We start from the raw sequence: 72,089 nt of genomic DNA on the forward strand, positions 1-72,089 counted from the left end.
AAGAGGTTGTGATTGAAAGCTAGTAAAGTGTAGCAAGCTAATACAAGGCAAGTGTTCTGAACTTTCTCGAGATATACTGTGACTAGTTGATAGTTCTGTTGTATATTGCAAGTGCTTTGAAACACTGAACCCTAAACCTTAATTCCAGTTATTGATCTCTGAGCCGTAAACCTTATTCTTTCTGAACCATTGATTATTGAATACCCGAATACGAACCACAAATATACGATACTACTCCACAAATACATACAAACTAAATACTGAACACTGAACCAGGATTACTTACATACTAAAACCATTGTACCTTATACATTGAAAGACCAAATCCTTGTAACTCTGAAACTTTGATTCTTATGTTTTCCAATTCTTTCACCACCTGATAGCCATTCTTTGTAATTGCCATATTGTTTCCTAATGAAGATTCAAACCATCTCATGATTTGAAATCCAATGTTGTTTATGAATCTGGTTGTTGCTTTACATTGTTTATTCTATTATTGTGATAGAATTGGATTGTTTTATAAAATTGTGGACCAGATTCGTGGTCAGACCAGATTGACGGTCAAGTTAGGCCAGTGTGTGCCTTGGATCCAGTAATTAGAGCAGAGATGTGTGCTTTGCTCGGGGTTAGTGCGTGACTGATCAGCAGCCTAACCTTGGTTTTTAAAATGAAAATCTAATATCCAATTCTAAATCATTATTCATTGTTCACTTGATACCTTAACTCATTTCACTTGATCATTATTTATTCTCAGTATTGTCAATATGACTTGCTGAGCTAGTTAGCTCATTTGTGCGATTTTGTTTATACTCTTTTCCAGTTAAGAAGGAACCGGTTGGTAGCGAGGATCCCCAATCCAGTGTGAGAGCTAGGATTCCAGGTTGATCGGAATAAGCCAGCTAACGGCTTTTGGAATAATTTAAGTTTGTGTAGTTTATAATAATGTGTAATATTCAGTTGTAAGTTTAAATAGTTGGGATTGGGCGTTTGTAATATAAGTGTGTGTGTGTGGCTTGTGTGTATACTTTAACCTGTTGCGATCCGTGGTAGTTGGTAAGTAGGGTCCTGCATATTATTATTATCTTTATTATTGTTATAAGCAGGTTATAAATAATGTGTGTGTGTGTGTGGACCTCAAACTTCTGATCCGGGTTTGGAGGGCGCCACAAATAATATTCAGATTCTAAAAAAAATTTTGTTTCAATTATTGAATGTGATCCAGTTAAAATGGCACATTTTGAGACATGGATCCATTTTCTAAAAGTACACTCCATTTCACGCTTCGCATTATCTGCTAATTTGAAATTGAATGTTGAGCTTCTCAGGCATGTGCATAGGACATCAATAAACTCCTCTGATGATGAACAATTGGCTTTTTCTTTTGTTATTGGTAATGGTACCATCAGAATCACAGAAGACGATTTAAATGAACATCTTCAGCTACCTCATGATAATTTTGATGCCATTCCACAAGACTGGGAATTACTCAGTTTCTTCAAAGGAATAAGAAGCACATTGACAGGGAATGACGATTTTCCTAAACACTTCAACAAGAGTCATCTTCCAAAGAAATGTAATCTGTTTTTCAATCTATTATCTCACTGCTTGGCTCCCAAGAATGGTGGATTCCATGGACTGACTCATTTTAATCAAGTTGTTGGTGTTGTTGTTGCAAATAATATTTGCATCAACTTTGGGCATTTATTCATGAAGCATATTTTGGAGAACCAATCTCAGCATCAAAACTTTATCTTATACACAAGGTTTTTTCAGACTATGCTCAATGGAAAACTGTCAGAAGCACAAAAGGCATCAACTCACAGTGACATCTTGGAAGATTCTCCTATCTTGTCCCCGTTGATGGTGACTAAATTGCACAAGAAAGGAAACTATTCAAATGCAAATGCTGCTTTCCTAACATATCACATGATAGATATATTTGCTACTATCAATGCTCAATATGAAGATGAAGACGATGAAGGTGAACCTCAAGCTAATAATGCTCCACCAGAAAACATTGTTCATGCACCTGAAGAGAATGTGAATGAAGAAGCAGATCAACCTGAGCCTGAACATGGTGATCAAGGAGAGGATGAAGTTGAACCACAACAAGAAGGTGAAACTGACAATTCTCAACAACCTCAACCTGAAGCTGCTAGACAACCTCCTCAAGCTGCTGAGTCTACTCACTCTAATACATCTGTCTACAGACCAGTTTCTCAGGTATGGGTACATCTGCTATGAGTAATACTTATAAAGCATGCTGTGATTTCATTACTATAGATCAATTACATCTTGACCCTCATCACACACAGCTACTTATTGAACAAGTAGATAGGAGAGGGAGTGAATTTGGCATACCACAAATTCATAACCACCCTCTAGAGCCTAATCAAACACCCTCAACTCTCTTAGCCAAAACCCTGGAGTATAAGGACCCTATGCATATAGAGGGAGAAACTGTACTAGATGCAGCAAATAAGGAAGGTACTTTGAGAGAATCCACAGCTCTGTCTCTATTGAAGTAAAGAAGTAAATCCCCTGAGACAACTGTAAAACTCCAGGTATCTTCTCAAAAGGATTCTCTGGCTAAAAAGGCAACTAAATAGTTACTAGATCTATCTTCTCAACAAGATAGATCTATTGAAATTCGCACGTCGGCCACGACCTCTTGTAATGAGTCAAACACACTATCCAATATCCAAGCTTTTGAAGCATTAAATAAGTCAATTAGAAGAGTTCTATTTGGTGAGGAAGTATTGACGGAAACAGGGCATTCAACCATTTTACGATTAGAATATCATGTTCAAGGTCCTTCAATGGATCAACTGCCTTCACAGGTGTTAGGAGAGAGTGCTGTAATTGCTGCCAAATCTAGCACAACACTTACCTCCCAAGGACTGATAACCCTGGATGCATCTGCGGAAAGTGGATCCGACATAGGCGCGGATCGGCAACCCATTGGCGATGAACTAGATTTTACTGGTGAGCCTAAGGGGGATGTCTCTTCACAGATACAAGGGGAAGCTGGGGATCAGATGCCAAATATGACGGCCCCAGTGCTCCTCCCAGAGATTCTAACTCTGGATGAGTCATCTCATGATGACAGGAAACTTGTCTCAGACAAGGATCAGGAATTGTGAACTCCCATTGCACCACTGCTGACCTCCTTAAGGATGACTCTAGTGTCTTCTGCAGGTACACTTGGAACTCGGAGCTTTGAGCGGAGTGAACATGTGAGAACGAGTGACACACATCACCCCAAACCGAGTGCTAGAGTGTTGAGCGATACACTGTGAGAAGCCTGTGAGACACCTACCATCCAAATTACACCTATAGATCTATCAAACTATGTCACAAAATCCTATCTTAATGAGCAGCTAGCTTTCGAAGACAGCTATCTCAAAGAACAGATGACTATTAAAGATCAATACTTTCATACATAATTATCTCTCAGGGAACATCAAATTACCAGTCTTTCCGATCAACTTGAACATCGGCAAGCTGCATTCCCTAGTTTACGGGAATTCGTTGAATGATCTCTCTCTCATACAGGAAAAGGAAAAGCAATTGCCAACACTGAGCCAAAGCTCTCAGTTAGCAAGCAAGCGCTGATCCCGGTCTCATCTGAAGCAGATCTTGCCAGTACTGGGCCAATGACCTCAGTCAGCAAGCAACTGCATGTTTCTTTTGAGATCCCTGTCTCGACCTTACATGCTCAATCAACATCAGCTCTGAAGGATAACCCAACTGAGGGGAAGAAAAGGGTAGTAGAACAAGAAAAAGTAGACATTGCTTTTAATCTACTTCAAGATGCCTTTCAGACTACTGGAGTTTATGATGAATTTGAAGATGAGATGAAGGAAGAGCTAGAAGAGAGGATTGATGAAAGGGTGCTCCTCAAGGAAAGATTCTCTAAGAAAAGTGCAACATCTCAGGGGGAGCAATTAGGACATCTGAGCCAAATCATTACAACTCATAGAAATCTGCTGTCTCAGATATATGCTCCAAGACCCTTATTCTCTGAAGAGGAACCGGAAGAAGGTGAAATAGATGAAAGTGATGTTCTGATGGGGTGTGAGCCAAGATTTAAAGGAGTGGCTACGGAAGAGAGAAAGATCATCTTAGAGGATGAAGAGTTTGAAGATGAAGATGTTTTCTCAGACGACTGTTTATTATATGGACTTTCAGAGAAAATCAATCGCTCTTATATAGGGATATAAGAAAAAATGGAAAGATCAAGAATTCAAAGAGCTATTCAAATAAGGGAGAACAGAGAAGAGAGAGAAGCATATCTTCGAGCTAACAGGAAAGGAAGCAAATGGGAAGAAATAAAGAAGAAAATGGACAAACCAGAAACATATCACTACTCAGACCCTGGTAACTCTAATCTGCTGAGAACTGTGGAGCATTAGAGAAAGGAACATGATAACTTCCATGAGTTCTATGATCAGTTCAGTAAAATAATTACTGGAACTACTGTGAACATTCTGAAGAATGGATGGAAGATCACCATCAATCACATAGATGGTCTACAGATGAAGGTGTCTACTAGTGTGCTGAAAAAGTTGAACATTGTTGAACTGTTTGTCTTAGCCTCAAAAATCCCATGGTTGAAATCAAATGAGAATGAATACTTCAGAGACAAACTTTGGAGAACGATGATGGATGTATCCCCTCAAGCATTTATATATCCATTCATGATCAAAGTATTTGCAGGTGGTAGGATGCAAAACATCACCATGTCTGACCAACACATAAGAACCATTCGTTATCTACCACTTACTTTCCTGGAAAGTCAACTCAGGAGCAAAAGAGCTAAACTGGAAGCTCCAGGTGTTAAAAGATCAGAAGCAGATTATAAAGCTGCTGAAGTTCTATATGCTTATAGGCTCAATGATAAAATGATCAGAGATACGGAGAAGGATATGAAGAAGGTTACAAGAGCATATCATGAGATGGCGTTTATTAATGGAGAACCAGAAATTAATCTTCTGAAAGACAATAAACCCATAATCAGCACTGATAGTGAAGGGGAGCTAGTCTTTAGAATAAACAAAAGTAAGATCAGGATCAAAGACTTCAAGACAAGTGAATCAGACTCAATACATCAAGCCTTGATGGATGTCAAACTATCCACATGTAAAGAGGACAAGGTTGCTTTGATTCCTATCATTAAAATACTTGATGAAGTGATGGAAGAAGAATCAATCAATGACACTAAAAGAGTAAGAGGACATCCAAAAAGGATAACCGTCTTCGTAATGTCCAGAAAATCATCACTATTGTTTGATCTTGTTCCTAAATGCACCAAAGTCAAATATCTTGAGATAATGCTTTATGAGCTGAATAATCCACCTCCAGTTAATGCACTTGAGATAGAAGCTCGTGATTGTGTGCAAGCTAGATTGAATGAGCTCAAAGAGTCTCCTCCAAAACCTTCAGATCCTAAGAAGAAAGTCAATAAGAGAAAATCTGATCAGACTCAAGAATGAGAAGGAAGCAGGAAGCAGAATAGAACAAACACAAAGAAGACATAGAATATATGTCCAGGCTAGAGGAACACTTCTTTATATTTTGTAACTTAGGAAATCTGGAATTGAATATGTAATTCAGAATCTATTTAATATCTTTAGCTATTTTGAGATTGTACTTTTTCTTATTATCAGTTGAGTTATCCTTAGGGATTTGCTTGTCGAACTCTAACAATCAAATAGGGGGAGATTATAAAGCATAATGTAATGTAACATGTAATCGAGGATTTATAACTCAACATGAAAACAGAAACAGATCAACAATATTAAATTGTGAAGCATAAGAACCCTACAGATGAAGACAGGATAAACACAAAAAACCAAAAGATGCAATTGACTCTTTAAGTCCTCTAATAGATTATGGAAAGAAGTTCATTGTCATGTTCAAGCGGCCATGAAGAATAATAAAATAAGGGACTTTAACCATCAGTTACATGAATTGATTTCAAGTGTTACAGATCAAGGGTTCAGTGAAAGAAGCAATGGATAATCAATAATCTGTATCAGCTCAGAAACACAAGACAAATTGAATTAGGTTCTCTCAATGCTAGTTGTTTGTGAACCAGACCAGTGCACCAAATATCAGTATTCAAGAAAGAATTATGATTCAGTTACAGAAGAAAATATTGATGCAACGAAGAATGGTTAAACAAAAGCAGGAACATTCTAAGGCATGATAGTCTTCTCACAGGTCGCCATAGAAGTGTATACAAGGACAATATATGGTCGCCACAGAACTGAACGCTATAGAGAATTTCTCTAAGGCACCACAGTGGTCCCCATAGAGATTCTCTAAGGCACTAGTGGTCGTCATAGAGCCTAGTCGCCATAGAACTTCAAGTGTTCACCTGGTCGCCTTAAAGTTCACGTGGTCGCCATAGAGTTCACCTAGTCGCCATAGAGCTTACCTGGTCACCATAGAACATCAACAGTCGCCTTAGAGCATTACAGAGGCACTGGTCACCATAGAAGGTTGCTCAAGTCGCCATAGAAGAGTTATGAAATTCATTGATTTACTTGCAGGAAATTAAAAGGATTGTGTGGACACAAGACTGTCACCTGTCCAATGAATTTGAAAGTCTACAACAGCAGCTGAATGAATTGAATTCATTATCAGCCATCTTCTTCAGCAACATAATTTAGTTTACGAGAGCTCCATTAAAGCCCCTCATTTATTAAGCTTGTAAACATATTGTTATGCTATTGAATTTATTGTAGCTAATCAAATTATTGATTAGATTATAGCAACCTCAAGAATTATATTAATAAAACAATATATTCCTCGAATTATTGTGTGTCTTATTTGATTTCGTACTATTAACGAAGAACTTGTAAACGAATCGAAAAAGATTGTAGGTATCGTATTCAACCCCCCTTCTACGATACTTTAGGACTAACAGTTCTAGACACATGAAAGGTGAAAAATCCCTGCTCACAGGTATGGTTGAGAAAGTTGGCCCAATAGTTATCTTTGGAGATGACATCAAAGGATTTATTATGGGATATGGCAATTTGGAAATTGGAAATGTCATCATTCAAACCATCTCTCTTTTGGAAGGATTAAGGCATAATCTTCTGAGCATCAGTCAATTTTGTGATAAAGGATACAATGTTGATTTCAGGCCAAAATGATGTTTGATCACTCACAAGAAAGATGAGAAGCTTGCTTTTCAGGGAGTAAGAAAAGGTAATCTGTTTGTAGTGATGAGGTGTTTCTACAGCAAAGCTTCATCGGAACAAATTTGGATATGGCACAAGAAGTACATGCACTTGAATTTCAAGATAATATACTCACTGGTAAAGAGGGAATTGGTGAGAGGTTTACCATAGATGGAACTCTGTCATGAAGGACTCTATGAAGCATGTGAAAAAGGGAAGTCAATGAAAGCATCACACATAAGAAAGGAAATGACAGGCATAACTGAACTTCTTTAGTTAATTCACATGGAGTTATTTGATCCAATGAATGTGTTATCACAATCAAGGAAAATATATACTTTAGTGATAGTCGATGACTACTCTAAGTATACATGGGTGTTGTATTACAATCAAAGGATGAAGCACCATAGATGATTGCTGATCATATAAAGAATATTGAGATGGAAGCGAAACTACCTGTCAGAATCATTAGATCAGACAATGGAACAGAATTCAAGAATGCATTTATCAATGTATTTTGCTCAGAAAAATATATTTCGAGATGGTATTCATCACCAAGAACTCCACAACAAAATGGAGTAGTAGAAACAAAGAATTGTACCTTGGTTGAAGCAATAAGGACTACACTAAGTGAATCAAGACTTCCTACCTACTTCTGGGGTGAAGCCGTCAACACAGCGTATTACGCTCAAAATTGTACCATGATTAGTAAAGATCAAGACAAGACACTTTATGAGATCATGGATGAAAAAAGACCAATACTGAAATACTTTCATTTGTTTGGAGCTAAATGCTTTGTGCTTAAAGAAGAAAATGAGCATCTGGGCAAGTTTGATGCTAAAGCAGAACATATTTCCTGGCTACTCTTTGGAATCTAAAGCATATATGGTTAATGTTATTGCTGATCAGAAGGTGATTGAAAGCCTTTATGTAACATTTGACAAGACCAAATTGGCAAGCCTGTAAAGAGAAAATGATTATAAATCTCTGAAATTTGAGAATCTTTCATATGATCCTTTATATGAAGAAGAATATGAGATTGCTCGTGTTATACCTACAGTACGTGGCAATAATGATCCTGAATCAAGTGGTGGTGGTAGTGGTAATACAAATCATACAAAATGCCCTACAAGAACCATTACTCACATATCAGAATCATCAAGTCATAGTGGTAGAAACTCAGGAGGAGCAGGAAGAGGATCTGTAGTTCACACTCAACATAAAATTGAACAAGGGGAAATATCAAAATCTTATCTTCCTAGACAAAGAGTATGGAATAGAGACCACCACTTTCAATTGATCATTGGTGATCCTGAAATAGGAGTGAGAACTAGACGTACCACATAGAATGAATGTCACTTTTCAGGGTTTCTCTCGGAAATGGAACCTAAGAAAGTGGATGAGGCACTTTAATATATAGATTGGGTTATTTATATGCAAGAATAACTCAATCAGTTTGCATGGCAGAGGGTATGGAAGCTGGTACCCCGACCAAAAGACAAGTCAGTAATTGGCACCAAGTGGGCATTCATAAATAAGTTGGATGAAGATGGCATTATAACGAGAAACAAGGCCAAACTGATAGCGAAAGTGTGACGCCCTCAATCTCGGGGTTAGGAAATGAGGACTCACACACCTCTAATCTAATAATTAAATATGCATAACTACTAACAGGATCAACAGGATAAAGTATGAGACAAGGTCACAACTACCAATCATAAAATATAACTTACAAACCCAAAATATTATTGAATAATCAATATCGATTCCGGCTGGGAACCGACAGATAACCCATTGTATCTTTAAACACTTCTTTCTAGGCGTGAGCTCACTCATAATTACCACTACCTACTCTGGCAACCGAAAGCCCTCAACACGGTAGGGACCACCAGCTATGCTCTTACGAGCAGTGCGCCTAAGCCTGGCCATCTTCTTGCTTAACTGCCATGGTTAGATTAAAACAAAACAAATGAGTATAAAACTCAGCAAGTAACTATATATCAGTTCTACAATATCAATTCACAATATGCTTTACCAAACTCAGGGCATTCTACTTTATTTGATCTAGGTGGCAGATTTCCATCTTTTGGGTTAAGGAAAGGTTTCTGAAGAATAGTATGGGGCTTTCAAGGAACAAGGCTCAAAGCAGGACGGAAGTCGACATTCATCACAAATCATTAAAGGATCATAATAGATTCTTTCAATAGAGGAAAGTAACAGTATTTCAGTATATAGAATCAATCATATGATCAACAATTTCAAGAATCGGAGTTCTCGAGCTTTAAGCTTCACGATAACATAATCAACTCTTTTCAAAGCAATAAAAACCATTTTCATTTTCAAACATCAATTTACTAAACAAAAAGTTTCAGTTCCCCTTTTTAAATAATCAATTAGAACCCTTGATTGGATCACTTATCTTTCCATTTCATTATGTACGGGTGATCAGCCCGTACCGACCTCCATCCGGTCTTTAAGGTACCAATCGGCATAATTTTAGCCTTAAGTTGGACTAGCCCCGCTAGCCTCTTACCATGACTGGACTAGTCCCACTAGCCTCTTACGTCCCAATCCAATCCATCAGGAATTCATTTGGAAAACCTTGAGTTGGAAAAACAAATAGGTTTTCTAAAATCCATTTTTATCATTACCAAGCATTTGAAATCACTCGGACTCTTTCAAGTCGAAACTCATTTTTAATTCAGATTTTAAGGAAAAAAAGTTCAGGGAGTGATTCAAAGGTACGCAAGGAACAATTCATAAGAATTCTGTATCAGGGATAACAAAGCACTTAAGTTAGAAGGATCAATATTTATTTAGGGATCAATAGGGTGATCAAGAGAAATAGGGTATCATTAAACAGGGTTAACAAGGATAATCAAAGGGTTCAATATGATTCATGGCTTAATAGATAACTTGAACATAAAGGACAGATTATCAAAGGGTGGAATCAATAAGCTTATCAATAACAAATTATCAAGAACAAGGGTACTTCAAATCAATATCAGGGTTTCATAATTAAACAAGGGTTTCATAATTAAACAGTTCAATACTCTACATAGTATGAACAACATTCTCTTTTTAACCATTTACACAAGTAATCAGAGTTACTTGCCTGGATTTGCTTTCCTGAAGGTTGAACTACTACCACCTAGTAAATCCTTTCCTTTCCTAGACTGAATGCCCTCACGCTCCGAATCTACAATAAAACCAAAACCTTAATTAGATTCTCAACTCTCGTTCCCGGAACGATCACTCTATACGATAACTCGATTATATCCTTGACTCAAGCATACGAATATAGCTTATATATATAAGCACATAGCACATAGCATATCTCTTTTCGTAACTTTTATATCCTTATATATACTTAATAATCGAAGTGCACGGGCTTATTCTTAGCTATTTCTCAAATCACACTATTATAACTCTTACGAGTACATGATTTATTCACAACCAAACATTTACGTCCATAACTATCACTTATATCTTTTAAAATCAATCAACTTAGTTCCCCTTTTTCTTTTATTCCTTAATTCGAACCACATACTAAAATCAAGCAAAAAAATTCATAGATATTCACTTATACACCTTCAATCATCCTTTTGATCATCAAAACCAAGTTTTTGACTTTTAATCCCTATGGCCTATTCGGCCTTATCACACAAAATCAACCAAATACTCACTTTAGTTCACATAAACACATAACTCATTCAAACACCAAAAGAATCATTCTCCTTTCTTTTAATCATAAATATTCGAACCATAATCATATATATACAATCAAATTTCTCAAAATTACACCATACATCTTTAATCTTAGCATAATCCAACATTTAAACTAACACCCTTTTCTTTATCAACAATAATTCGAATCAAAACATACATACATGCTCACATGCAATTCAAATTCATCTCTTCATTATATCAAACACTCATTTTCATCAATTAAACCAACTAAATTTCTTAACACAAATCCAAGAATTCGAATTTCACCTAAATCACAATATGCATGCATCATCTCAAGTTTATAAATCATAAATCAATTGTAATTATTCTATACTTTCTATCAACAACTATCCACCATCAATTTCATTATCAAAAATCAACTTGATCTCTTTTAAAAACAAAAACCCATTCGGCTTTATAGGAAACACCATATGCAAACACTAAAATTCGAGTGTATATAGTCTAGAGTTCAGTTTACACATCATAACTCACCACCGGTTCACCGGAGTTCATCACCGGTGGCGGTGGCTTCATGGTGGTGCCCTCATTCGGGGGTGTCCAACCACGAAACCCCCGTTTTCCATCAATTACTCAAAATAACCAACATGCACGTCTTCTCTATCATTCATTTATAAGGAATCATGCTTAAACAAGATGATATCAACAACAACAACAAGAACCAAGTGGTTCTCGGGTGAATACACACACATCAAGCACACACAACACACACACATCTACATGCAAGTGGGTATACACACATGCACACTCTTCTACCTACATATAGGTGTTTATCAAGAATATTTAGGGATGATTGGTGAGATTAATCAAGGAAAAGAGAGGTATAACGAGAGAGATTGAAGAAAGCCGAGAGAGAAAGAGAAAGTGAGAGGGTTCGGGAGAGAAAGAGAGAAAAGAGAGAAGATAAAGTGAGTGCACAAAAGAAAGAAAAAAAAGGAAAGTGGGTTTATATACCACTTAGAAACAAGGACAAATGTATAATCTACTAATTCCCTTTTCATTCTTATTTGTCCCTTCTTTTTACTAAAATGAAACAAGGATTAAATATAAAATATATCTCTCTCGAGAAGTCGAGAATTATTGAAAATGACATTTTTAATACGTAGGCCTCGAAATTAGCTTTTTAACCATTACTCATAATAAAATTTTGAGCGGACGGTTGATTTTATATGAATTTCGCAATCTTGCCTTAATAATAACATTTTTCACATAAATTCAATTTAAAAATATAAAGACCAACAATAAAATTCACTTATCATTTTTAAAAAGTCTCTAGGACCACTACGAAGATAACAGAACAAATTCCATGTTTTTATCTTACTCGAATGATTTTATAAAAATGCACGAAGGTTAATTAAACCTTTATTTAAATCATATAATTCTTTTAAAATTCACAAAAACTATCACAGATCACATAACCATGCTCACAGACAACAATCTCACATATATAATCACACAACGACTCAAGTCTGATCATAGAATCTATCCCTCTTTAATCTTTATCCTCTTTTACGCGTACCGGGTCACGTTCAGCCTGACGGCCCGACGCTCAGCATTTCGATTACGCTTCTCATTATCTTTTCCAGTCAACACGTCACTTCGGACGAAATACTTTATTTACACATTCTTTTCATTCAATCACACATAATTCACATTTCATATTCTTTAATTTCTTATTAGGACGGGTTCCGTTCTACCTGACGGCCCGACACCACAGCTTAACTTTTAAGCTGACTCTTTAAATTGGAACGTTTTTATCCACGCTCCTAAACTCTAATATACAGATAAGACAATTAATAATCACTTGGTCACATAATTATAATCACATCACATATCACATACTTTATTGACTTAATTACGTCGCAAAATTCTCAGTCCTCTCAGAAATGTTACTCTCAAGAAGAGGGAATATATTATGATGAAATCTAAGTTCCAATAGTAAGGCTTGAGGCAATCAGGATGTTTCTGGCATTCCCAGTATATTCAGACTTTAAAGTTTATCAAATGGATATGAAAAGTGCATTCCTGAATGAAGAGTTATAAGAAGAAGTGTATGTGGAACAACCACCAGGTTTTGAAGATCCAAATCTGGTAGATTTTGTATACTTTATATTCAAACCTTTCTATTGACTCAAGCAAGCACGAAGCATATGGTATGAGATTCTCTCATAATTTCTACTTGAAAATGGTTTTACTAGAGGTGTTGTAGATAAAAATCTATTTCATAAAATGCATAAAACGGATATGATATTAGTTCAAGTATATGTAGATGACATTATATTTGGTTCCACTAATGATGATCTTTGCAAGAGATTTTCTAAGCTAATGCAGAGTAAATAAGAAATGAGCATGATGGGAGAGTTGAACTACTTTCTTGGACTACAAGCGAAGCAAAAGAAATATGGTATATTCATTTATCAATACAAGTATATCAGAGAACTTCTCAAGAAGTACAATATGGAAGATTGAATTCTGAAAAAGACTACAATGCCAACAATCATTAAGCTTGATCAGGACAAAAATGGTAAGAAGGTTGACATCGCAAGCTATAGAGGTATGATAGGCTCATTATTATATCTTACAGCAAGTAGGCCATATATGATGTTTGCAACATGTTTATATGCTAATTTCAAGTTGATCCTAAAGAGTCTCATCTTATAGCTGTTAAACGGATTTTTAGGTATCTTAAGGGAACTCCAAATCTTGGTATTTGGTACCCTAAAGGTACAGGTTTTGACCTTGTTGGCTATACAGATTCAGATTTTGTAGGTCTTAAGATTGATCAGAAAAGTACTTAGGAAGCTGTCAGTTTCTTGGAAGAAGGTTGGTATCTAGAATAGCAAGAAGCAGCAATCAATATTCACATCAACTGCTGAAGCAGAATACATAGCTGCTGGAAGCTATTGTGCTCAAATTTTGTGGATGAGGAACCAACTCCGGGATTATGATCTGCTAATGTCCAAGATTCCAATATTCTGCGACAATACTAATGCCATAGAAATCTCCAACAACCCGATTCAACAATCAAGAATAAAGCATATTAATATCATGTACCACTTTCTTAGAGAGCATGTCACAAATGGAACTGTGGAATTATATTTCGTACCCACAGAGGATTAAATTGCAGACATCTTCACAAAACCACTAGATGAAGGCAAGAAGTAGAAGAAACAAAGATAAAGAAGATATAATTTATTTGTTAAGGCTAGAGGAACACTTCTTTTCTTTATAATTTGTAATTTAAGAAATCTGGAATTGTATATGTAATCCAGAATACATTTAATATTATTCTCTATTTTCAATACGTACTTTTTCTTATTCTCAGTTGAGTTATCCTATAGGGATGAGACTGTAAAGCATAATATAACATAATATGTAACCGAGGAAAAATAATTCAACATAAAACAGAAACAGATAAATAATATTAACTATGAAGCGCATATGAACCCTAAAGACGAAGACTAGATAAATACAAAGAATTAAAAGATGAAATTAATGCTCTAAGTCTATAACCAGGTCATGGAAAGAAGTTCATTAATATGTTCAAGCCTCCGTGAAGAATACAATGTCAAAGGACTTTTAGTATCAATGAAATGTATTGATTTGAAGTATTGAATATCAGGAGTTCAGTGATTGATGCAATGAATGACCAACAAGTTGTATCAGCTCAGAATTGTAAAGAGATTGAGTTAAATCAATTTAGTGCTAGTTGTTTGTTAACAATACCGGTGCACCAAACATCAGTACATCAGAAAAGAATTAATTTGATCATGTAGAAGATTTGGAGTTGATATATTATAGAAAGGAACAAGGGAATAAAAAAATGCATGTTTAAGTCAAATTTCTTCTAAGGAAAGCAACTTGCCTAGTGGTTGCAAGTTAGGAAAATATTTCTAAGGAAATTATTCCTTCTTATGGTCGCAACTCATAGAAATTATTTCTAGGGGAAAGACAATCCATGTGGTTGCAAGACATGAAATACCACTAAGGAAAGTTGTTCTCCTTGTGAACGCAACTAAGGGAAATTAATCTAAGGCAAGCATTTTCCTTGTTTGCGCATCTCAGGTGGATATGATTAAGGCAAAGCTTTTCCTCTATACTCGCAACTTAGAAGAAATTCACCAAGGCAAAGATACCATGTGTGCGTAAGTGAAAAGAAAGCTAAGGCAAATTATTCCCCTCTTATCACTAGTTACAATTTGGTAAATTCATTGGATACAAAAAAGCAAATGTTTTGTTACTCGGATGAAATTAAGTCACATGTCCAAACAAATTGAAGTCTACACAAATAGAAGCAGAATGAATTCAATTTATTCAGTTATCTTCTTTAGCTCCCCCAATTTTATTTTTATGAAGCTCTATCGAAGGCCAAATTTATTAGCTTGTAAATATTCTGCATTTATTCTATGAATTAATTGTTAAGTGGTATATGTGTTTGGATGTTTAAATATGATATAATTTGAGTTTTTGAATTTTTATATGTCCAAAATAAAGTGTAGATAATTGTCATATTTTTCTATTAATTTTTATGTTGTTTTATGATTTTATAAAAGATTTATGGATTTAATAAATTATTTTTCCGAGTATTTATAAACTATTTTGTATAATCAGGAACCAACCGACTTCAACCGTTCTTACATTTTTACAACCCGAAACTCTTCCGAAAACTCCTTCCTAACCTAATTGCAATATTCTCAGCATTTTCCATGTTTTGACTTTTTCAATCCGGCGTACGGTTTTCCCCGTGCGGGTCTCGGCGCAATATTTTTGATACAACATTTGTTTCGGTAAATCGATAAAACCCGTATTCTCAAGAAACGAGATCTTTTAATTAAACTATTATATTATCATCTCGTAGTACGTGTAACTAAAGCGCTGAGACCAAGACAGCAGTACAAAATGTATAGATTTGGATAATTATCCTAAAACCGGTACCGTTTTAGATCTGTTTTCTCAAATAAACGTAATATTTTATATCCAGTATGATCCAACGGGGTACCAATATTCCGTAAATATAAATAGCCCTTACCGTATTTTATTTTGTATAGAAAATCATTTGCATACGGTTAATTATATAATTTATCAGAATAAACCCTAATTTCATAGTAGTTTCTGAAAATCAAACAAACTTTTTGAGGTGTTATCGAACTCTGTTTGGAAAGCTCGAGTACTCAAAACGAAGGACTTGAGGTGTACTATTAGATTCCATAATTGGTTTTTGTGCAGAATCAAAGGTTTATTTTCTATATATTTTTATTTAATTTCGAATTATTTTGATTTAAATTATGAATTTTTGTTCGAGAGGTTGTTTGTATGATTTGATGATTGCATGTTGTAGGGATTTTCTTCCTGATGATTTTGATATATTATATAACTGATTTGGAGTTCAATAACATGCTCAAATTTGTGTTTTAATTTCGACTTTCAAAATTAGGGTTTATAACCCGTATGAATGTTTTGAATTGAAATTGGGGGTTTCTGTTTTAAGGGTTGTTAGATTGAAAAAATGAGTCGATTGGTGGTGGTCTCGTCAACAGACGATACCGGAATCGAGCTGGCCGGAGAAAGAAAGAACTCGCCGTCCGACGAGTTTTCTTCAAGCTTTTCCGGCCAACTCAGGGGTTATCTGTGTGATTTGATTGCATATTGTGTTCCTGGTGTTGTATAGATGTGATCTGGAGGAGATGGTGGTGTGAGGATACCAGAATCGTGATCTCCGGCGAGGCAGGGGTGTTTTCCGGCGAACCCTTGTACAAATTACAGTTTTGTACCTGTGGTTTTAAAAATGATGAACTTTAGTCCCTATAGTTTCCAGAAGTTGCAAAAATAGGATTGTTATTTTAAAAATATTTAAAACTCATATTTTCTATTTATTTTTATTATAGAAATTCGATTTTAATTATTTAAAATTCTAAAACTTATTATTTTAATTCCAAAAATTATTTTTAATTTAAAAATAAATCTGAATTAATTAATTAATTAATTTTAGTTGATAGTTAATTAGTTAATTGGTCAATTAATTCAAAAATTAATTGAATAATTGATTTAATTAATTATTAATTTTATTAAATTATTTAATTAGATTTAATTATTTATTTTGATTTTAAATTTTTGAAAAATAGTTTCAAGCTTTAAGATATTATTTTAAATTGTTTTTAAGGCTCGATAATTATTATAAAATGATTTTAAAGCCATAATCGGGCAATCGAGCCCTGTTTATTAGTCTAAAATGATTCAACGGCCCGTTTTAATTCCGAAAAATATTTAAAAATTCGTATTCGAAAAAATCGTTTTAACATCAACCCATCTTTGAAAAAGTATTTTCATCAAATATCTTATGTGTTATGTGTTGTATGTGAACTGATTGATGTGTTATATATGTATATGTGTATTGTTGACTATTTTAATCGTAACTTTTAATCCGTAAATCGGATTTGAGTAAAATAAAGGGTAGATATATAACGACTCCTGTATATTCTTTTATTTTTATGTAATAAAGGTTTAATAATTATATAAAATGTGTGTAATGGTTTTTTCAGCAGTTATTGGTTGTTATTTCATTATTTGTGATCTATTGATATGTGAGATTGAATTATGTGAATTATTAGTGAGTTATACGATTTTATTTCGCTTGTAAAAGTGATTTTATTGCATTTTTAATTCCATAAATATTTGGATGATCTCTAAAATTGGTTTTATAATTTTATAATTCCAATAATTAATTTTAGGACTTTGTAAAATTGAGAAATCAATATTTCACTAATTATTTATTTTTAAATGATTTTCTGATTGTGTTTATTTGTAAAATCCATATTTAATTCAGGAAATCTTCAAAAATCATGAAACTCATATTTTATTAAGTTTGTATTATTCTGAGAATTTTAAAATTATTTTGGAAATTTTTGGGATTGGTTTCACCCGCGCGCCGTTTCGTTATTTGTTAAAAAACGGGTATAAAGTGCACTTTAAGAATTGTTTATAAAATTTCAAAAATTATGTTTTTAATTTTTTCGGAATATTTTTGATCTTTTTAGATTAGTGGGGATTTATTTTGATATGTTTACAATATTACTTGGTTCATTAAAAATATAATGTCGGAATATAAAAATGGGTTTACGGGAATTCAGGAGTGCGAATTAATAATAAGCCAACACGTATCCTATTTTAACAGGACACGTGTGGCTGTCCTATTATTTCTTTGATACCCATTTCCCTTTGGTTCTCGGCTGTGTCTCGAACTCTCTCGACTCTCTCTCTTTGTCTTGCTTTGTTCCGGTTTTCTTTTCCCGGCTCTTATCTTCTTCTTTTCGTTTTGCTTCCCCGGGCTTCGTTCCTCCTTTTTCCTACCTTTTCCGGTGATTTCTCCGGTGAGCCGCCCCTATTTTCTGGTTGTCTTGGCTTTGTATTATTCAGTTGGTATGCATGTATATATATATGTATGTGTGTCTGTGTTTGTGTATGTATGTGTTTGTGTGTGTTCGATTGTGTATGTGTGGCGCGGTGGCGCGTGTGTTAGCTGTGCAGTTGTGCGACTGTGTGTTTGGTTGGGCTGGTTATTGGGCTTTTCAGTTGGGCTCTACTATTGGCCTATTATGTTGAACCTGTTTATGCAGATTGCTTTGTTGTTTGGCCTGTTTGGGCCGTTTGTGTGCTGATGGACTCGACTGTGCAGATTTTTAATGATAATTTCTATATTGCAGGAAATTTTGAGTAATATTCGTGATATTAAAATATTCGTTGCGAGAAAATTATTTTTAATTAGCGTAATTTATTTGGGAACCCGTATTATATCGGGCGCAAATAAATTATACCGCCGTTGACAATGAACTTCGGTGAGTCAATGGTGGACGGTGATGACTTTGTTCTGAGTCCTAAACTTTATAAATAAATAAAATGATTACGTAAAATATATTCGGACTTAAATAATTAATTTCGAATGGTGTCGTGATGTACGTTGTATAAAATGGTGTAGCGATAATGTGGATTGTTATGATTGTTGACGTCGTTTGTAATCGACGGGTAGTCTTATAAACAAAGGAGTTGCTGCCAAAATTTTCTTAAAAATATATTCTTAAATGTACGTATTTATATTATACGTGTTACCCCTATTTATGTTCGGGTTATGTGATTACGTGATTATGTGTATAATAACTATACGAGTCGGGTTATCAGATTGGGTAATTAGGATTTGAGGATATCAAGCATGTTATTATAATTGAATAGGTTATTCTGTATTTGTAGATCCCAGTCGAGTTTCCCCGGGACCGAAGTCAGCGTGAAAGGTACTTAGGGTTTTGTAAAGCGTTACAAGGCAAGTACCCCTGACCATTCTTTTATGGTTCAATACGTATGAATAGCTAAATGTTTTATTCTCGTAATAGAACAGAAATGTTTTAAGTTACGTATCCCCTGTAGTTATAAATCACTGTTTCAAATTATTTTGGGGAAAAGTAACTTCGCAAGGTACCTATCTCGAATGAAATGATTTTTGAACTGGATTTTATATGTGTGCTGGCTAAATAAATGATTTTGAAATGAGATAGGTACAAGGGTTTTGAAAACTGGATAAAACGGTCAGATATGGGATACATTGGGGAAATATTAGGCCTATTGAGGTGGTGTAAGAGGCTAATTCGGTTGCGCGCAATATAAAACCGATTAGTCCAGCAGGTCAAAGACCTAGTTAGTCTCTGAGTTCCGGAACAGGTAAATGGGATGGCAGTTAGAGCCGTCTGGTGTTGATAGCCTGATCAGCTGTCTTCACATATCCGCTACGTATCTGATTTGGATTTCTGATTCCTGTAAGCGTATAAGTAGTTGATACAGCGGTTTTATAAAAGTGATTAGCATGCTAAAATTGGACTCTGGTATTTACACAGCACACTACTATGTTATTTTGATAAAACATGCTAGTTAGTGATATCTAGTTATCTCCGATTTTCAATATATAGCGTTGGTATCATGATTACAGCTTTGTTCCTATTATTGTTACATTATTGTTTTATTCCCTTATTCATATGTTGGTACTGCTGAGCGATTATGCTCACCCTTCCAAACTGTTATGCATATCTCGTAGATGCATAGAAGACCAGTCAGACAGACCCATATTCCCGCCCCTTCAGGACCCGGCTCCTCTGAGGTAGTTTGTATCAGGCCATGAGGTCTGATGAGTTGCTGAATAAACTTAGAGTGTCTTAGATGTTGAATAAATGGGTTGTAATAATAAGAACCTGAATCATACTTGAACCTAGATCGGATCTTGGTTTGGGGTCAAGTTAATATATTTTAATAATAATCTTGTTGTTTATATTTTGGTAATTGTGTTTGGTGACGTCAACTCCTGACCCCGGGGTTGAGGCCGTCACAGTTGATATCAGAGCCACAGGTTCAAGTCCTTGATTCAGGTTAAGGATTGTGTCGAGTAGGTGATATCGTGAGTCTTTAAGTGTGAGTCAGCAACTCATATAGAGGAGCAAACCTTTAGAGTCAGTCGAGGGTTTCGACGGCGTTACCCTGGCATCTATTAAATGTTTTGATAGAATTGCCTTGACCTGGTTGTGTCTTTCCTGTATATTTTATTATGTTGACAGTGGCCTATTGCGATTTCGAGTTCTCCATCTCGGGAGAATCCCTCCGACTCGGATAGCTCAGATTCTGAGAGACCCCCAGATGTTGTTACTGAGGAGACCCTGATGCCTCCTCCACCAGTCCCTTCTTTTGTGCCGAGAGACATCCCTGGACCTGGTACTCGTCCCCGTTGGGTATGTAGGTCTTTGTCTGCTATTAGGGATTTCCCTCCCGGCTGTGGTCCCAGTTCTTCCATGATGAGACCTCTAGTACCTCCTGTGGCCCCTAGTGGTACTTCTTCACCGATCCCTTACCATGTTCACCGAGCGGTGAATACTTCCTTTATCAGAGATCAGAGTCCGGAGTTGGCTGCTCAGTTTGATCAGATACCTATTGCACCTTTTCAGGGCATTTCTGCCCCTTCCCCTGAGGTGTGGGCCCGTGTGCGAGCATTGACCCAGATGGCGGTTGAGAGGGCTAGATCTGTTGACCGTTTCATTAGCTCAGAGTTTAGAGCTGTGTGGTATCAGGACCTACTGAACTGGCTAGTGTTTGAGCTAGGTTCCATTGGTGGCAGTGGTAGTGGCTAGATAGGTTTGCAGCAGAGAGATATAGAGCTCAGAGTTGACTTCTAGGAGTTCTGTATTTGTTTACTTTGTATATGTATATTATGTTGTGATAGTTTGTAGTAGGCGAGGCTGCTATGACAGCCAATTTTGGTGTGTATTTGGATGGTTCCTTTTCGGTTGGATTTTCAGTTGTACTAGTTGGATTATGTTGGATATTGTATTACAGCTGCTTTATTCTATTGCTCAGTTTTTATATATATTGTGTGTTGCTATTATTGTTGTTATTACTATTGTTGTTTCTGTTGCTGGCATTTTTTTTAGATTATAATCATTCACTCAGGACGGATCCAATTAAACTAGGGATGAGGATATTGTCTTAGTGGCAACGCTCTCCTGATGCATAAATATAAACTGCCTGGAGCAATCCATTTTCTTATATATGACTGTTATGTTCCAGGAGATGCCACCAAAGAGAAACTCTCCACCCAATAATGGATCTGCTGGGGATCCTTCCATGAGTGAATTGATGAACTTGTTGCATCAGCAGTCTACACACCTGGCCCAACAGCAACAACAATTCCAGCAGTAGCAGCAACAATTGCAACAACAACAGCAACAACATCAATAACATCAACAACAGCTTATACAGCAACAACAACAGCAAATCCAACAGCAACAACTACAAATCCAGCAGCAGCATGAGATGAGGGGGCAAATCAGGGTGTTAGTTTTAAGTCTTTTCAGGCAGTGAAGCCCCCAGAGTTTAAAGGAGAAGTAGATCCTGTTGCTGCCAGGATATGGTTAAAGGAGATGGAAAAGGCGTTTGCGCTCACCAAGGTGAGTGAGAATGTAAAGACGGATTATGCTAGTTATTTTCTAAGGAATGATTCAAATTATTGGTGGGAATCTACGCGAGCTCTAGAAGGAGAAGGTCCAGTTCCATGGGCCAGATTTACAGAGTTGTTTTTGGAGAAATACTTTCCGGACTGTCTCTAGAGTCAAATGGAGATGGAATTTTTGGAATTGAAACAAGGGGATAGGAGTGTTACAGAGTATGAAGTGAAGTTTACGGAGTTGGCCCGTATAGCACCAGAATATGTGAGTTCAGAAGCTCAACGAGCGAAGCGGTTTCAACAAGGATTGAAGCCAGAAATAAGGAGTGGAGTTGTAACGGTACAACTCAAGACCTATACTTCGGTAGTTCAGGCTGCCCTAGTGATAGGGAGTGATCAGAGGTTAGCTGCAAAGGAGCAAGGTGAGAAGAAGAGGAAATTTGAAAGTGGACCTGCTAGGTCAGAATCAGGAATAGCAAATCAAAAGTTCCAGCGTTGGTTTGGAAAGAATAAGAATAAGATGTTCAAGAGGCAGAATATTCCCCAGGCTAAACTCGGAACCACTTCAGTTAACTCTGCTCCGACGAGGGTTAGTAAGCCAATGGTTGATTGTAAGACGTGTGCGAAAAAGCACAGTGGACAGTGTCGAGAATATCAATTGTTTTAAGTGTGGACAGAAAGGTCATTATTCCACGGAGTGTAAGTATGAGATTCAAGGAGTCACTTGTTTTAGTTGTGGCAAAGTGGGACACATAGCTAGGAATTGCAAGTCAGTGACCCAAGGTAATGCTGGAAGGAGTGTATCCCAAGGACCAGCAACCACTACTGCTAGAGCTAGGACTTTTAAGATGACCAAGAAGTCTTCAGTTCATGATTCTGATGTGGTTGCAGCTACGCTTTCTCTTAATTCCCCTGTTAACGTATTGTTTGATTCGTGAGCGTCTAAATCTTTTATATCTGTGAATTGTGTGAATAAAATGCAATTGATGTTGGAAGATCTAGAGGAACCTTTGACCATAGAAGTGGCTAATAAAGATATAGTACCTGTAAATCAATTTTATCCTAGATGTTCCCTAGAGATTTTGGGTTATATGTTCCCTGCCTGTTGACTTAATACCCTTTGAGTTGGGAGACTTTGATGTTATTTTAGGTATGGATTGGTTGTCTTTATATAAGGCAAATATCGACTGTAAGAAAAAGAGAGTGGCTATGTACACCCCAGATAATAAAAGGATCAGTTACCAGGGACAGAGATAAGATAAAAAGTTCCTTTCAGTAATACAAGCAAAGAGATTGTTGCGGCAAGGGTATGAGGCGTATTTGGCTCATGTGGTGGATACGAAGAAAGAGACCCCTATTTTCGATGAGATTCCCATAGTGAGAGAATTCCCTGATGTTTTCCCATAAGAGTTACCAGGATTGCCACCTGATCGAGAGATAGAGTTTTCCATTGATTTGATAGCGGGAGCTGAACCAGTTTCTAAGGCTCCATATAGGATGGCCCCAATGGAAATGAAAGAATTGGCTAAGCAACTTCAGGAATTATTAGATAAGGGAGTCATTCAACCCAGTGTTTCTCCGTGGGGTGCTCCAGTGCTAGTTGTGAAGAAAAAGGATGGAAGTATGAGATTGTGTATTGACTACAGAGAGCTGAACAAGTTGACGATAAAGAATAAGTATCCTTTGCCACACATCGACGATTTGTTTGATCAGCTTAAGGGAGCATGTTACTTCTCAAAGATTGACTTAAGATCTGGCTACCACCAATTGAAGATAAATCCAGAAGATATCCTCAAGACTGCATTCAGAACAAGGTATGACCATTATGAGTTTCTAGTGATGTCGTTTGGATTGACGAATACGCCAGCGGCTTTCATGGATTTGATGAATAGGGTATATAAGGAGTATCTGGATAAGTTTGTTATTGTATTTATTGATGACATCCTCATATTTTCGAAGAATCCAGAAGATCAAGCAATGCATCTACGGATTGCTCTTCAGAAATTAAGAGAAAATCAATTATATGCGAAGTTTTCTAAGTGTGAGTTTTGGTTGACAGAAGTACAGTTTCTTGGACATATAGTGAGTAAGGAAGGTATCAAAGTAGACCCAGTAAAGATTGAAGCCGTATCAAAGTGGGAGCAATCGAAGACACCGACGAAAATAAGAAGTTTTCTTAGGTTAGCAGGATATTATCGACGGTTTGTGAAAGATTTCTTGAAGATTGCATCCCCATTGACAAAGTTGACCAGGAAGAATAAGAAGTTCGTTTGGACGGAAAAGTGTGAAAAAGTTTCCAGGAATTGAAATGAAGATTAGTGACGGCTCCAGTGTTAGCATTGTCAGATGAGACGGGAAACTTTGTAATCTATAGTGATGCTTCCTTGAAAGGATTGGGTTGTGTTTTAATGCAACATGACAAAGTGATTGCTTATGCCTCCAGACAGTTAAAGCCTCACGAACAAAAATATCCAGTTCATGACCTTGAATTGGCGGCTATAGTATTTGCTCTGAAATTATGGTGTCACTACTTGTATGGAGAGAAATGCGATATTTATACAGATCATAAGAGCCTGAAGTACATATTTACCCAGAAAGATTTGAACATGAGACAGAGAAGGTGGTTGGAACTGATCAAGGACTATGATTGTTTGATTAATTATCACCCAGGTAAAGCCAATGTGGTGGCTGATGCCTTGAGTAGAAAAGAAAGGCTGATTGTGGAGGAACTAGCACAAGACTTGGAAAGAATGGAGATTGAGGTTCGAGTACCTAGTGAAAATCAGGAGCAACTATATGAAGTTACTTTCCAGCCGACATTAATGGAAAAGATCAGAAGGTGTCAAGAAGGAGTTACGGAAAAAGAGTCGGATACTTTGATGGGAGAAGAGTTGTGTACTCAAAAAGATAATCAAGGTTTGTATAGATTTTCATCCAGAGTTTGGATTCCTAATGTAACGAAATTGAAGAATGAGGTATTACACGAAGCGCATAACTTTAGGTTTTCTATCCACCCTGGTAGTACTAAGATGTACCAAGACTTGAAGAGAAACTTTAGGTGGCCAGGAATGAAGAAAGATATTGCCAATTGGGTAAGTAAGTGTCATATGTGTCAAACGGTGAAAGCAGAGCATCAACGACGAGTGGATTGTTACAACCTTTGGAGATTCCCCAATGGAAATGGGAAGAGATTGCTATGGATTTTGTAGTGGGATTGCCAAGGACGAGAACAAATCACGACGCTATTTGGGTAATCATTGACAGATTGACTAAGTCAGCGCATTTTCTTCCGATCAATGAAAGGGATTCATTAGAAAAGCTAGTTAAGTTATATTTGAATGAGATAGTTACCAAACATGGAGTGCCTGTGTCTATAGTGTCAGATCGAGACCCGAGATTTAATTCCAGGTTCTGGACTAAATTCCAAGAGTGCCTAGGAACGAAGTTGAATATGAGCACCGCTTATCATCCGCAGATAGACGGTCAGAGTGAAAGAACGATTCAGACCATAGAGGATATGCTGAGAGTCTGTGTTTTGGATTTTAAGGGTAATTGGGATGAACACCTACCCTTGATTGAGTTCTTGTATAATAATAGTTACCATGCCAGTATCGGGACGCCGCCTTATGAAGTTTTGTATGGACGTAAATGTAGATCACCTTTGTATTGGGATGAGGTAGGAAAAAAGAAAGTGTTAGGTCTCGAGTTGGTCCAGCAAACCAGAGATGCCATAGTGTTGATTCGAAAAAGATTAGAAGCAGCCCAAGATAGACAGAGAAAATATGCATATTTACATAGGAAAGATATGGCTTCGAGATAGGAGCTCTGGTGTTACTAAAAGTATCACCTTGGAAAGGGTTAGTACGATTTGGTCAGAAGGGTAAACTTAGCCCTAGATTTATAGGACCCTTTGAGGTTTTGAAGAAAGTAGGAAAGGTTGCCTATGAGATAGCGTTACCACCGCAGTGGCAGCACATTCATAATATGTTCCACGTATCTATGTTGAAGCCCTATATTCCTAGTTTGAATCAAGTCATAGAATATGAACCGATTGAGCTTCAACCAGATTTGTCCTATGTGGTACAACCGATCCAAATAAGTCGATTCCTATAGTAAAAGTTTTGTGGAGAAATCCTCGAGTAGAAGAGTCTACTTGGGAATTAGAGTCAGACATGCTTGATAAATATCCTCAATTATTTAGCTAAGTCAGATTCTGGGGACAGAATCTTTTTAAGGGGGAAGGATATAACGACTCGTGTATATTCTTTTATTTTTATGTAATAAAGTTTTAATAATTAAATAAAATGTGTGTAATGGTTTTATCAGCAGTTATTGGTTGTTATTTCATTATTTGTGATATGTTGATATGTGAGATTGAATTGTGTGAATTATTAGTGAGTTATACGATTTTATTTCGCTTGTAAAAGTGATTTTATTGCATTTTTAGTTCCATAAATATTTGGATGATCTCTAAAATTGGTTTTATAATTTTATAATTCCAATAATTAATTTTAGGACTTTGTAAAATTGAGAAATCAATATTTCACTAATTATTTATTTTTAAATGATTTTATGATTGTGTTTATTTGTAAAATCCATATTTAATTCAGGAAATCTTCAAAAATCATGAAACACATATTTTATTAAGTTCGTATTATTCTGAGAATTTTAAAATTATTTTGGAAATTTTCGGGATTCGTTTCACCCGCGCGCCGTTTCGTTATTTGTTAAAAAGCAGGTATAAAGTGCGCTTTAAGAATTGTTTATAAAATTTCAAAAATTATGTTTCTAATTTTTTCGGAATATTTCTGATCTTTTTAGATTAGTGGGGATTTATTTTGATATGTTTACAATATTACTTGGTTCGTTAAAAATGTAATGTCGGAATATAAAATTGGGTTTCCGAGAATTCATGAGTGCGAATTAATAATAAGCCAAGACGTATCCTATTTTAACAGGACACATGTGGTTGTCCTGTTATTTCTTTGACACCCATTTCCCTTTGGTTCTCGGCTGTGTCTCGAACTCTCTCGACCCTCTCTCTGTTTCTTGCTTTGTTCCGGTTTTCTTTCCTCGGCTTTTATCTTCTTCCTTTCATTTTGCTTCCCTGGGCTTCGTTCCTCCTTTTTCCTGCCTTTTCCGGCGATTTCTCCGGTGAGCCACCCCTGTTTTCTGGTTGGCTTGGCTTTGTATTATTCAGTTGGTATGCATGTATATATATATGTGTGTGTGCCCTGTGTGTGTGTGTGTGTGTTCGATTGTGCGTGTATGTGTGTATGTGTGTGTTCGATTGTGTGTGTGTGGCGCGGTGGCGCGTGTGTTAGTTGTGCAGTTGTGCGACTGTGTGTTTGGTTGGGCTGGTTATTGGGCTTTTCAGTTGGGCTATACTATTGGACCTATTCTGTTGAGCCTATTTATGCAGATTGCTTTGTTGTTTGGCCGTTTGTGTGCCGATGGACTGGATTGTGCATATTTTTAATGATAATTTCTATATTGCAGGAAATTTTGAGTAATATTCGTGATATAAAAATATTCGTTGTGAGTAAATTATTTTTAATCGGCGTAATTTATTTGGGAACCCGTATTATATCGGGCGCCAATAAATTATACCGCCGTTGAAAATGAACTTCGGTGAGTCAACGGTGGACAGTGATGACTTTGTTCTGAGTCCTAAACTTTGTAAATAAATAAAATGATTATGTAAAATATATTCGGACTTAAATAATTAATTTCGAATAGTGTTGTGATGTACGTTGTATAAAATGGTGGAGTGATAATGTGGATTGTTGTGATTGTTGACGTCGATTGTAATCGACGGGTAGTCTTATAAACAAAGGAGTTGCTGCCAAAATTTTCTTAAAAATATATTCATAAATGTACGTATTTATATTATACGTGTTACCCCTATTTGTGTTCGGGTTATGTGATTACGTGATTATGTGTATAATAACTATATGAGTCGGGTTATCGTATTAGGTAATTAGGATTAGAGGATATCAAGCATGTCAGTATAACTGAATAGGTTATTCTATATTTGTATATCCCAGTCGAGTTTCCCCAGGACCGAAGTCAGTGTGAAAGTTACTTAGGGTTTTGTAAAGCGTTGCAAGGCAAGTTCCCCTGACCATTCTTTTATGGTTCAGTACGTATGAATAGCTAAATGTTTTATTCTCGTAATGGAACAGAAACGTTTTAAGTTACGTATCCCCTGTAGTTATAAATCACTATTTTCAAATTATTTTGGGGAAAAGTAACTTCGCAAGGTACCTATCTCGAATGAAATGATTTGCGAACTGGATTTTATATGTGTGCTGGCTAAATAAATGATTTTGAAATGAGATAGGTACAAGTGTTTTGAAAACTGGATAAAACGGTCATATATGGGATACATTGGGGCCAGAGTAGGCCTATTGAGGTGGCGTAAGAGGCTAATTCGGTTGCGCGTAATATAAAACCGATTAGTCCAACAAGTTAGAGACCTAGCTAGTCTCTGAGTTCTGGAATAGGTAAATGGGATGGTAGTTAGAGCCGTCTGGTGTTGATAGCCTGATCAGCTGTCTTCACATATCCGCTACATCTGATTTGGATTTGTGATTCCTGTAAGGGTATAAGTAGTTGATACATCGGTCTTATAAAAGTGATTAGCATGCTAAAATTTGACTCTGTTATTTACACAGCACACTACTATGTTGTTTTGATAAAGCATGCTAGTTAATGATATCCAGTTATCTCTAATTTTCATTATATAGCGTTGATATCATGATTACAGCTCTGTTAATATTATTGTTACATTATTGTTTTATTCCGTTATTCATATGTTGGTACTGCTGAGCGATTATGCTCACCCTTGCAAACTGTTATGTATATCTCGCAGATGCCTAGAAGACCAGTCAGACAGACCCATGTTCCCGCCCCTTCAGGACCCGACTCCTCTGAGGTAGTTTGTATCAGGCCACGAGGTCTGATAAGTTGCTGAATAAACTTAGAGTGTGTTAGATGTTGAATAAATGGTTTGTAATAATGAGAACCTGAATCATACTTGAACCTGGATCGGATCTTGGTTTGGGGTCATGTTAATATATTTTAATAATAATCTTGTTGTTTATATTTCGGTAATTGTGTTTGGTGACGTCAACTCCTGACCACGGGGTTGAGGCCGTCACAAGATAGAAGCTTATATCGAATGGAATCAAGTGAGATGAGTATTAATAGATACTTGTGATATCTGAGTAGAAGAAGGAAGGCGTAGGAAAGGGAAGCAAGTAGTCGAGGAATAACGAATAGTGATAGAAATCTAGAGAAGTGTTAACGAGTTAAGACAAGGCAAGTATTCCAAACCTTCTCAAGATATAGTGCGGATAATTGATAATTCTGTTTAAATTGCAAGTGCTCTAAAGCACTTAACCCTAAACCTTGATTCTAATTATTGATCTTTGAGCCATAAGCCTTATTCTTTCTGAACCATTGATTGTCGGATACCTAGATACAAACTACGGATATACGATACTACTCCACAAATACATACAAACTAAATACCAATCACTGAACCGAAATTATTTAACACTCAAGCCTTTATACCTTGTACCTTGGAAAACTAATTCATATAACCACAAGACTTTGATTCTTTTGTTGTCCAATTCTTATACCGGCTGATTGCCAATATTTTCATTTGCCATGTTGTTCCCTTGTGAAGATTGTGAACCATCTTACGCTTGAAACTCAATGCTGTTTATGATTCTGTTTATTGCTTTACATTAATTATTCTGTTATTATGATAGAATTGGATTATTTTATATAATGTAGACCAGATTCGTGGTCAGACCAAATTGATGGTCAAGTCAGGCCAATGTGTGCCTTGGATCCAGTAATAGAGTAGAGCTGTGTGCCTTGCTCGGGGTTAGTGTGTGACTGATCAGCAGCCTAACCTTGGTTTTTAAAATGAAAATTAAATGTCCAATTCTAAATCATTGTTTGGCTATAAACTTGATACCTTAAATCATTTCACTTGATCATTATTTAATCTCAGTATTGTCAAAGTGACTTGCTGAGCTAGTTAGCTCATTTGTGCGATTCTATTTATGTTATTTTCCAGTTAAGAAGGAACCTGTTGGTAACGCGGATCCCCAATCCAGTGTGCGAGCTAGGATTCCATTAAGCGGAATAAGCTAGCCTAAGACTTTTGTGATAGTTTAAGTTTGAGAAGTTGTAAGAATGTTTAATATTCAGTGGTAAGTTTTAATAGTTGGGATTTGGACGTTTGTAATATAAGTGTGTGTGTGTGGCTTGTGTGCATACTTTAACCTGTTACGATCCGTAGATATTGGTAAGTAGGGTCACTGCATATTATTATTATTATCTTTATGATTATTATAAGCAGGTTTATATATATGGTGTGTGTGTTGTGGACCGCAAACTTATGACCCGGGTTTGGAGGGCGCCACAGGTTTGGTATCGAAGGTACAGGTTATAAGTCACTGACACAAGCCTAGATTGACAGAAATGGGTAGAGGGTTAGGATTAGAAGTATGGAATAGAAAGATAGAACGTCAAGAGGTTGAGTGCGACTATATAATAGGTGTTAGTATGATTTCGGTTGTGGCTCGAGATTCTTATTTTACGATATGATTTTAGATAGCAGTGATGGCAGATTCCTTTATTCCAGTACCAGCTGATCATTCTGAGCTTTTAGTCGGAGGACCATCTTCTGATCCACGTCCTGTTCTTCCACCGGTGTTGGCTATACTATTTCCTGTTATGACAGAGGTTGTACCACTGCGGGCTATTCCACCCCTAGTATGAGGCCACCTATCCGAAGACCCCCACCTGCTGGTTCAGACTCTACTGGGCATTCAGTGATGGGCGTACCTTTTCAGTTTTCTCCACACCCTGTTCCTTACCATCAGTTTGAGACTTGTCTTATGGAGCAACGACATCTACAGGGACAGATCCGGGAGTTACTACATATTATGCGTACCAGGGATATCGGGAGTGGAGATAGGCGGCTCAGAGAGAGGATTCATGTGTTTCGGAGAGCAGTTGCTGTGAGGATAGCTGAGGCTACTCATCAGGATATTATCCCTGATTTTTTTGTGGAGTGGGCTAAGTGGGTTTTAGAGGAGCTTAAGGAGATTGGAGGTCCAGATTTTCCATGAGCAAGAGACAGAGATGCTGAGCTAGAGTTGTGGTTGTTTTATTATGTACATTAGTGTGTAGTGTGTATCAGTAGACTTTTGGATTATATTTATAAACTAGCTCTGCTGAGTAGTGTGTAGGCATGATGTACACTTTTGCTTTTACTTTTGAAGTGTTTTCACACTTGTACTACCAAAACTTTGATCTATATATATCAGTACCTTTTTTTCCGGCATTGTCATTACGGCATCTGTTTTATTTTACTTTATTTATTGCACTAGTTATAACTCTTGTGATACCATGTACCCTATCCCCTTAACTGTTTACATTCTGTAAAGAAGCATGTAATTTACTTAGTTCAATTGTTACAACTGTTTTCAAAAGGAGATATTTCTGTTTATAAAAACTTTTCATAAAAAGGATTTGATTTAAAGGCTAAATAAGTTGTTTGATTCTTCACAGAAAATGCCTCCCAGAAGAAATACTTGTTCTACCAACTAGAATGAAGAAACCAACAACAACAACCAAGAAAACAACCAGAATGCAAACCCAGGTCCCATAGACCCAACAATAGCCCAGATTCTTCAAATCTTGGCTCAACAAACAGTTCACCTAACTCAACAACAGCAAAGACAGACCAACCCCCATGTAACTTTTAAGACTTTCCAGGCGGTGAATCCATCAGAATTCAAAGGTTCTTTAGATCCAATTGAAGCGAGTGTTTGGTTAAAGGAAATAGAGAAGTCATTTGCTTTGGTTAAGGTAAAAGAGGAACAGAAGGTTGAGTTTGCAAGTTATTATTTGAAGAATGAAGCCACTTATTTGTGGGAAACAGTGAAGACATTGGAAGGTATATATGTTATTACTTGGGAGAGATTCAGAGAGTTGTTTTTAGAAAAATATTTTCCCCAGTTTGTTCAGGATCAGATGGAATTGAAGTTTTTGGAGCTAAAGCAATGGAATATGTTAGTAGTTGACTATGAAAGTAATTTTGAAGAATTTTCAAGGTGCGTATAATCGTATGTGGATACGGATAGGAAGAAAACCAAGAGATTTCAGCAAGGTTTAAAGCCATGGATCAGAGGGAAGGTAGCCATATTTGAATTGGATATTATGCAGGAGTTGTACAGAAGGCCATGATTGCAAAAATAGAGAGCGAGATGTCACAGAAAGAGAAAGAGAGTAAGAAAAGAAAGTTTGAAGGAACTGAAGGTCAGACCCAAGTAGGGAAGTTTACAAATTTCAACCAGAAGACAGGCAAGTTTCAGCCAGGGAGAATTTTAATTTCAAGAAGCAAAATACAGGCTACGGAGGTCAAGGCAACCGTCCAGCCAATGTGAACCAGCCAAATCAGCTAAGGTTAACTTTTCCAGATTGTCAGGTATGTGGGAAGAAACACGGAGGAGTTTGTAATAAGTTGAATGTGGTTTGTTATAAGTGTAATTAGAAAGGGCACTATTCGAGGGAGTGTCGTAATCAGCCAGCCAGAGAGCCAGTGAACAAAGACCAGCCTACCGAGAATCCAACAGTTAAGGTTTTAGCGGTTGGATTTATATGCTTTAAGTACGGAAAGACAGGACACATAGCAAGGGATTGCAAGACACCAGCCCCAGTTAGTAAGGCATTGAGAATCTTGGGATCCACTCTAGTAGTGAATGAGACTCCAAGGGCTAGAGTTTTTGACATGTCTGTGAAGGACGCTATCCAAAATGCTGATATTGTGGCAGGTATGCTTAATATGAATTCTTTATATGCCAAAGTGTCAATAGATTCGGGGGCAACTCGATCGTTTATTTCTCAGGATTTAGTTAATAAGCTAAATTGTCCGGTTGAGTGTTTAAATGAAATAATGACTGTGGAATTATCCAATCAAGAACGTGTATCTGTTAATCAAGTATGTGTGAACTGTGAGATTAAAATTTCTGGTAATAAGTTTTGTGTGGATTTGATACCCTTTAAGTTAAGAGAGTTTGATGTTATTTTAGGAATGGATTGGTTATCTAAGCACGATGCTCAGATAGATTGTCGTAATAAGAAGATAATTGTAGAGACGCCATATGAGAAAGTGGTAACGTTTAAAGGTCAGAAGCAAGCGAAGAAGTTCTTAACGATGATTCAAGCTAAAAAGTTGCTACGACAAGGATGCGAGCATTTCATTGCATATGTGATTGATAGAAGTCAGGAGCCAGCAAAACTTGAAGACATTCTAGTAGTCAATGAGTTCCCATATGTGTTTCCCGATGAGTTACCAGGACTTCCTTCAGATAGAGAAATTGATTTTGTAATTGATTTAGCACCTGAAATAGAACCGGTATCCAAGGCCCCGTACAGAATGGTTCCCGTTGAAATGAAAGAGTTAGCAATGCAATTGAAGGAATTGTTAGAGAAAAGAGTGATTAGACCCGGTGTATCCCCATGGGGTGCACCGGTACTATTTGTTAAGAAGAAGACGGAAGCATAAGACTATGCATCGACTATCGAGAACTCAACAAGCTTACAATCAAGAATAAGTATCTGTTACCTCGAATTGATGATTTGTTTGACCAGTTGAAGGGAGCCAAGTATTTCTCCAAGATTGATCTGAGATCAGGATATCACCAATTAAAGATTAAGTCGGAATATGTACCAAAGATAGCTTTCAGAAAAAGGTACGGATATTATGAATTCTTAGTGATGTCTTTTGGATTAACCAATTCCCCAGCACCATTTATGGATCTGATGAACAGAATTGTCATTGTGTTTATAGATGATATTTTGATTTACTCGAAGACAAAAGAAGACCATGCAGAGCATTTGAGGATATCTTTGGAAATTTTGTGGAAGGAAAAGTTATATGCGAAGTTCTCAAAGTGCGAGTTTTGGCTACAGGAAGTTCAGTTCTTAGGACACATAGTCAGTAATAAAGGTATCAAAGTGGACCCGGCAAAGATTGAGGCTATTACAAATTGGGAAAGGCCAAAAACACCAATAGAAGTGAGAAGTTTCTTGGGATTAGCAGGATATTATCGAGGATTTATTCAAGATTTCTCGAAGATTGCGACGCCTTTGACAAAGCTTACTCGAAAGAATGAGAAGTTTATATTGAACGATAAATGTGAAGAAATTTTTCAGGAATTGAAGCGGATATTAATCACAACACCTGTTTTGTAACTTCCAGATGATCAAGGAAATTTTGTAATCTATAGTGATGCTTCTCATAAGGGATTAGGTTGTGTTCTGATGCAGCATGATAAAGTTATTGTATATGCATCGAGGCAGCTGAAACCTCATGAGCAGAATTATCCTCCTCATGATTTGGAGCTAGCAACCATAATATTCGCTTTAAAGATTTGGAGACATTATCTATACGGAGAAAGATGCGAGATTTATACGGATCACAAAAGTTTGAAGTACATATTCACGCAAAAGGAGCTTAACAAGAGACATAGAAGATGGTTGGAGTTGATTAAGGACTACGACTATACGATTAACTAACACCCCGGCAAAGCAAATGTTGTGGCAGACACGTTAAGTCGAAAAGAGAAGTTGAATATGTTATCAGTACCCGAAGAGTTATACAAGGAATTTCAGAAATTGGAATTAGAAATCAGAGTTTGCAAGCCTGACGAAACAAAACTGTATAGTATGACTTTCCAACCGGAATTATTAGAGAAGAACAACAAGTGTCAAGAAGCAGTAATGGATCAGGACATCAATCGTTTGGTGGGTGAAAAGTTGTGCACACAAAAGGATGATCAAGGTATACTTAAGTTTTCTTCCAGAATATGGATTCCACCAGTAATAGAGTTGAAGAAGGAAATCCTACAGGAAGCTCATAATTCAAGATATTCAATCCATCCAGGAAGTACCAAAATTTATAGAGATTTAAAGAAAAATTATTGGTGGCCAGACATGAAAAGAGAAATTGCATAATGGGTTAGTAGATGTTATACATGTCAGAGGGTCAAGGCAGGGCACCGGAGACCAAGTGGATTATTGCAGCCATTAGAGATTCCCGAATGGAAGTGGGAGCATATTGCCATGGATTTCATAGTCGGATTACCAAGGACAAAAGCAAATCACGATGCCATCTGGGTTATAGTGGACAGACTTACCAAGTCAGCTCATTTTCTGCCTATACATGAAAGATTTTCTCTAGACAAGTTGGTTCACATGTACCTGAAAGAGATAGTAGTTCATCATGGCGTTCCTGTGTCTATCGTATCTGATCGAGACCCAAGATTTAATTCGAGATTTTGGAGAAGTTTTCAAGAATGTTTGGGAACCAGATTGAATATGAGCACAGCTTACCATCCGCAAACGGACGGCCAAAGTGAACGAACAATTTAGACGATTGAAGACATGTTACGCGTTTGTGCCATTGATTTCAAAGGAAGTTGGGACGAGCATTTACCTTTGGTTGAATTTGCTCACAACAACAGTTACCATGCCAGTATTGGGATGCCACCCTATGAAGCTCTTTATGGACGTAAATGTCGATCGCCAGTATATTAGGATGAAGTAGGAGAACGCAAGGTACTTGGACCTGAATTGGTATAGCAGACGAAAAAAGTTGTTGAAGTTATTCAAAAAAGGTTAATTACAGTCCAAGACCGTCAAAGGAAGTATGCAGATCAATCAAGGAAGGATATGGAATTTGAAGAAGGAAATTTAGTATTGTTAAAAGTGTCACAATGGAAAGGATATGTCGGACCTTTTGAGATTTTGAAACGTGTTGGCAAGGTAGTCTACGAGTTGGCGTAACCCCCGCATATGGAGCACATTCACAATGTTTTTCATGTATCAATGCTTAAGAAGTATAATCCAGACTCCGGGCATGAAATTGAGTACGAGCCGGTAGAACTTCAGGCAGATCTGTCATACGTAGAGAGTCCAATAGAGATTCTATAAGAAAGAGAGAAAATATTAAGGAATAAAGTTGTAAAGTTAGTACAAGTATTGTGGAGAAACCTAAAGGTTGAAGAATCAACCTGGGAGTTAGAAAGCGATATGCGAGAAAAGTACCCTCATTTGTTTTCTTAGGAAATTCTGAGGACAAAATCCTTTTAAGGGGGGAGATATAATATCTGGGATATATCGTGTAATTATTTTTGCTGAAAAATAAATATTCTGTATATTCTATATTTATTATATGAATTAATTGTTAAGTGGTATATGTGTTTGGATATTTAATTATGATATATTTTGAGTATTTTAATTTTTATATGTCCAAAATAAAGTGTAGATAATTGTCATATTTTTCTATTAATTTTTATGTTATTTTATGATTTTATAAAAGATTTATGGATTTAATAAATTATTTTTCCGAGTATTTATAAACTATTTTATATAATCGGGAACCAACCGACTTCAACCGTTCTTACGTTTTTACAACCCGAAACTCTTCCGAAAACTCATTCCTAACCTAATTGCAATATTCTGAGTATTTTCCATGTTTTGACTTTTTCAATCCGGCGTACGGTTTTCCCTGTGCGGGTCCCGACGCAATATTTTCGATACAACATTTATTTCGGTAAATCGATAAAACCCATATTTTCGAGAAACGAGATCTTTTTATTAAACTATTATATTATCATCTCATAGTACGTGTAACCAAAGGGTTGAGACCAAGACAGCTGTACAAAATGTATAGATTTGGATAATTATTCTAAAACTGGTACCGTTTTGGATCTGTTTTCTCAAATAAACATAATATTTTATATCCGGTATGATCCAAAGAGGTACCAATATTCCGTAAATATAAATAGCCCTTACCGTATTTTATTTTGTACAGAAAATTATTTGCAAACAATTAATATAATTTTACAGAGAAAACCCTAATTTCATAGTAGATTCTGAGAATCAAACAAACTTTTGGAGGTGTTATCGAACTCTATTTGGAAAGCTCGAGTACTTAAAACGAAGGACTTGAGGTGTACTATCAGATTCCAGAACTGGTTTTTGTGCAGAATCAAAGGTTTATTTTCTATATTTTTCTGTAATTTCAATTATTTTGATTTAAAATATGAATTTTTATTCGAGAGGTTGTTTGTATGATTTGATGATTGCATGTTGTAGGGCATTTCTTCCGGATGATTTTGATATATTATATGACTGATTTGGAGTTCAATAACATGCTCAAATCTGTGTTTTAATTTCCAATTTCAAAATTAGGGTTTATAACCTGTATGAATATTTTCAATTGAAATTGGGGGTTTCTGTTCAAGGGGTTATTAGATTGTTTGGTTTGTATGGAATTGTAGAGCTTGAAAAAAGGAGTCGATTGGTCGTGGTCTCGTCAACAGATGATACCAGAATCGAACTGGCCGGAGCAAGAAAGAACTCTCAGAATCGAACTGGCCGGAGCAAGAAAGAACTCGTCGTCCGACGAGTATTCTTCGAGCTTTTCCGGCCAACTCAGGGGTTATTTTTGTGATTTGATTGCATGGTTGTGTTCCTATTGTTGTATAGGTTTGATCTGGAGGAGATGGTGGTATGAGGATACCGGAATCGTGATCTCCGGCAGGCAGGGGTGTTTTCCGTTGAACCCCTGTACATATTACAGTTTAGTACCTATAGTTTTAAAAACGATGAACTTTAGTCCATGTAGTTTCTAGAAATTGCAAAAATAGGATTGTTGTTTTAACAAATCATATTTTCTATTTATTTTAATTATATAAATTCGATTTTAATTATTAAAAATTCTAAAAATTATTATTTTAATTCCAAAAATTATTTTTATTTCAAAAATAAATATGAATTAATTAGTTAATTAATTTTAGTTGAAATTGATTAGTTAACTGGTCAATTATTTCGAAAATTAATTGAATAATTGATTTAATTAATTATTATTTAATTATTTAATTAGATTTAATTATTTATTTTGATTTAAAAATTCTGAAAAATAGTTTCGAGCTTTAAAATATTATTTTAAATTATTTTCAAGTCTCGATAATTATTATAAAATGATTTTAAAGCCATAATCAAGCAATCGAACCCTGTTTATTATTCTAAAATGATTCAAGTGCCCGTTTTAATTCCGAAAAATGTTTAAAAATTCGTATTAAATATCCGAAAAATCATTTTAACATCAACCCATCTTTGAAAAAGTATTTTCATCATATATCTTAGGTGTTATGTGTTATGTGTTGTATGTGAACTAATTGGTGTGTTATATACGTATATGTGTATTGTTTGACTGTGTTAATCGTAACTTTCAATCCGTAAAAATGAAGGGTGGATAGAAGGTTATATCGAATATAATCAAGCGAGATGAGTATTAATAGACACTTGTGATTTCTGAGAAAAAAAAAGCAAGGCGTAGGAAAGGGAAGCAATTAGTCGAGGAATAACGAATAGTGATCGAAAGCCAGAGAAATGTTAACGAGTTAAGACAAGGCAAGTATTCCAAACCTTCTCAAGATATAGTGCAAATAATTGATAATTCTGTTTATATTGCAAGGGCTCTGAAGCACTAAACCCTAAACCTTGATTCCAATTATTGATCTTTGAGCCATAAGCCTTATTCTTTCTGAACCATTAATTGTCGGATACACAGATACAAACTAGAGATATACGATACTACTCCACAAATACATACAAACTAAATACCAATCACTGAACCGAAATTATTTAACATTCAAGCCTTTATACCTTATACCTTGGAAGACTAATTCATATAACCACGAGACTTGATTCTTTTGTTGTCCAATTCTTATACCGGCTGATTGCCAATCTTTGTATTTTCCATGTTGTTCCCTTGTGAAGATTGTGAACCATCTTACGCTTGAAACTCAATGTTGTTTATGATTCTGTTTATTACTTTACATTAATGATTCTGTTATTATGATAGAATTGGATTATTTTATATAATGTGGACCAGATTCGTGGTCAGACCATATTGGTGGTCAAGTCAGGCCAATGTGTGCCTTGGATCCAGTAATTAGAGCAGAGCTTTGTGCCTTGCTCGGGGTTAGTGCGTGACTGATCAACAGTCTAACCTTGGTTTTTAAAATGAAAATTAAATGTCCAATTCTAAATCATTGCTTAGCCATAAACTTAATACCTTAAATCATTTCACTTGATCATTATTTAATCTCAGTATTGTCAAAGTGACTTGCTGAGCTAGTTAGCTAATTTGTGCGATTTTGTTTATGTTATTTCCAGTTAAGAAGGAACCTGTTGGTAACGCGGATCCCCAATCCAGTGTGTGAGCTAGGATTCCAGGTTGAGTGGAATGAGCTAGCCAAAGACTTTATGATAGTTTAAGTTTTAGAAGTTGTAAGAATGTTTAATATTCAGTTGTAAGTTTAAATAGTTGGGATTTGGACGTTTGTACTATAAGTGTGAGTGTGTGGCTTGTGTGCGTAATTTAACCTGTTGCGATTCATGGATGTTGGTAAGTAAGGTCACTATATATTATTATCTTTATTATTATTATAAGCAGGTTTATATATATGGCGTGTGTGTTGTGGACCCCAAACTTCTGACCCGGGTTTGGAGGGCGCCACAGGCGGGAAGGAGGGAAGGCAGAAAGAGTACCCTGTAGAAAGGAGTGTTTAAAGAGTTTTCAAAAATAGAATCTTGTAAGTGGCTCCAGTGAGAAGAAGCGAGTGAATTTTGGAGAGGGAGAGAAACAATCCATACCTCATTGTTTGTTCTTCTTCTAGAGCAGAAGACGCGGAAGGAGCTTAATATCTTATTTTCTTATTAGGAGCGAGATCTATATATTGATTGATTGATATAGATATGAATTGAAACAGTTAAAGAAGGCAGGGAGACCATAAGTAAATTTTAAGGAGCTGCATAATTATTTTAGAAACTCATATGTATAATATAGTGTGTTTGAAACATTATGGAATAAGAAGACAAATTGTTAGATATAATTGATGATATCATCAGAAACTATCAGAATTTCATATCAAGACTTATATCAGCATTTACTGAAGAATGACGTCATCGGTTTTATATCAGTACTTGATGATCAGCTAATGATATCATCAGGAATTGTCACTTCAGTAGGTATTCGATATGAAAAAGGAAAGCAGGAATTCAAGGCGGTGAAGGACTTTATCTCAGAAGCAATCATACATGGATAGGATTCCTTATTGTAACAGAATAGGATTCCCTATTTCATTGTGTAGTTGTGCTCTATATAAAGCACATATTAGGTTCATGCTATATGCATTGCAAATATTGTTATATCATTGGCATAACCTAGCAGCTCTCAAGGATATTTGTTCATCTATTTGAGAGCAAACGTTTGTTATCAGTTTTTATCTGTTAATATAAAAACTGTTGATTCTGTTGAAGCTTTGTTAAATTGATTATATAAACTATATTCACCCCCCCTCTACAGTTGATTACGAACCTAACAATTGGTATCAGGGCTTGCTGTTAATATACAAATATTTTAAGATCTGAAAATCAATCTTCAATGTCAGATAAAGAAGAAGAACCATAGAATCCAAAACCACCACCCCCATCCACATCACAGATTAGCTGCAACATGAGCAGGTATGAAGCAATCAAGGTGCCTGTAACACCCCCAGATCCGGGGTCAGGGATCCGGGTCGTCACGGTCTTTCTTTCCACAATATCACTTCACTTAATTAATAATAAATAATCTCAAGCTGTGACCCCACACTAACACACACCACCACCCGTTATAGTCTCAGAGATGAAATTGAAATAAGTACAAGTCCTTGAATCCACAATTAAAAGTTATTACAACCCAAAATGATTACTTGATAAATTTACGGTTAATTGCCATTATCTGCCACAAGTTATAATTATACATAATTGATTCTCAAAAGTAGAATGCCTGATCTACTAATAGATCTACCTCTGCAGCTATAGCAGCTACAACATCAACGGGAAGACGCGGGACGCTTCCCACGCGCTTGCGCTGGGTCTGCTGGAGTCTGGCCATCTTTTCTAACTGTTGTTGTGTGATGAAGAAATAAAGCAAGAGTGAGCCTTACAGCTCGCAAGATAATATATAGTGATAACAATAATACAAGTATCTAAATGGATACTTACTAGAATCTTTTATCATGTGTAAGATAATTACTTACTAGATATAAGTAAAAATAAGGGATGAAGTTACCAAATACTTCACTATACTTATATCAATTATAAAGTTACTTGAACTACCACTGTTCAAAGTATAACGAGCTTTCAACAGTTCATCACATAGATGAGACTACCAGACAGATTTGAATAAATTAAATCTTTGAAGTAGTATTGAAGGAAATGAAGTTATGATATACTTCATTAAGTTCCGATATATATATCCACATATACATCTTCCTTATACAGTCCCTGAAAACCTCTGTCATGTAAAGTATGAACAGAGTTTGTAACATCCAATGAATTTTTGGAAGGGAAAAAGAATTGTGGCATAAACCCGATATCTTGCTGATCAGGCAAAGATACCAATAAGTAACCTTTTCTACTAGTAGATGGACGAATTCCCCACTGGTCATCACCCTGGTCGCAATAGGACCTTATGCTGGACTGCCACTCAGTCACTTATGCATTTGATGGACTCCCACTGAGCCACTTACACTATCATGGACGCCCACTGAGCCCATGTTGCTTATGCCGACTCGATAGATGGACTTACTTCCCGAACGTTGGGTAAGTAATCAATTCATTTACCAAAACTGCAACCTTGTTGCGAATATAAAATACACCATAGAGCCGGATCCCTCAGGTTTTGAGCGAGTATTTAAATCCCCTTTTTAAAAGGAAGATCTTAAATATAAAAATGAGTTTTGGGATCCGCTCTAACTTTTAAAAATCATTTTGAAGACTCGAAAACACTTTAAAGAGTGTTTGGAGTAATGCTGATTTAATGAAGTAAATCAGTCCCAATATATTTAGAAAATGTCTGAATATTATTATTTAAATAATATTCCCATAAAGAATAATCTTTATACAAATAATTGAAGTAGAAGTTGTAAGACTTATACTTGAAATGAGTATTAAATAACCAAAGATATACTTATACGAAAGTACTATCTTTATTTGAATAATCAAAAATAAGTTTGATTATCGACACCTTATTCTTTAATAAAATAAGGAATATAACTCAACAATAATCGGAGTCATAGATCTTCAAATGAATATTCAAATAATATTCATTAAATAATATAAACTGAGTCATAAGCCCTCGAATGAATATTCAAATAATATTCAATAAATAATATAAATGAGGCATAAGTCCTCGGATGAATATTCGAATAATATTCAATAAATAATATAAAGGAGTCATAAGTCCTCAGATGAATATTCGAAATAATATTCAATAATAAAATAAAGTTATCGAATAAACTTTATTCGATTAATAGTTTTGAAAACTATAACCATATATATATAAAAATATATATATATAAAATCTACTCGGGATCCTCGACTCCCGGTTTTAGAAAATGTTTTCACCTTTGGGTCCCTAAACTAAGGGTATATGCAAATTACTGCTATTCTCTAGCATAGGTATTATCAACTGAACCAACAAATATATATGGCAAGAATACGAAACAGGCATGCATATATATATATACCATATCAGCATGCTTCAATATATCGTAAAATATGCTAATTAACCAACATGCATCTATCACAAGATAATGCATATACATATATACATCACAACAACAGTATAACGGGTAGAAAACTTGCCTGAGCGACTGAGGGTGATAAAAGGCTCGGGACGAGTTTGGTAACCTATAAACAACAAGTAAGTTGGAATTAAACCAAAGTCACTTGTAAATCTATACTTTAACTAACTTAGACTCTAACGCTTGTTTTGCGCTTACTGATTCTCTTAAGTCACTCGAGTACCCTCGGCTCCACCATTTTTAATAAATTAACCATTACGAGTTTTAAGGCGATTCCTTTGCGAGTGTCTTACCAACTGCCTAACACTCTTACCATAATTGTTTCATACATTAATTAACCCTTTTTGGTCTTTAACCTATGTTTCAAAGTAAGGCGAGGGAAAATGTTTTGTTCGCGAAACGCCGTTATTTAAAACGGTCGTTTCTCCTAAACCGTGCATCGGAATCAAACGAACTACATATCAAAATGAAGCTCGTAATATGAACTATCTAAACATGGCAATGGTCATAATCTAGCAGGGGGTTCTCGGGTCCTAATGCTATGAACAAAAGCAGTCTAAAGTAAATCGGACATTACGACGACTATGTTTACGCGATTTCCCAAATTTAAACCAACTCAAAACAACCACAATTCAACCTCAATCCATTCATACAACCAAAGTCCATCCTTATCACATCATAACAGCCCCAATCAATTCAATATTAACATTTATACTTATGCTTAAGCTTGAATTTAACTATACTTAAGTTCTTTTAACCAAAACAACAAGATTCACCATTCCATTTCACTACCACTCCAACCCAAACTCTAAACCACAAGCATTAAGCTACTATATCACCATAACAATCAAAATCATCTTATTATACAAAGGAATCTAGGGTTTGGAGATGATATACCTTCCTTGAAATGGTGGGAGTAGCTAGGAAGCCTTAAGAAGCCTTGAGAAGTCTTAGGGATGCTTGGATCTTAAAGGAAAACAAGAAAAATTCAAGTTAAAAACTTTGAAATCACTATTCATTGTCTTCTTCATTGATTTATTGAAGAAGATTGAGAATGAATGGGGTGCTTAAACTCATGATATAGCCATAACTATGCATAAGGATGATTAGGGAATTATCTTACCAATTTAGGAAGCCTTGATCTTGAGTTTTGAATTTCTTCTTCCTTTGCAATAGTAAAAGCCGAGAGCAATGAAGAAATAATGCATTGTTTTTTTTTGTTTTGATGAATAATGAATTATTTGGCTTGGTTGGTTGTAGTTTTGTTTTTGTTTTGGTAAATTACCTATTTGCCCTTGATTTTGTGTGGTTAATAATCCACCACATTTCCTTCCTTCCCATGTCATGCTTATGTCATGCTATGATGTCATCTTTCCCTCCTTGTCCTCTTCTCATTGGTTGGGTGACATCATCCCCACTAATCTCTTTGATTAACTTCCTAATTGTTTGCCTAATGACCGCTGATCTGTTATACGGTTCGCTTAACTTTCGTTTTCGTTTATCGTTTGAGGGATCATACCCGGGATCTTATTACTTAGGTTCCCTTAACCTTTCTCAATATATTATATTCCTTTTATGATCCTCTCTTATAATCCTTTAATTTAAATCCTTTTTTATCCTGTTACCTTATACTCAATCATTTCCGTATCTAATGGATTTCCGGGAAAAATCAAAGTGTTCGGAATTGGATTCTGATGATCTTTACATACACTTATATACCATGTAGAGTACTAATAAAATCTCAAAATATCCATAACAGAACCCCTACATAGTGTGGCATGAAAAGTTTTCTCATTCAGCTAAAACACTATTCATAAGGGTTACAAAAAGTTCAAAATTTTGGGGGTTATTATAGTGCCAATCCTGAAGATACTTGAATATCCAATCTGGAAAGTCAGGATGGCCATGTGTTTGGAAGCCACATATCTTGAATATCCAAACAGGATCTATGATGGTCCTCATAGACCAATGAAGGTAGCTATTTTTGTTGGAGAAGAACCAGAAAAGATGATTCACAAAGAGAGGAAGGATTATTCTTGTTAGGACATTAACACGCGCTAATAATACACGCAAGTATACGTGTTCGCAAATAGTATAAGATTTAGATCAAATTCATACCCACAGAGACTCTTTGGTTAATTTAAGAATATGCACCTATGCAACAATGATATGGTTATTATGCAATGCTAAGACAAATAACAAGTTGAGATTATTTATAACTAAGAATTAAACTAACAATTATAACTAACAATTATAACTAAGAGAACAAGAATGGTTGAATTAATATATATGACAAACATGGGATTCTAACTTCATTAAATACTTCATTCAATAGCCTTTTTGTTCTTAACCTTAGCATGTAGGTGATGACACTAATCAGATAACACGAAACTAGTAAACGTCAACTTTCGTTGTACGAATACCCTACTACCAAGCATCTACAAAAGAGATAGAAGTTGAATAAACACCAATTATGCTTAGTCCTTATATGTCTATAAGAATTGAAAACATAACGGTTTAATGCGCAAGTTATCTATTGTGATTACATAGGGTAAGTGGGATGGTTAAAATTACCTACGAATCATTCATAACAATAACACATGAACCTATGCTAGCATGGCAAGTTCTAAACCTCTATATTCACTGTTGCTTCAATAGAGATTAACACACTATCTTATATGTTAGCTACGGACACAAGACGAATAAGCACAACCAATACTAGGTTATCATACAATCACCACGCACTAAGGTATCGAAACAATTTAACTAAAGTAATCCATAAATAAATCCATTAAAACCCCACGCCAATGATTAGTTCATAATCGAACTCATCATCACCATGGGTTCCAATGAAAGTATGATAATAAATAATTTAAGAGTACTAGGGTTCAAAGACAAATCGAAAACAAGCATCCAAGTATCGCCTAAATTAAAAAAAAAGTCTTCTTCTCTGTAGCCGTCTCGTGCTCTCTAGGTCTTCTTATTGCCCTCCCAAGTCTCCTTGTTGTTAAAAACGTGTTTTGATTGGTATATATAGGCTCCAGGATGACCAGGACTCTCAAAATCTTCAATTTCGACTAAAATCGGGATTTTGGGGCAGAATCAGGGCGTGAGCGAGCTGTTTTTAGCCGCGGTCGCACTGGAATAGTGTTTTCAGCGGCGCGGGCGCGCTGGTTTTGGCGCGGCCGCGCTGACCTTCTAGAATTTTTCTGATAATTCTTCTTTTGACCGTATCTTGAGTTTTGCTCGTCAGAATTAGGCGATTCAACTGCCTACACGAAGCTAACGAGATTCTCTACAACTTGAGCCTAGGCTTCCAATTCGGATCTCTTTTCAGCAAATTTCCTTGAAAAGCTCCTTTCTTCATTTAACTGCTGCCTGAAATGCAATAACGCAAAAACACATAAAAAATACCAACAAGTTGAGCCCAAAACACCAACTTAAGCCTGAAATGAAGCATTCCAAGTAGATATAAAATCCACTTATCAATTCTTCTGAAGATCTTTCATCTATTATTGTTAGGAATATGTTGTGAACTAGATGATAAGTTAAACAAAATACCTTAGTAGATTTAACTTAGTGAAATTTGTAGCACTCGACGGATGATCTAATATAGTCCCGACGGATGGACTTTATTGTTCCGATGGATGACAAATTGACATCCATCGAGTGAGTAGCTTATGTAAAAAATAAGTACTGTAGCACATTTCTGCAAACAATATGTATTAGTCAAGTAGATTGCGTAGGGTTTTCTAAGTCATGTTGATTACTAGATTGATATACAGAATAGGTTGATTAATTGTAAATATGAGATTTCTGGTAATTCTGTGTAAGTGAAATAGATTCAAGTGGTAGATAGACTCCCGCCGGATGATCTACAAGACTCCCGACGATCAATAAAGCTCCCGACGAATGACAAACATAGTCCCGACGGATGATCAAATTCAAATAGCTGTTGACAGTGACAACACAGTCACATGCGTTGGGTGTTTGCAAAAGGAATGTGGCAGCCTGTTAAGCAGGATTTCGAGAACAAAGAAGCATTACCATTTCCATGTAATTGTGAAGATATTCAAAGATGCTGGAATAGAGTAGTGAAGCAGCATGGAGTTAGACTAGATATATTTTGTTTTATTATCTTGTCTAATTGTCATGTAAACTTGGTGATATATAAACCAAGTGAAACAAGTAGAACAATTAACTAAGCAAATACATTTTTCCAGAAAAACATATCAAGCTGTATTCTGTAAGTATTTCTCTGAAGTTTAGTTGTTCAAACTTGTAAGCAGTTGTGAGCTATTCAAAACTTCACAGAGTTCTCAATTTGATATATATATATATATATATATATATATATATATATATATATCTGGCGGATACATTCAAATCCACCAGAAACTTTAAAAGCGTTGTGTTTTATTACTTAGTGTTTTAATTTCAACTATATTTCTATTCCGCACTTTAGCAAATCAAACATTGTTATATGTATTAAGTTAGAACATTTTTAAAATCTTAAAAAGTAGCCAAAATTACATTCAACCCCCCTTTCTGTAATTCTTGTTCTATTGTTAGGGAATAACAATTGGTATCAGAGCAAGCTCTCGAAGAACAAAGAGTATAAAGATCACAACAAACAACAAGATGAACAAAAAGGATGTTGGAGTGAAGATCCCATTTCTGGACAAAGACAACTATCATCAAAGGAAGGTGAAGATGCACCTACATCTTCTTTCTCAAGATGAGGCCTATGTGGACTGCATAGAGAGAGGTCCTCATGTACCAATGAGAGCTGCAACTGGAAATGAACCATCTGTTCCAAAACCTAGGCATGAATGGTCAGATCCTGACATTAAACAAGTCAAGAAGGACTAGAAGGCCATAAATATATTGTTCAAATGGAGTTGATGGTGATATGTCTGATTACATCATTAACTGTAAAACAGTCAAAGAGGTTTGGGACACAATCCAGATTATTTGTGATGGTACTGAGCAAGTAAGGGAGAATAAGATGCAGCAACTGATTCAGCAATATGAGCATTTCCACTATGAAGAAAGTGAGTCTCTCATTGATATTTTTAGCAGATTTCAAAAGCTACTAAATGCTCTAAAGTTGCATAGAAGAGTCTATCAAACAAAAGACTCTAACCTCAAGTTGCTTAGATCTCTTCCAAAGGAGTGGAAGCCAATGACAGTTTCATTGAAAAATTCACAGGATTACAATGAGTTCACCTTGGAGAGACTGTATGGCATCCTGAAAACCTATGAGCTTGAAATAGAGCAAGTTAAAAGGATGGAGAAAGGAATGAAGAAAGGAGGGTCCAAAGCACTGGTTGCTGAGTTAGAGAAGGAGAAAGAAATGAATGTGGAAGCTGTTGATTCTATATTAAAGGTCTCTGAAAGCAAGGATAAAGGGCTGGTAGCTGAAAATGAAGATTAGTTGAGCCAAGATGACATGGATGATATTGATGAACATCTGGCATTCTTATTTAGGAGATTTGACAAGCTCAAATTCAAGAAGAATTTTTTAGCAGCTAAGACAAACAAAAACATGGTTGATAAGTCAAAATTCAAGTGTTTCAAATGTGGCTTGCCGGGTCATTTTTCCAGTGAATGTAGGAAGTCTGATTCTAGCAAAAAGAAGTTTGATCTTGTTGATTTTAAACAGAAATACTTTGAGCTGCTCAAACAAAAGGAAAGGGCTTTCATTACACAGGAGAATGACTAGGCAGCGGATGGAGTGGATGAAGATGAAGAAACAAGCTATGTCAATCTAGCCCTAATGGCCAAATCTGATGAAACAGAAACAAGTTCTTCAAGCAATCAAGTAATCACCACTAACCTAGCACATTTATCTAAAGCTGAGTGTAATGATGGAATAAATGATATGTCCACAGAATTATATCACCTACGTGTTACACTTAAGTCCCTCACTAAGGAAAATGCTAAAATTAAAGAAAATAATTTGTTTTTAAGTGAGAGGAATAATGTGCTAGAGTCTCGGTTTATTGAATTTGAGAAATTGAGAATTGAGTGTAAGATTTCTAAGGATGAATTAACTGAGTCCTTGAAGAAAGAAGAGATTTTAAAAAAGCAGCTTGAACGAGAACAAGAAGTGATTAAGGCATGGAAATCATCCAGAGATGTTCATGCTCAAATCACTAAAGTTCAAGGTATTGAGTCCTTTTGTCATGCAACCTGAAAGAAGAGTAAAGAGAAGCTTGAGTCCAATTTGGTTGAAGGATTGTTGAAAGATGTGGACCCGACCGATGATGAAAATTATCCGTCAGATAATCAAAAGGATTATCCGTTGAGTGACAATGAGCCACATCTGTCGGCTGTGAGTAAACCAGTTAGCAAAGCTAAGCTAGCTAAGTTGAATGAGAAATATGGATCAGTTTCTAAGAACTTTATTCCAGGAGAATCAAGTCAAGTCAGGAAGGAAAATAAAGTTAATGTTGGTCATCTGTCTATCAAGTAATTGAATGACAGATTAGAAAAGATTGAGGTTAAAACAAAAGCTAAAAAGAAAAATAATAGAAATGGGAAAGTAGGAATTAACAAACATAACAACTACACACCTAATAAATATGCACCAAGAAAAATTGATGTTAAGTGTGGTAGTGTTAATCACTTGTCTGTTAATTGCAAATTTGCTATGCCTACTCCCATATCTGCACCCTCTTCTTTTCCCAACATGACTGCCATGCCTACCATTCCTATGAATGCTATGCATACTCAGAATATGAATGTACAATTTGCTAATATGCCATTTGCACCTAATCCTTATTATGTTGCATTTAGTATGCCTCAAATGCCATTTAGCATGCCTTACTGGAATAACATGTTTGCAAACAGCATGCCTTTTCCTGTTAATCAAAATGTCCATGATAATTCTGTTTTAATGACTGGTTTCAAAGGTCCAACTCAAATGACTAAGGATGAATCAGAAATTCCCAAGTCAAATGAGATCAAACCTAAGAAACCAAAGAAGAAAGCTAACAAGGCAGGACCCAAGGAAACTTGGGTACCAAAATCAACTTGATTTGATTTTGATGTGTGCAGGGAAACAGAAAGAATCTTTGGTATCTGGATAGTGGTTGCTCAAGGCACATGACTGGAGATTCTACCCTGCTCACTGAGTTCAAGGAAAGAGCTGGCCTAAGTATTACTTTTGGAGATGACAGCAAGGGTTATACTATGGGATATGGCTTGATTTCAAAGGATAATGTCATCATTGAAGAGGTTGCCCTAGTGGATGGACTCAAACATAATCTGTTGAGTATCAGCCAACTTTGTGATAAGGGCAACTCAGTTACTTTCAATTCAGAAGCCTGTGTTGTGACAAACATAAAGAGCAATAAAGTGGCTCTCACTGGAGTGAGAAAAGGAAATGTGTACCTAGATGACTTCAACTCATCTAATGCGGAATCTGTCACTTGTCTTCTGAGTAAAGCAAGTCAAGATTGTAAGACCCCCAGATCCGGGGTCGGGGATCCAAGTCAAGATTGTAAGACCCCCATTTCCCTTAATAACACCCAATCTTAATAATTACTCAACTACTCTGTACTGTGACCCCACAATAAACACACACACCACACGTTATAGTCTCAGAGATGAACATCCAAAAATAATCACAAGTCGTTTTATTCCACAATTATATGACAATACACCTTAAAAGGTTTTCTGAATAAATTTACATTTCTTTGCCATTATTACAATTCATAAATATACTTAAATCTGGTATATCAAAAGTTGAAAGCCTAGCCTATTGGTAGCTCCTACCTCAGCTACAGCGACATCAACGCCTATAGGAAACTGCGGAATGTTTCCTATCCGCTCCCGAATTGGGAGCTTGGTCCTGTTCATCTTGTCTATCTGATGTTGTGTGATGAAAGAAGAAAACAAGGGTGAGCAGCAAGCCCACCAAAATAATATGTATAATGATTAACAATATATGAGCCTACTCATAATACTCATGAAAGTCTTGGTCAAAAGAAATGAACCAAGTTTGATATCATAATGCGATGAAGTCGCAAAATATTCAGTATATATACATATATACTTTTCAAAATATTGGAAGTCCTCTTCCATGCATAATATACACAAAGTCCCAGTGTATAACTGTATAAAAATATCGTTGCAAGGTGATCTCATATATCTAACCTTGTCTCAACGTTTTTCTGAAAATCTTTGTCATGCATAAGATAATCATTTACTAGATATAAGTTTAAAAGATGAAGTTACAAGATACTTCATTTGATGTAAACATCATTTTGAAAACTTGACCCTGCCAACACTCAACAATCGCCCAACCGTAGCCTTTCTATCGAAGTGCTCTGGGTAGTGTTGCAGAAATTATCCAATTGGATGATGAACTCATTACGGGAGTTTGCCGCGCCAGGAAGACCACTTACGATGATCAGTCGTAGTAGTACAACCCCACCATTTTCTACATGTAGAGGAGAACCTGTCGGATTTACTTGTCAACCGAACACTGAACTCCTAAGGAATGGACCGCCTTAGCGGAACTTCCAGGCCATTTGGGCCAATATAATAAGGCTGGGCCGGCGCTACTCGGCCACTTACGCCACTCCTAGTTCAGATGAAATCCATGACTCTGAAACGTAAAGCTCGTCCCCCCTTTCCCCAAGTAGAAACTTGTTGATACGGCTTCACCAAGAAGTCGTATCTAGTTGGAAAGGAAAACTCACCGATATTTCCCAGGCGATGCCTGTTAATGGATTAACTTGTTCCAAGAATTTTACTTCCCGAGTGTTGGGTAAGTAATCAATTCATTTATCAAAACAGCAACCTTGTTGCGAATATAAAACACACCACAGAGCCGGATCCCTCCGGTTTTGAGCGAGTATTTAAATCCCCTTCGAAAGGAGGATCTTAAAAAAAATGAGTTTTGAGATCCGCTCTAACTTTAAAAAAATCATTTTGAAGACTCGCAAAACATTTTTAAGAATGTTTGGAGTGAAGCTGATTTAATGAAGTAAATCAGTCCCCAGAATATTTAGAAAATGTCTGAATATTATTATTTAAATAATATTCCCATAAAGAATAATCTTTATAAAAATAATCGAAGTAGAAGTATTAAAACTTATACTTGAAATGGATATTAAATAACCAAAGATATACTTATATAAAAGTACTATCTTTATTTGAATAATCGAAAATAAGTTTGATTATTAACACCTCATTCTTTAATAAAATAAAGAATATATTTCAGTAATAATCGGAGTCATAATACCTCGAATGAATATTATAAATAATATTCATAAGATAAAGGAGTCATACATCCTCGATTGAATATCCAAGTAATATTCAATAATAATATATAGGAGTCATAAGCCCTCGAATAATATTCAAAATAATATTCAATAAATAATATAAAGTTATCGAATAACCTTTATTCGATTAATAGTTTTGAAAACTATAACCATATATATATATATATAAGTATATATTTATATTTATATACATATATACAAAATCTACTCGGGATCCTCGACTCCCGGTTTTAGAAAATGTTTTCACCTTTGGGTCCCTATACTAAGGGTATAAGCAAGTTACCGCTATCCTCTAGCATAGGTATTATCAACTTGAACCAACAGATATATATAGCAAGAATACGAAACAGGCATGCATATATATCATATAACATGCTACAATATATCGCAAGAATTTGCTATAACAAATATGCATTTAACGCAAGTTCATGCATATACACAAATACATCACAACAACAGTTATAACGGGTAGAATACTTGCCTGAGCGACTTGGGGTGATAAAAGGCTCGGGACGAGTCTGGTAACCTATAAACAACAAGTAAGTTGGAATTAAACCAAAATCACTTGTAAATCTATACTTTAACTAACTTAGACTCTAACGCTAGTTTTGCGCTCACTGATTCGCTTAAGTCACTCGGGTACCCTCGGCTCCACCATTTTTAATAATTTAACCTTTACGAGTTTTAAAGCGATTCCTTCGCGGGTGTCTTACCAACTGCCTAACACACTTACCATAAATGTTTCATACATTAATTAACCCTTTTTGGTCTTTAACCTATGTTTCAAAGTAAGGCGGGGGAAAAAGTTTCGTTCGCGAAACGTCGTTACTTAAAACGGCCGTTTCTCCTAAACCGTTCATCGGAATCGAACGAACTACATATCAAAACGAAGCTCGTAACATGAGCTATCTAAACATGGCAGTGGTCATAATCTAGCAGGGGGTTCTCGGGTCCTAATTCTATGCACAAAAACAGTCCAAAGAAAATCGGACGTTACGACGGCTATGTTTACGCGATTTCCCAAATTTTAAACCATTCAATACCAACCACAAATCAACCCCAAATCAATCATACAACCAATATCCCTCCAAACCACATCATAACAGCCCCAACAAATCCACATTAACCATTTATACTTATTCCTCACATGAACTAAAAGCTTTACTTAGGTTCTTTAACTAATTACCAAGATTTACAACTCCAACAATGCAACAAAACCAACTAATCTCTACAAACTCAACCAAACTTCAACCAATCAAGCATCATGCTTCACATATGCTATATCAAACACATTCAATCCTAATTACTCAAAACTAAAGCTAGGGTTTGTAGTTTATACCTTCCTTGGAGAGGTGGGAGGAGCTAGGAAGCCTTAAGAAGCTTTGAGAAGTCTTAAGAATGCTTGGATCTTCAAGAAAACAAGAAAACTTCAAGTTAAGAAAACTTGAAAACACTATTCATAGTCTTCTTCTTTGATTAAATGAAGAAGATTGAGAAGGAATTAATGGCTTAAACTCATGATATAGTCCTAACTAAGCATGAAGATGATTAGGGAATTATCTTACCAATTTAGGAAGCTTGGATCTTGAATTTTTGAAAATTCTTGCCTTTTGAATAGTGAAAAGCCGTGAGCAATGAAGAACAAAGCCTTGGTTGCTTTTGATTTTTGATGAAAATGATTTTACTTGGCTTGGTTGATTGGTTTTTGTGCTTGCTTTAGTCAATTACCTTCTTGCCCTTGGATTTGTGTGGTTACAAAGCCACCACACCTCCTTCCTTCCCATGTCATGCTTATGTCATCCTCATGATGTCATCCTCACTTCCTTGTCCTCTTTCTATTGGTTGGATGACATGATTCCCACTAATCCCTTTGATTAACTTCCTAATCGTTTGCCTAATGACCGCTGATCTGTTATACGGTTCGCTTAACTTTCGTTTTCGTTTATCGTTTGAGGGATCATACCCGGTATCTTATTACTTAGGTTCCCTCAACCTTTCTCAATATATTATATTCCTTTTATGATCCTCTCCTATAATCCTTTAATTTAAATCATTTTATCCTGTTACCTTTTTCTCAATTCTTTCCGTATCTAGTGGATTTCCGGGAAAAATCCAAGTGTTCAGAATTGGATTCTGACGATCTTTACATACACTTATATACCACATAGAGTACTAATAATATCCCATAAGATCAATAACAGAACCCCTACATAGCGTGGCATGAACAGTTTTCTCATTCAGCAAAAACACTATTCATAAGGGTTTCAAAATTTCTCAAAAATTGGGGTTATTACAAAGATGAAAGTTGGTTATGGCACAAGAAGCCGTCCCATCTAAACTTCAAGACCATGAATGAGCTTGTCAAGAAATAACTGGTTAGAGGTATTCCTCAAGTGGAGTTTACTGAGGATGGATTGTGTGATGCTTGCTAGAAAGAAAAGCAGATCAAAGCATCATTCAGAAAGAAGCTTGATTCAACAATTGAAGAACCTTTGCAACTGTTGCACATGGATTTATTTGGACCAGTCAATGTGTTGTCCATCTCAAGAAAAAAATATTGCCTAGTAATTGTAGATGATTTCTCAAAGTTCTCTTGGACATATTTTCTAAAGTCTAAAGATGAAGCTAGTGAAATCATCATCAATCATATAAGTCAAGTCAACAATCATCCTAACTTTAAAGTAAGAGGAATCAGGAGTAACAATGGAACTGAGTATAAGAATTTTGTGATGAGATCATTTTATAAAGAGAATGGGATTATGCATGAGTTTTCTGCAGCAAGAAAATGGAGTAGTGGAAAGGAAGAACGGATCTCTTATTGAAGCTGCAAGGACAATGCTTGAAAAATCAAAGTTACCAACATATTTTTGGGCTGAAACTGTGAATATTGCCTGCTACACTCAGAATATCTCTTTGGTTAATCAAGCAAAGTGCATGACACCCTACCAATTGTTCAAGAATAGGAAGCCAACTCTAAATTTTCTTCATGTATTTGGCTGCAAATGTTACATCTTAAGGAATCAAACTGATCAACATGGAAAGTTTGATGCCTAAGCAGATGAAGGAATTTTTGTTAGATATGATATGGGAAAAGCATATAGAGTCTACAATCTAAGAACCAATATTTTTATGGAATCAGTACATGTTATGTTTGATGATAAAAAGATTGAAGGACTGTAAGATGGAGATTTCCATGAAAGCCTCAAGTTTGATAATGTGGAGATCGTTAGTGATGACAGTGATGATGAAAGTGATCAAGAAACAGTGACTAAGGATAATGCAGAAAAATCTACAACTAATGAAGCACATAATTCAACATCTGTCGAGTTACAAAATGCTTCATCCATCGGTAGACAATCCGCCTTATCCGTCGGGAGATAATCAGCTTCATCCGTCGAGATACAAAGTGCATCATCCGTTGGAACAATGAGAGAAGTTGAGAGTCATAATAGATCACCTACAGAAAGTACCCCTTTCTCAAATCAAATATTCATAAATTCAGTGGAGTTTCTCATAATCAAAACTCAGTCACACATCAAGACAACAATGAGGCCTCTTCATCTAGAGCTAATCTGCCTCCACAAAGAAAATGGACTAAAGATCACCCTTTTGAGCTCATCATTGGTGATGCATCTTCTAGAGTTCAAACAAGGAAAGCAACTCAAGAAGAATGTCTATATAGCAGCTTCATTTCTAAGGAAGAACCAAAGAAGGTAGAAGAAGCTTTGTTAGATCCTGATTGGATTTTAGCTATGCAGGAGGAGCTAAACCAATTTGAAAGAAACAAGGTATAGAAGCTGGAACCCAAACCTAAAGGAAAGAATCCAATTGACACCAAGTGGGTATTCAGAAACAAGAGGATGAAAATGGCATAGTGGTCAGGAACGAAGCTAGATTGGTTGCTAAGGGCTACTGTCAACAAGAAGGAATAGATTTTGATGAAACTTTTGCTCTTGTTGCAAGACTTGAAGCCATCAGAATTTTCTTAGCCTATGCAGCCCATGCAAATTTCAAGGTCTATCAAATGGATGTCAAAAGTGCCTTTCTGAATGGAGATTTGGCATAGGAAGTCTATGTCAGTCAGCCTCCTGGTTTTGAAGATCCAAATTTTCCAAAATATGTCTACTATCTTTTGAAAGTACTTTATGGACTGAAGTAAGCACCTAGAGCCTGGTATGACACTTTATCAAAGTTTCTTTTGGAAAATCACTTCACAAGAGATACTATTGATAAAACTTTATTCATTAGAAATGTTAATGGCTCTAGTATACTTGTTCAAATTTATGTAGATGATATTATATTTGGCTCTACAGATGAAAAACTTTGCAAAAAGTTTGCCAAATTGATGCAAAGTAAGTATGAAATGAGCATGATGGGAGAACTAACTTAATTTCTTGGTTTATAAGTTAAGCAAGTTAGTGATGGAATATTCATTAGTCAAACTAAATATATTTATGATCTTTTAAAGAAGTTTGATCTAATGGATTGTACATCTGTAAAAACTCCCATGGCCACTACAACTAAACTTGAATTAAACACTACTGAAAAGTCTATGGATATTTCAAGCTATAGGGGCATGGTTGGCTCACTTCTGTACTTAATAGCTAGTAGGCCAGATATAATGTTTGCTACTTGTGTTTGTGCTAGATTTTAGGCTGATCCTAGAGAATCTCACTTAGTAGCTATAAAGAGAATTTTCAGATACCTCTAGGGAACACCAAAACTTGGCATTTGGTACCCTAGAGATTCTGGTTTTGATCTAACTGGTTATTAAGATGTAGATTATGCAGGTTGTAAAATAGAAAGAGAAAGTACAACAGGAACCTGTCAATTTCTAGGGAACAAGCTTGTGTCCTGGTTCAGTAAAAAGCAAAATTCAGTTTCTACTTCTACAGCTGAAGCTCAATATATTACTGCTGGTAGTTGTTGTGCACATATTTTATGGATGAAAAACCAATTGTTGGACTATGGTCTACAAGTGGACATAATCCCCATTTTCTGTGATAACACAATTGCAATTTCCATCACTGAAAATCCAGTAGAGCATTCAAGAACAAAGCACATAGACATCAAGTACCACTTCATTAGGGAACATGTGATGAATGGTACTGTGGAACTTCATTTTGTTCCAAGTGAAAAGCAGCTTGCAGATATCTTTACCAAGCCACTTGATGAATCCACCTTTTCAAGGTTGGTAAGTGAGTTAGGTATGCTTAATTATTCTTGAATCATTTCAGATATTTTTGCAAGTTATAATGCAGCCAGAAACTTAATTGATTTTTCTAAAAATGAACTATCTAAAAATGGCAATGGTCAAAACCTAACAGTGAGTTCAAGGGTTCTGATTTTAAGAACAAAAACAGTCTACGGTAAATCGGGCATTACGACGGCTATGTTTACGCGATTACCCAAATTTATACCACTCCAAATCAACCCACAATCAACATCACAACCCAACTCCATCCATACTTCACCATAACAGCCCCAACAACTCAACATTATCAATTTATACTATTCTCAAACATGAATTTAAACTATACTTAAGTTCATTAATCAATACTCCAAGAATTACAACTCCAAAACATTACTACACCAACTATCCTCTACATTCACAACAAACAAGCCTCTCATGAACTATAACAACATAACTAAACCTAATACTCAAGTAAAGTTAGGGTTTGGAGGGGTTATACCTTCCTTGGAGAGTGGAGAATCAAGTAACTAGCTTGGAATCACCCTTAAAAGTACTTATCCAAGCTTAATCTAAACAAAAACTCAAGAACAAAAATTTTAGTTCTTGAAAAACACTATTCACCATCTTCTTCCATGATTTTGAGGAAGAGATTGTGAAGGAATTTGGAGCTTAGATTCATAGGATAACTATATCTAAGTACAAAGAACCTTGGATAATTACCTCACGATTTAACAATGCTTGGAGCTTGAATTTGGATTTTCTTATCCTTGAAAATGAAGGAAAGCCGAGAGCTTGATGAAGAAAATGGAATATTTTGTGTTTTTTGATTTGTTTGCTTGGTTGCTAGCTTTTTTTTGATTAATTACCTTTTTACCCTTGAAAAATTGTGTGGTTATTAATCAACCACACCTCCTTCCCTTATGTCATGCTTATGTCACATTTCCTATGTCATCTTGTTACACTTGTCTTCCTCTTGTTGGTGTGATGACATCATCATCCACTAACTCCTTAATTAACTCCTAATTACTTGGCTAATGACCGTTGATCTGTTATGCGGTTCGCTTAACTTTCATTTTCGTTTATCATTTGAGGGATCATACCCGGGATCTTATTACTTAGGTTTCCTTAACCTTTCTCAATACATTATATTCATTTTATGATCTTCTCTTATAATCCTTGAATTTAAATCCTTTTTATTCTGTTACCTTATACTCAGTTCTTTCTGTATCTAGTAGATTTTCGGGAAAAATCAAAGTGTTCGAATTTGGATTCTGACGATCTTTACATACACTTATATCCCATATAAAGTACTAATAAGATCTCAGAATAACAATAGAAGGACCCCTACATAGTGTGGTATGAAAAGTTTTCTTATTCCGCATACTCAGCAAAAGCACTATTCATAAGGGTTTCAAAAATTCCAAAAATTGGAGTAGACAATGTGGACTTAAACTTTCCTTTCTTTCCAACCCTCATCAATTCCTTTTTAAGGGAATACTTTTAACAATACAAGGTTCCCTCCTTCATACTCTTTGTCCTTTCATTTGTCAAATCAGCATACTTCTTATGTCCATCTTGGGCTACTCCCAGCCGTCCTCTGATTAGATCTATTGTATTCTTGGTCCTTTGGACCACTGCTGGTCCGAGCATCTTGCGCTCTACAACTTCATCCTAACATAAGGGAGATCGACATTGTCTTCCCTCAAAGATCTCATAAGACGCCATCTCGATACCTGACATACGATCTATTATCGTGAGAAAACTCATCAGCGTTAAGTGATCATTCCAAATTCTTCCAAGTCTATTGCACAAACTCTTATTATAGCTTTTAGCATTAGAGCTTTTGCTTCTCAATACCCATTCATTTCCAGTTCGTAATCGCTACTACCTTTCGTTCCTAATATTATACTGGTTACACCTTTGCTCGTTAGCATTCTATAACCTTTTAATAATCGCGTCAACCTTAGTATCACGAATGCGCTAAAATCGGAATACCACCATACTTGGTACCACTTCATCTCTAGCTGCCTCCATCTTCGAAAGCTTGGTCCTTCATATAGAAGTAAAAAAAATTATTGAGAGATCACTATGATCACGAACACTTGTTATATCGCATAGTTAGTATAGAAGGTGGCCAGCCTTTAGTACTTGACAAGCAATTAAACAATAGATAGTATCCTACTAGGCTTCGATCACACAGATAGATAGTTATTCGGCAATACCTCCCCTTCTGGAAGGGTTGTTCTTCTCAGCTTATATGAAATGAAAAGGAGAGAAAAGAACGAATTGAAGAGAATTGTATATATATAAAATATACTGCCACAAAATACCTGGCTTGGAATCTACCTCTGAATTATAGAGGTTTGTCATAGGAGAACAAAACATATACGTATATCTATCAACATCAAGTATTATAGCATCGTATTTCACATGCCTAAATATTTTTGCTATTCGGTCCATCATTCTATGGACCCATGCTCTTCCTCGAGCTTATACACAATCACCTTTGAAACTCCCTCGACATCGAAAATCGAATCTGGGATCTCATTCTAGACATCATCGTTACTAAAATTCTATGCTTGCACCGCAACCTTCCTCGTATAGTAATACGACTCTCTATTGATAAGAAGGAATAAGTATTCCATAGGTAAATAATCGACCTAGTTTTTTTTATCAAAGATAACTTATACTGTCAACACGACCCGATTAGTGGTACTCAATCTCAACATCCATTCCAATACAACTCTCACGGTTGTAATCAGCTCATTACTCGCAGAATCATTGCTGCATTACTATGGTCCACCACTGACCTACTGTCGTCATTCACTTTCCATGAAATCTTAATATCTAACCATACGGAATCCATACATGTCGTATAGAATTCTTCTAAGGAGTTAACATAATCACCATTCATAATTCATGAAGAACACTCCAAATTCTAACGTACTTTCATGACATGAAGCAGATAAAATTGCAGAAGAGTTTCAATCAAAGCAACAATAGAAGGTTAATACCATTCTTAATCATACGCCCTAAATAGAAGACTTAACTCAAAGGTTCGTCTAGTCCTTTTTTGAAACATGGTCCTGGCTTATCTCAAGATAGTACCTTTTGAGATAGATAGCCCGCTCATGGCGATTACACGAATTAAACCTTTACCAACTACTATTACGGTTGGGTATTGCACAGTCATCAGAAGGAATGTCAATCTTCCAAACCATAATATAACCATCACAGCTTTAACCATCATCACTGTATTCCTTTGGCACAAGAGCCTATAATTATCCTCTTACCTTTAAAGTATCGGCCACCTCTTTGGCTTTTCCTGATAGTAAAATTTCCTTACAGTTAATGTCGTTTGAACGATCTCCAACTAAATTTTCTACCTCATTTCCAATCACTGCTTGTGTGAAGATGTTTTCCTTAAAATCTGATGAGTAAAAAAAAATACCACCATTTTTCCATAAGTTATTGCCTCAGTCTTTAGAGGTTAATCATTGTCACGACTGACTCTCGATCGTACTTAGGACGTCTCTTATCTTGGGTCCTTCTTGTTTTCACCATTCTTGAACTTCGTTGGGTTCAATCTATACTTTCTCATGGTTTAACATGTGCCCCACTTGGCATTATTTTTATTACGTCATATTTCCTTTATCAAAATTTCTATTCTTGAGAATTTTGAATATTACCTTTCTCCTTGTAAAACCTCTAAGGTTATCCTTAAATCGTTCCTCCTGTATTCCCTAGATACAGGGCATATCAAAATACCCTATACTAATACTATAACCATTGTCTATATGTTTCTGAAAAAAATTTCTCCATTGATATTTAAAGGTTGTTATTACCTTAATCTTTTCCAATTCATACTGTCAAAACTCATACTATCCCTATTAAGGGTGAAATGCCAACTTTTATGCATTCCCCTAGGATTCATTTTAAGTTATCGATGTTCTATCTTTAATTCCACCTTTAAAAAGGTACATGCATCCTTTTATGGATAAATCAAGTCATATATCCCTGATAAGGGTGCCTTATTCAATCCTTCCCACCGATAGTATATGCCTAATTTCACAATAACATATGTATTCAAAATGAGGTCAATCAATATGGCCTCCAAAAGATAACTACGGTTATCTACTTTTCTTGCTTGATTTGATAACGATAACAAGGATGTTCTGGAAGATATTGGTTGTGTTCAATGTGAACTTCTTCTTAATAATTCCGTATTTACTTTTGTTGTTTATTTCAACAGTCATCTCAATGTTGGGATATCTCTCATTCCTGGCGTCTCCCTTCCCGGGTATCAAGCCACCGGTCTTACACTTCACATTCTTGAAGGTCACTTCCTTCATCCAATTTTCCTAATTTCTTACTTCCTTGTCTCCTCAGTCTATCCGCGTCTCATTATTTATCCTTCGAACTATCTCAAGGTTTCCTTGAATCCTCCCAACTTACAGGGGATAAAATATATGTATCTCTTATTCCTTCAATCATCAACTTTAGCTCATAGTGAATCATCCTCATCCTGACGATCACATACTTTTCTATTTCTATTACTATGATTCTTTAGGGTTTCCTCATACCCAACTCCCTTATCATTCCTCAAACTCTATTGCCTTTATATTCCTTTCCACTTCAGTTTCTTTTTATTTTTCTTTCTCTTACAATCATTTCATGAACCCACTAATTATTTACTTTAAACATCACGTCGTTGTGGGATTCTTGTCCTCCGAACGAATCTTTACAACTTTTACAATCTTAGATTCATAATTCATCATACTCGTCTGCCTTTGTTCTGGCTCTAAAGCTTTTACAATATCTCCATAACCTTGGAAATTACTTTCCCGAAAACAATTGATTGAACTTTAATCAGTTTATTATAATCTCTTGCTCCGTGCCTTCTTTGGCCTTTCACCAGCGGGTGGCCTCTCTCTTAGGAGGGTAAGTGACAAAAGCAGTCTTTTGTGATTCGTCAATCATTTAGAATCTCAAATGATTCCTATATTTCCTTTAGCCATGCTCTTACCTCGACTGGGTCAACCTGTTCCTTGGAACTCTGAGAGCTTAGCGACTTAAAGGTCATGAAAGAATTTCCTACCGCATTGTTTCCTCAAGGTGGTGGTTGGGGATAATAGTCTAAGTTCTTTTTAGACAGGTCCATGAATTGCCGTATAGGAGTACCGTCTTGGGTCTCCTTTCCTTACTCGACTTTCTGTTTCCTTAGTATGAAATGTTTCATCCTTCTCCCATACTTGGGGTTATCTTATACGTTAAAATCCTCATTTTCCACTCCATTATGTTATGGGTTCCTTCTATCTTGATGGCGACCTCCCTGACTATCACGTTCAGGGTTCGCTCTAATCTTATTTCTCAAACTAGCTTTCATCTAAGATTTCATCTTTAAGCTCTTGAACATTTGGAACCCAAATTCTGTAGGAATACCTCATTATTCCCTTATCATCTTTCTCGGTATTAATCTTTTATCTAATTGTTGGCTCTCTGCCTTCATTCATCACTTTTTCTGGCACAATATGTTCTTTTCCGATAATTCGGACTGTATTGCAATCTCAAACATCTTTTCGGTACCGGCTCCGGTTACCTTCACTTCTATTTCCATTTTCTCAAAATCTCTCATAAACTCTCCCAAAGACATTATCATCTTGAGTTTCTCCTTTTTACTAAGGGCATCAGCCACCACATTGGCTTTCCCCGAATGATAAAGAATCTCCCAATCAATATTCTTGATTAGCTCTAACCGCCTCCTCTGGCGTATGTTGAGCTCTTTCTACGTGAAAATGCACTAGAGCACTTATGGCTTAGGTAAATCTCGCACTTCTCTCCATACAAGTAGTGCCTCCAATCTTTAGGGCAAAACTATTGCCACGAGCCCAAGCTCATGGGTGAGGATATCGAATTTTATATTCCCTTAATTGTCTTGACGCGTACACGATTACCTTGATGTGTTGTATAAGAAGCACCTTAATTCCTTATGCGAAGCGTCACTACAGATCACAAAATCTTCTTTTCCATCCGGTAATGCCACCATAGGGGCCGTCACCAATCTTTGCTTCAGTTCTTAAAAGCTGTTCTCGCATTTCTCTATCCATTCGAACTTCTCAGTCTTACGAGTAAGCCGCGTTAAAGGGGCTACTATCTTTACAACTTGAACGAACCTCTGGTAGTGACCGGCCAATCCTACCTCTGGTAGTTGCCCTAACCATGGTCATCAATTCCTCAGTGGTCCTTTATTCATTCTTGTCAGGATCCTTCACAAGATCCTTCTCAGCGATAATCCATTCTAGGACAACATCCTCAACCGCTACATCCTCAATATGAACATCATCCGGTCCCGTGTTAGGACGCTCTATCGGGTCCACAATCTGATCTCCAATAACTAATAAAACATCATCGCGTTGTGCTCCTCAACCTCAGGGTTCGGAGTCCCGCTACCATATACGGTAACGAACTACGCTCCTATCACAATATTTATAAGGGTTCCCATAAGGGTTTTAACTGTCAGTACTACGTTAGGTAGTCCGACTATGAACTTGGCAAGAGTTCTTATTATCTTAGTGAACTTATTATCTTAACGTCACATCATCTCTGAGGTTTATAACGCTTCCCTCTGATACCATTTCTGTAACACCCCCAAATCCGGGGTCGGGGATCCGGGTTGTCACGAGTTCCATTTCCCTTAATAACACCCAATCTTAATAAACAATCAACTACTCTGTACTGTGACCCCACAATAAACACACACACCACAAGTTATAGTCTCAGAGATGAATATCCAAAAATAACACGAGTCATTTTATTCCAAAATTATATGCCATTACACCTTAAAAGGGTTTCTGAATAAATTTACATTTCTTTGCCATTATTACAATTGATAAAGATACATAAGTCTGGTACATCAAAATTTGAAAGCCTAGCCTATTGGTAGTTCCTACCTCAGCTACAGCGACATCAACGCCTATAGGAAACTGCCGAACGTTTCCTATCCGCTCGCAAATTGGGAGCTTGGTCCTGTTCATCTTGTCTATCTGATGTTGTGTGATGAAAGAAGAAAGGAAGGGTGAGCAACAAGCCCACCGAAATAATATGTATAATAATTAACAATATATGAGCATTCTCATAGTACTCATGAAAGTCTTGGTCAAGAAGAAATGAACCAAGATGATATCTTAATGTGATGAAGTCGCAAAATATTCAGTATATATACATATATACTTTTCAAAATCTTGGAAGTCCTTTTCCATGCATAATACACACAGAGTTCCAGTGTATAACTGTATAAAAATATCGTTGCAAGGTGATCTCATATATCTAACCTTGTCTCAACATTTTTCTGAAACCTTTGTCATTCATAAGACAATCATTAACTAGATATAAGTTTAAAAGATGAAGTTACAAGATACTCCAATATACTTATATCTTTTCCGAATACTACTTGAACTACCACCGTTCAATGTATAAATAGTTCATCCCATAGATTAAGCTACAAGACAAAACTTGTATAGAATCAATCTTTAAAATATCATCAAAATAAAATGAAGTTATGAGATACTTCATTTGATGTAAACATCATTTTGAAAACTTGACCCTGCCAACACTCAACAATCGCCCAACCGTAGCCTTTCTATCGAAGTGCTCTGGGTAGTGTTGTAGAAATATCCAATTGGATGATGAACTCATTACGGGAGTTTCTCGCGCCAGGAAGACCACTTATGATGATCAGTCGCAGTAGTACAACCCCACCATTTTCTACATGTAGAGGAGAACCTGTCGGATTTACTTGTCAACCGAACACTGGACTCCTAAGGAATGGACCGTCTTAGCGAAACTTCCGGGCCATTTGGGCCAATATAATAAGGCTGGGCCGGCGCCACTCGACCACTTACGCCACTCCGAGTTCAGATGAAATCCATGACTCTGAAACATAAAGCTCGTTCCCCCTTTCCCCAAGTAGAAACTTATTGATACGACTCCACCAAGAAGACGTATCTAGTTGGAAAGGAAAACTCACCGATATTTCCCAGGCGATGTCTGTTAATGGATTAACTTGTTCCAAGAATTTTACTTCCCGAGTGTTGGGTAAGTAATCAAAAATTCTTTTATCAAAATAGCAACCTTGTTGCGAATATACAATACACCACAGAGCTGGATCCCTCAGGTTTTGAGCGAGTATTTAAATCCCCTTCGAAAGGAGGATCTTAAATATAAAAATGAGTTTTTGGGATCCGCTCTAACTTTTAAAATCATTTTGAAGACTCGCAAAACATTTTTCAGAATGTTTGGAGTGATGCTGATTTAATAAAATAAATCAGTCCCAATATATTAGAAAATATCTGAATATTATTATTTAAATAATATTCTCATAAAGAATAATCTTTATAAAAATAATTGAAGTAGAAGTTTTAAAACTTATACTTGCAATGTATATTAAATAACCAAAGATATACTTATACGAAAGTACTATCTTTATTTGAATAATAAAAAATGAGTTTGATTATCGACACATTATTCTTTAATAAAATTAAGAATAATAATTAGTAAATAATCGGAGTCATAAGTCCTCGAATGAATATTCAAATAATAATATTCATTAATAAATTAAGCGGAGTCATAAGTCCTCGAATGAATATTTAAAATAATATTCAATAATAAAATAAACGGGGTCATAAGCCCTCGAATGAATATTCAAAATAATATTCAATAATAAAATAAACGGGGTCATAAGCCCTCAAATGAATATTCAAAATAATATTCATTAATAAAATAAGGTTATCGAATAAACCTTATTTGATTCATAATTTTAAAAACTATTCATATATATTTATATATAAATATATATATATTATACTCAGGAGTATCGAGTCCCGGTTTTAGAAAAGTGTTCACCTTTGTGTCCCCTATACTAAGGGTATACGCAAATACCGCTTATCTTTAGCATAGGTATTATCAACTGAATCAACAGATATATGTATCAAGAATATGAAACAGGCATGCATATATATCATATCACATGCTACAATATATCACAAGAATTTGCTAAATAACCATTATGCATCTATCACAAGATAATGCATGTACAAATGTATACATCACAACAACAGTATAACGGATAGAAAACTTGTCTGAGTGCTCCCGGATAGACTTAAGCTTAGAGTGGGTCCGATAACCTATGAACAACAACATAAGTTGGAATTAGACCCCAGTCGCTTAAGAAACTAGACTTTAACCAATTGAACCCAAACGTTTGCTTATGGTCACTCCTACGCTTAACAAATCACCTAAGTCGTTCGAGTACCCTCGGCTCCACCATTTTTAATAAATTAACCATTAAGAGTTTTAAGGAGATTCTTTCGCGAGTACCTTACCAACTGCCTAATCCACTTAACATAATTGTTTCATACCCCAATTAGTCATTTAAAGTCCTTAACCAAGGTTTCAAAGTAAGGCGAGGGGTAATGGTTCAGTCGCGAAACGCCGTTACTTAAAACGGTCGTTTCTCCTAAACCGTACATCGGATTCAAACGAATCACATATCAAAACGAAGCTCGTAACATGAACTATCTAAAAATGGCAATGGTCAAAACCTAACAGTGAGTTCAGGGTTCTGATGTTATGAACAAAAATAGTCTACGGTAAATCGGGCATTACGACGGCTATGTTTACGCGATTACCCAAATTTATACCACTCCAAATCAACCCGCAATCAACACACAATCAACATCACAACCCAACTCCATCCATACTTCACCATAACAGCCCCAACAACTCAACATTATCAATTTATACTATTCTCAAACATGAATTTAAACTATGCTTAAGTTCATTAATCAATACTCCAAGAATTACAACTCCAAAACATTACAACACCAACTATCCTCTACATTCACAACAAACAAGCCTCTCATGAATTATAACAACATAACTAAACCTAATACTCAAGTAAAGTTAGGGTTTGGAGGGGTTATACCTTCCTTGGAGAGTGGAGAATCAAGTAACTAGCTTGGAATCACCCTTAAAAGTCCTTATCCAAGCTTAATCTAAACAAAAACTCAAGAACAAAAATTTTAGTTCTTGAAAAACACTATTCACCATCTTCTTCCATGATTTTTAGGAAGAGATTGTGAAGGAATTTGGAGCTTAGATTCATAGGATAACTATATCTAAGTACAAAGAACCTTGGATAATTACCTCACGATTTAACAATGCTTGGAGCTTGAATTTGGATTTTCTTATCCTTGAAAATGAAGGAAAGCCGAGAGCTTGATGAAGAAAATGGAGTGTTTTGTGTTTTTTGATTTGTTTGCTTGGTTGCTAGCTTTTTGTTTGATTAATTACCTCTTTACCCTTGAAAAATTGTGTGGTTATTAATCAACCACACCTCCTTCCCTTATGTCATGCTTATGTCACCTTTCCTATGTCATCTTGTTACACTTGTCTTCCTCTTGTTGGTATGATGACATCATCATCCACTAACCCCTTGATTAACTCCTAATTACTTGGCTAATGACCGCTGATCTGTTATGCGGTTCGCTTAACTTTCGTTTTCGTTTATCATTTGAGGGATCATACCCGGGATCTTAATACTTAGGTTTCCTTAACCTTTCTCAATACATTATATTCCTTTTATGATCCTCTCTTATAATCCTTGAATTTAAATCCTTTTTATTCTGTTACCTTATACTCAGTTCTTTCTGTATCTGGTAGATTTTCGGAAAAAATCAAAGTGTTCGAATTTGGATTCTGACGATCTTTACATACACTTATATCCCATATAAAGTACTAATAAGATCTCAGAATAATAATAGAAGAACCCCTACATAGTGTGGTATGAAAAGTTTTCTTATTCCGCATACTCAGCAAAAGCACTATTCATAAGGGTTTCAAAAATTCCAAAAATTGGGGTTATTACATTTTTCCTGTTGCCCTGCAATCACAAAGACCACTATTGATTAGTTTTAAGGACCCAGACTTGCTTGGATCCTTTGGCCTTGTTAAGTTTGTTAGAATTTGCAGTGGATTTAGTTTCAGAGTTTATGCTAACATGCTTTTTATCAGACTTTATATCAGACTTTGCATCAGAATTTACACTAGAAGAAATTACACTAATTTTCTTTAAAGAAGGTTTTATTTTATAATAATCATAGTACAAACTATGATATTCCTTACAAGTATAAATAGAATGCCATAAACTACCACAATGAAAACAATGATTTTGTGGTTTAAACCTAACAGACTGACTCTTAACTCCTGATCTAGGAGGTAAAAAGTTAATATCTTTATTTTTCCTGCAAAAAGAAGCAAGATGGTTAGAGTTTCCACAATTACAGCATTTCTTTCTAGGAGCATTAGGAATAGGCATATAATTATTACTTTTATTCACACCTTCCGTTCCATTCCTATTTTTCCTAGCTTCCTTTACCTTGTTCACATTTTTAATCTCTTTCAGCTTATTCTAAGCTGCTTCTTTGTCATTAAGCCAATGTTTACCAAAGATGGTTTATCCTGTTTTAATTTTTAGAAATTGACTTTTCTTTGACTTCTGTTTTAGAGTCTTTCATCTCTTCAGAACCAGACACAACAGTTTTTGCAACAAATTTAACAGGATTTACCTTTGGCTTTTCAGTCTATTTGATAGCAATTGGCTTAATTGGCAAAGTCCCTTTCTCACTTTTACCATCTTTATAACTTAACACCTCTTTCCAGTTTCCACTACTTAGAATCTTCTGAGTTGTTCTGCCTGAGTTAGTCCAAGTCCTGATGATTTCTCTTTCTTTTTCTAATTCAGTTTTTAGATAATCATTATGTTTAAGCAATTCATTCTTAACATACACAGCATTATCTCTCTCTGTCTGAATAGTGTTCATCTTGACTAACTCTTCTTCAAGATAGCTATTTCTGTTTTTGTACTTTAGATTTTCAGATTTTAATCTTTCATTCTCTGAAGTCTGATATCTATAGCTAATATAAATGTTTTTCAGAAATAATCTCAACTCAGTAATATCTTCTGTATCAAAAGCAAGAGTTGATAGAGGTACCTTTAGTTCAGCAGCATCAGAACTGCTATCAGCATTTTCCATTAAGGCATAGTTCACCTCTTCTTCAGATTCTGAAGTGTCTGCCCAGTTTTTCTTCTTTGTGATAAGTGTCTGGCCTTTATCACCTTTTCCTTTCTTACAATCAGGAGAGATGTGGCCTCTTTCACCACAATTGTAACATTTGACATTTGAGTTGTCTCCTCTGTCAGACTTTCCTCCTTTGCCTTCAGTCTTTCTGAACCCTTTCTTGTCAGAACTTCCACCTATCCTGGAAAACTTCTTACCCTTTTTTGAATTTCTTGTAGGCTATCTTTGTGATACCCTTCACCATAAGAGCACACAGTTGCTTCATCTCTGCATTAACATCCACTTCAGATAAACTTTCAGGTTCTGAATCATCATCATCAGAATCTGATGACTCTGAATCAGACTATATGATGAGAGCTTTTCCTTTTGACTTCCTAGAGACAATTGGCTTTTCTTCAGTCTTTGAAGCAACTGTCTTAGACTTACCTCTATGCCTCTTCTTTCTTTGCTCCATCTCAAGTTCATGAGTCTTGAGCATCCCATAGATTTCATCAAGAGACATATCAGCAAGTTCATAGTTGTCTCTTATTGTAGTAGCTTTCAAATCCCACTTTTCAGGAAGAGCTAGTAGGAATTTTAGATTTGAATCTTCTGGATCATATTCCTTATCCACTAGTGACAGATCATTCAATAGCTTTGTGAATCTGTCATATGTATCAGTTAGTGACTCATCAGATCTTAAGTCAAAGTGCTCATACTCTTATATGAGTATTGTCTTCCTGTTCTTTTTGATGGCATTGGTTCCTTGACATCTCACTTCCAATGCATCCCAGATTTCTTTTGCAGTCTTGCATTCAATCACCCTATTTGACATGACATTGTCAAGTGCACTTTAAAGCAAGTGTCTTACTTTTGCATCCTTGCCTAGTGAAGAGATGTCTTCAGTGGTGAGTTCTCTCTTTTCTTTGAGAATCATCTTTTGTGGCTCATTCCCAACTGCAACAGAAAGCTTTGTGGGCTTGTGTGGACCATCATAAATTCTATCTAAATACTATGGATATGTAGCTTCCAGAAACATGGCCATCTTCACACTCCATACAGGGTATTCAGACACCCTGAGCATAAGAACCCTGATGGTTTCATATCTACTGGTGTTTTGAATGGGTTGAACCTTTGCAGGTTCTTGAGGGTCTTGTGTTTTAGATTGATCAGACATGATTGATTGTTTTTTTGGATCTTAACTGTTTGTAAGCTTAACAGATTGGATCTTATACCACTTGTTAGGCCTCAATGATACTATAGAAAGGGGTTGAATATAGTATCTACAATCAATTCTATTATAAACACAAGTATGTAACAGAAAACAAGTTTATTCAATATATCAAACTCTGTTACAATAGGTTTAATCTACTCTCTCAGTGATGTATGATATCAATAAGAGCTGTTAGGGTTACGATGAATAATATTCTCATGAATGATAATACATATAGTGTAAATCCTAATATGTGTTTATATACTACACAGTTACAAGATATCTCCTAATCGATATGATATGTTTTGTTTCCTAAAATACATCAATCAGAGATTATCTACTGTAGTCCTTTAGCTGTACAACTCTCCAAGCATATCTTCTTTTGTTTAATCCAGATCCTCTCCTGTAAATCAGCCGCTTTTCATCCCTGAAGTGTATCCGCACTTAAGTTCTGATGTAAGTCCTGATGGTTTAAGTTCTGATAACTTCCTGTCTTCAGTAAGTTCTGATTTCCAGTTAAGTTCTGATAGTAAGTTCTGAAACTAAACAAATCATATTAGACATGACATCACAAATATATCTAACATGGATGATAAGGGAGTAAGAAGATTCTTCAGACTTGATGATCAATTGAGTATCTCAAGCAATGAGACTCTATTGGAAATGCAAGAAATGCTGGATCTATCTAAAGCTGATGAACTTGAATTCCACAGACAACTCTAGAATCAAATAGAAGAAAACAATAGGAAGCTTGGGAAGAAATCCAGACAATCAAGGAAATAGAATCATCTGCTCAGGCTAGAGGAGCACCTTGAAAATGATTGTGAGAACTGTTTGTACACCTTGCTTTGTTCAATTTTCAATAATTGTTGTAGCACTTATTAGTTTTATCTACTACTTTTTAATCTATATTTTTTAGGGTGTTTTGTTATCATCAAGTTTCTCTTAATTTATGGCTACAATTCCAGTAGACATAAATTGGGGGAGATTGTTAGGAATATATTGTGAACTTGATGATAAGTTAAATAAAACACCTTAGTAGATTTAACTTAGTGAAATTTGTAGCACTCGACGGATGATCTCGTATAGTCCTGACGGATGAACTTTATAGTCCCAACGGATGACAAATTGACATCCATCGAGTGAGTAGCTTATGTAACAAATAAGTACTGTAGCACATTTCTGCAAACAACATGTATTAGTCAAGTAGATTGCGTAGGGTTTTCTAAGTCATGTTGACTACTAGATTGATATGCAGAATAGGTTGATAAATTGTAAATATGAGATGTCTTGTAACTCTGTATAAGTGAAATAGATTCAAGTGGTAGATAGACTCCCGACGGATGATCTACAAGACTCCCGGTGGATGATCAACAAAGCTTTCGACGGATTACAAACATAGTCCCGACAATTGATCAAATTCAAATAGTTGTTGACAGTGACAACACAGTCACATGTGTTGGGTGTTTGCAAAAGAAATATGGCAGCCTGTTAAGAAGGATTTCGAGGACAAAGAAGCATTACCATTTCCATGCAATTGTTAAGATATTTAAAGATGCTGGAATAGAGTAATGAAGCAGCATGAAGTTATACTAGATATGTTTTGTTTTATTATCTTATCTAATT

Source organism: Apium graveolens, chromosome 10 (assembly GCF_009905375.1).
Source record: "Apium graveolens cultivar Ventura chromosome 10, ASM990537v1, whole genome shotgun sequence".
Lineage (NCBI taxonomy): Eukaryota > Viridiplantae > Streptophyta > Magnoliopsida > Apiales > Apiaceae > Apium > Apium graveolens.